Here is a 72089-nt window from a genome sequence, read left to right as displayed (position 1 = left end):
TAACATCACGGGAGATCTGATGCCCACAGTCTGTAAGCTCTAACTTCACAGTTTCTTACAGATGTTCATCCCTGTTGCCAGCCGTGCCACCTGCTGTCCGGGGCCACACTTTCTCTAACATTCTTTGTCACATTTTAACTTTCAATTCTCCATATCACATCCTAAAATCTCCCTCTTCCCTCGCTACTAGCTAGGGGCTGTATTTTCTCCTTATTCATAATACTAGGACTGACCCATTTCAATGGCAGTATTTCAAACTGACACACACACAAAACAGAGGAGTGATCAGCACCTTTAACCCTTTCCTCCGCAGACAAAGGATTCACCCTCCCCACTGGTTTGCTCAAATCTGACTGTCACGTCTGACTAGTCAGCTGGGACTCCCCGCACGTCTTCCCCCTAGAGGGTCAGGCGGGCTCTGCCGCGTCTTCCTGGGGTCAGGTCAGGTAGAGAATATCTCCTCAGTCTTCCCTTAGGTCAAAGGGTCATGAGCCTCTACCGTCTTCCTGGCCAGGTCAGCCGGAGTTTACTTTGTCCCACACCTCGGCGCTACAGCGCCCCCTTCCAAACCAGGAGGTTACTGTCCCCTCACTTTGTCTGTGGTTTTACCGTCTGTGCTCAACTCACTCCTCACATAAATTACAGACACACACAAAACATATACACACCAGAGTGATCTATCAATTCAGAATATGGTTCTATGGACCCCAGGCTTTCAGCATATTAGCCGACTACTATACTTACATGGGTACCACCTAACAGCAGACTAAGCCAACATGAAGTGATGAACTAAATGGCAGAAAGGCAGGTAAGAGTATTCTTACCGTTCTATTAAAGCCGGCCATCTCCTCTCTGCCGTTCGTCAAGTCCTGGGGCCTCTTGTGTGTCGGCTGTTGATGCTCCCTTCGCCTTGGGGTCCCATCTGGGGTGCCATTTGTTAAAGCAGCCCTAAATTAGGGCATTTTAGATACACTCTGGTGCTCCAAATCAATGTACCCCCCCAGGGGTTAATATCCACGCGTGGCTGAGAGACTAGACGCTGACACATAGATGGTCAATGCAATCTCTAACTTTTAATACATGGGGTAAGCGTATATACATCTTCAGAAGAGGGCAGTCCTCACTGAGGCTTAAACATTGTTTCATTGATCAAAAAGGAAGAAGAGATAAGAGAGAGAAGATAATACACCTGCATCTGCGCACTGGGCCCTACTTTGGAATGTGAACTAATGTAAACATCTGGTTACCATCGCCATTTTGTAATGGCTTCTATTCTAACAATAATACTGCATACGTCATATGTGACACTTCAAAGAGGTGCTTCTCTATAGGCAGTGAATAATATATACATATCATCGAGCCATATAATTGACTTATGCACTCCTTCACTCTCTATATAGCTCCCTTGTTGGGACGCCTGTACAAGGATGAGAAATCAGACACTTCTCACAGCACAGCTCTTTGCCCCCCTCTCTTCTACAGTCTTGAAACAAAGAGGGGTGGGTGGGCACTTGGAGAAGAAAAAGTTAACTCATTACAGTCCTAGAGATACAAAATATAGAATAAAATTCACACATCTTTAACACTAGATGCCCCCACTCTAAATGCACCCCTAATATTGCCTCTTCTCCAGTTGCCCCCTTAATACCTCTGCTCCAGGATCACCACTATTACCCTGCGTCAGGCGACCCTAATGCCTCTGCTTTAGGTGCACCCCCAGTAGTGCCCCAGCTCCAGATGCCCCCACTCTAAATGCACCACTAATTTTGCCTCTTCTCCAGTTACCCCTGCTCCAGGATCCACACTACTATCCTGCCTCAGATGACCCTAATGCTTCTGTTTCAGTTATGACCCTTCGTTTGTGCCCTTTGCTCACATTGCTCCTCTAGCACCTTTGCTTGGGCTTTGTTAAAGGTTATGACCTGCAAAGGGGGTTGGACTTATGACTGAAAAATTCTGCACAGTGCGTCACATTCTCCAGTATTGACACGAATGGTTTACATGGTGGTAGTGATGATATTTCGTATTTACAGGCATCACTGCTGTCATGTAAAGAGATACTGGTGGTGGAGGATTTAAAGGGGTTGTCCAGGTTTTCAAGTTATCCTCTCCACACCATAGAGCATAACTATATGATTAGTGGGGTCTGATTCTGCGACCCCCCCACTGATCCCAGGAACGGGTCCTGTTCCCCCTTTTTGATGGTGTGGCAGGCCACACATATACCCTGCTGCTCCATTTATTCTCTTTGGGACCACTGGAAATAGCCAGCACTGTACTCTGCCATCTCCAGCGACCCCATGGAGAATGGATGGAGAGGCAGGGCATATGCTCGACCTGCCACTCAATCACAAAGGGGGATCAGTGGGGGCTCCAGCGTTCAGACCCCCACGGATCACTTAGTTATCCCCGATCCTGTGGATAGAGGATAACTAGAAAAGTGGACCCTATTTCACCTTAAGGACTTGGCCATTTTTTGCAAATCTGACCAGAGTCACTTTAAGTGCTGATAACTTTAACTTTAAAACGCTTTTACTTAGGCTGTTCTGAGATAGTTTTTTCGTCACATATTGTACTTCATGACACTGCTAAAATTGGGTCAAAAAAGTTAATTTTTTTGCATAAAAAAATACAAAATTTACCAAAAATTTGGAAAAATTAGCAAATCTCCAAGTTTCAATTTCTCTACTTCTATAATACATAGTAATACCTCCAAAAATAGTTATTACTTTACATTCCCCATATGTCTACTTCATGTTTGGATCATTTTGGGAATGATATTTTATTTTTTGGGGATGTTACAAGGCTTAGAAGTTTAGAAGCAAATCTTGAAATTTTTCTGAAATTTTCAAAAACCCACTTTTTAGGGACCAGTTCAGGTCTGAAGTCACTTTACGAGGCTTACATAATAGAAACCACCCAAAAATGACCCCATATATAAACTACACCCCTCAAGGTATTCAAAACTGATTTTACAAACCTTGTTAACCCTTTAGGTGTTCCGCAAGAATTAATGGAAAATAGAGATACAATTTCAAAATTTCACTTTTTTGGCAGATTTTCCATTTTAATAATTTTTGTCCAGTTACAAAGCAAGGGTTAACAGCCAAACAGAAGTCAATATTTATGGCCCTGATTCTGTAGTTTACAGAAACACCCCATATGTGGTCGTAAACCGCTGTACGGGCACACGGCAGGGCGCAGAAGTAAAGGAATACCATACGGTTTTTGGAAGGCAGGTTTTGCTGGACTGTTTTTTTTGACACCATGTCCCATTTGAAGCCCCCTAATGCACCCCTAGAGTAGAAACTCCATAAAAGTGACCCCATCTAAGAAACTACACCCCTCAAGGTATTCAAAACTGATTTTACAAACGTCGTTAACCCTTTAGGTGTTCCACAAGAATTAATGGAAAATAGAGATACAATTTCAAAATTTCACTTTTTTGGCAGATTTTCCATTTTAATACTTTTTTTCCAGTTACAAAGCAAGGGTTAACAGCCAAACCAAACTCAATATTTATGGCCCTGATTCTGTAGTTTACAGAAACACCCCATATGTGGTCGTAAACCGCTGTACGGGCACACGGCAGGGCGCAGAAGGAAAGGAATGCCATACGGTTTTTAGAAGGCAGGTTTTGCTAGACTGTTTTTTTTTTTACACCCATGTCCCATTTGAAGCCCCCTGATGCACCCTTAGAGTAGAAACTCCATAAAAGTGACCCCATCTAATAAACTACACCCCTCAAAGTATTCAAAACTGATTTTACAAACGTCATTAACCCTTTAGGTGTTCCACAAGAATTAATGGAAAATAGAGATACAATTTAAAAATTTCACTTTTTTGGCAGATTTTCCATTTTAATAATTTTTTTCCGGTTACAAAGCAAGGGTTAACAGCCAAACCAAACTCAATATTCATGGCCCTGATTCTTTACTTTACAGAAACACCCCATATGTGGTCGTAAACAGCTGTACGGGCACGCAGCAGGGCGCAGAAGGAAAGGAATGCCATACGGTTTTTGAAAGGCAGGTTTTGCTGGACCGTTTTTTTTGACACCATGTCCCATTTGAAGCCCCCCTGATGCACCTCTAGAGTAGAAACTCCAAAAAAGTGGTCCCATTTTAGAAACTACGGGATAGGGTGGCAGTATTGTTGGTACTAGTTTAGGGTACATATGATTTTTGGTGGTTGCTCTATATTACACTTTTTGTGAGGCAAGATAACAAGAAATAGCTGTTTTTACACCGTTTCTATTTTTATTTTTTTACAGTATTCACCTGAGGAATTAGGTCATGTGATATTTTTATATAGCAAGTTATTACGGACGCTGCGATACCTATAATATGTATACTTTTTTTTATTTATGTAAGTTTTACACAATGATTCCATTTTTGAAGCAAAAAAAATCATGTTTTAGTGTTTCCATAGTCTGAGCCATAATTTTTTCAGTTTTTGGGCGATTACCTTGGGTAGGGTATGATTTTTGCGGGATGAGATGACGGTTTTATTGGCACTATTTTGGGGTGCGTGTGACTTTTTGATCGCTTGCTATTACACTTTTTGTGATGTAAGGTGACAAAAAATGGTTTATTTAGCACAGTTTTTATTTAAAACATTTTACCCTGTTCATCTGAGGGGTTAGGTCATGTGATATTTTCATAGAGCCGGCCGATACGGACGCGGCGATACCTAATATGTATACTTTTTTTTTATTTCTGTAAGTTTTACATAATGATTTCATTTATGAAGCAAAAAATATCATGTTTTAGTGTTTCCATAGTCTGAGAGCCATAATTTTTTCAGTTTTTGGGCGATTACCTTGGCTAGGGTATGATTTCTGCGGGATGAGATGACGGTTTGATTGGCACTATTTTGGGGTGCAAATGACTTTTTGATCGCTTGCTATTACACTTTTTGTGATGTAAGGTGACAAAAAAATTGTTTATTTAGGCTACTTTCACACTAGCGTTGTTTGAATCCGGCGTTCAATTGCGACACCGGAACTGCCCGCCGGATCCGGAAAAACGGGTAAAAAAAAATATTACATTTGAATCCTGATCAGGAATTTGATCACAATGAAAAAATGCATTAGAAAAAACGGATCCGCCATTTATGGACTTTAACTTTTTTTTCACATTTTTCGGGTTTAACATGCAAAAGACTGATCCGGTTTGACGGAACACACGGCGCCGGATCCGGCGTTAATGCAAGTCAATGGGAAAAAGGCCGGATCCGGTGTTTAGTCAAAGTGTTCAGGATTTTTGGCCGGAGGTAAGAATACAACATGCTACGGTTTTCTGAAAAGCCTGATCAGTCAAAAAAGACTGAACTGAAGACATCCTGATGCATCCTGAATGGATTACTCTCTATTCAGAATGCATTAGAATAAAACTGATCAGTTCTTTTCCGGATTTGAGCCCCTAGGACGGAACTCAGCGCCGGAAAAGAAAAACACTAGTGTGAAAGTACCCTTAGCATAGTTTTTATTTTTTATTTTTTACGGGGTTCATCTGAGAAAAAAATGATGTTTTAGTGTCTCCATATTCTGAGCCATTGTTTTTTTATTTTTTGGGTGTTTGTCTCAGGTAGGGGCTCATTTTTTGCGGGATGAGGTGACGGTTAGATTGGTTCTATTTTGGTGGGCAAACGCCTTTTTGATCGCTTGCTGTTGTACCTTTTGTGATGTGAGGTGACAAAAAAATGGTTTATTTAGCACAGTTTTTATTTTTTATTTTTTACGGTGTTCCTCTGAGGGGTTAGGTCATGTGATATGTTTATAGAGCCGGTCAATACGGACGCGGCGATACCTAATATGTATACTTTTTTTTCCCCCTATTTGTTACCAATTTTCTTTAACTTTATTTGGGGAAAATGACGTTTTTGTTTATTTTTACTTGAAACTTTAAATTTTTTGGGGGGAAAACTTTATTTTTTCTACTTTTTTTTCACTTTATTTTTGAACTTTGGGGGGTATATTCCTTTACAATGCATTCCAATACTTCTGTATTGGAATGCATTGGCTGTATGAGTAATACTGTGTGTATTACTCATACAGCTTCCGGGGCTGGATCTCACAGGTTCTTCACCGGAAGGCAGCGCGATGCCTTCCTTAGACATCGCGCTGCCTTCCATTCCATCGGATCCCCCCCACAGTCGCATGGGGGCCCGATGGCACTGCCACACGCCACCACCGCAATAGGTAAAAGCCGCAAACCGCAGGTCTGAATTGACCTGCGGTTTGCGGCGATCGCCGATACGGGGCGGTCACATGATGAATGATTTCAGCGGGCATCCTGTTCCGATTAACCCCCGCTGCGAAACCATGACGTACCGGTAGGTCATGGGTCCTTAAGGACTCGGGAACCATGCCGTACCGATACTTCATGGGTCCCTAAGGGGTTAAGAGGCCAGCATTTCTATTTTAGTTTGACACATTTTGGGCCAGATTTTTTATTTTAATTTAATTTTATTTTTTTACACCCAAATCTTTAAAGATAGGGAATGTGAAAAGGTCCAACAGCTATGACACATGATAAGTGTCTGATTGAGGCCTCATGCACACGTGTTTTTTCACTGTCAGTGATTTGGCTTCAGTGGTAAGTGTCCGATTTTGCTTCAGTTGTGTTTCCTTGTGTCTTCCTTTTTTTTTTGGTCTGACAGGGGAAAAAAGGAAGGTTAAATAAAAGTGTAATTTTATTGCACCAATGTCTTGTAGAAAAAAACGGACGCGGACACGCATGACATACCAGTTGTGCATCCTTTTTTTTTTAACGGACCCATTGACTTGAATGGGTCCGTCCTCCGTTTTCCATTGACAAGAATAGGACAGGTTATATTTTTTTGACGGACTGGAATCACGGATCACGGATGTGGAGAAAAAACGGACTATCATTTTTTTTTCACAGCTCCATAGAAATGAATGGGACCTCCGCTAAACTGTGAAAAATGACAGAATGGATGCGGATGAACACAACGATCGTGTGCATGAGGCCTGATGGGGGTCTGACTGCTGGGAACCCCATGATCAAGGGAACGTGGTTTTAAGACCCTTTTGTACAAGATTGGTGGTAATGCAATTGAATGTCTCAGGATCCCTTTTTGCATGATCAGTGGGTGTTCCAGCAGTCCGACCCCAGCAATCTGATATTTATCACCTATCCGGTAGATAGGCGATAGGTAATCATGGTCGGACAACCCTTTTAAATTATAAATATACTGTAGATTATGTACAATATGAGGAGGTTAAGATTTGGTAAATTTCCTGCCAGACATTTATGCTTAAAGGGGTTAAAGGGTTTGTCTCACGTCAGTAAATGGCATTTATCATGCAGTTAATGCAAGGCACTTACTAATGTATTGTGATTGTCCATATTGCCTCCTTTCCATCACATTATACACAGCACGTATCAGAGGTTATTACCACAGTGTAATCCAGCAGTGGTGGCCGTGCTTACACACTATAGGGAAAGGCTGGAAGTGCTCATAGGTAACACCTTTACCTATAGTGTGCAAGCACGGTCACCACTGCTGGATTACACGGTGGTAATAACCTCGGATACGTGCTGTGTATAATGTGATGGAAAAGAGGCAATATGGACAATCACAATCCATTAGTAAGTGCCTTGTATTAACTTTCTCTACATGATAAATGCCAATTGCTAAAGTCAGACAACCCCTTTAATCCCTTTAAGTGTGCTACAATTAATAGGGTTAGGCATAAATGTCTTTGTGTGTGCATTGCGTGTTTCCTGTGTGTGATTGGTGTGTGCTATATATGTTCTATGTATCAGTGGTGTATGTGCAGCATGTGCCATATGCATCAGTGGCATGTGAGCCATGTATAAGTGTCTTGTGTGCCACATGTGTCCAATGAGTGATCGGTGTGCGCTGCATGTGTCTTGTTTCTGACTGACTTAAGTGCAGGGTATCCATATATGTGTAAATTCTGCCATGTGTATGATTGTGCATTTTGCTGTGAATGTCTGCCATCATACTTCATCCTCAATATTTCTGTTATCACGGTATGTGCTCATGTCAGGGACGTGCAGACATAGAGCTCAAAGAGGGCTTGAGCCCCTGCCCCCGCCTGCCCCTTTAATGCCCTTACAGAACACCGGCACTCCAGAGCGATCCTTGAGAGCTGTGGGAGAAAGGACCTTACATGACATCAGCACCATGTGACCAGTAACATAGCAATATTACTGGTCACATGGCTATGAGGTAATCAAAGGTCCTTTCTTCCTTCCAGGACTCCGTGTTGCTGCAGCCTGCAGGAGAAGGGTAGGTCATGTGGGTCGGCAGCGCTCTGCTATCACAGGTACTGGCCGACTGCAGAGTAGGAAGATCAGGGATGGCTGCTCAGCAGCCTCTGTAGAGGGGAGAGAGTCTGTTAGCGCTGGAGAGGTGGATGTAACTACTGGGGAGGGTCTGAGGATTCTATGCTGGGGAGGCTGTGTGGGATTATATTCTGGGGGGCTGCTGTGTGGGATTATATATTGGGGGGGCTGCTGTGTGGGATTATATACTGGGGGGGCTGCTGTATGGGATTGTATACTGGGGGGGCTGCTGTGTGGGATTATATACTTGGGGGGCTGCTGTATGAGATTATATACTTGGGGGGCTGCTGTATGAGATTATATACTGGGGGCTGCTATATGAGATTATATATTGGGGGTGCTGTATGCTGTGTGGTGCTATACTGCTCTACTGTATACTGTGGGGTGCTGTATACTATAGGGTGCTACACTGCATACTGTGGGTTGCTGTATACTATAGGGTGCTATACTGCATACTGTGGGTTGCTGTATACTATAGGGTGCTATACTGCATACTGTGGGGTGCTGTATACTATAGGGTGCTATACTGCATACTGTGGGGTGCTGTATACTGTGTGGTGCTATACTGCTCTACTGTATACTGTGGGGTACTGTATACTATAGCGTGCTATACTGCATACTGTGGGTTGCTGTATACTATAGGGTGCTATACTGCATACTGTGGGGTGCTGGGGTGCAATGTAACATTAGGGTGAGCCGAGCCCAGGTCTCCTTCCTGAACTGCAGAGCGGTGCCCACTTCCAGCCCTGAGCTCAGCTGCCCAGAGCACTGATCCTGAGCCTGCTGGAGTATTCAGAACTGTAAGTATTTACAGTCATTCACTGTAAGCTATATTATATACAGTGGTGGAGGGCATGATTGCCTGCTAGGGTGTGGGAAGGCGGGATCCAGGGGGCCCAAGTAAATTCTCGCCCAGGGTCCAATCAATATTAAAGATGGCCCTGCCCGATTTCATCTAAATTCACATCATATACCCTTCCTAAGACGCCTGCTTTCTTCCTGCTCCATCAGTGCGAGATTCCCCTCTCCACTTATAAAAAATCTGTGGTGAGACATCTGGTGAACGCCGCAAGAGCTTGTATCCCGTGCCTTTGGAGGCAACCGTCTGTTCCCTCTGTAGCCATGTGGATCAACAAAATCTAGGAGACCATGAGAATGGAAGACCTCACCTCGTCAATAAAACATACTGAGAAGATTTTTTCTAAAACCTGGAGTCATTGGTTGGAATTCTATGACTCTGCTGAATGTAGGTCTCTTTTATCCCAGTCATGAGAGCGAGGTTTGTTGTCTATCCTTCCCTCCCCTCTTCCCCTTTTTTCTAAATGTATCCCTGCCCCCTCTTTCTATCCTTTCCTTTATACGTCTGCTGACGCTCCAGTTCCTTTTTTTTTTTTTTTTTCTTCAAACTATTCCACATATGTCTATGTGATATCTCATTGGATATTGTGTTTACTTGACTTAACAAATTGCCACTGCGAGACTATTCGCTTTATTTTGTGTAACCTGTTCGACAACTGATTCATGTCTTGTCTTGAATTGAAAAATTCTAAATAAAGAATTTCTAAAAAAAAAAAAAAGACGGCCCTGCCCAAGCTGACCCACTACAGGCGCGCCACGAGTCTGCACGCGCCCCCCTCCATCCCGCCGGCGGCAGCGCAATTTATTCACCGATACAATTTATTCACCAGTCCGCCTGCTCACCAGTGCAGGGTCCTTTAAGGCTAGCGCAGGGGCTGCCTGGGTAGCGGACATGCGTGACGCGCGTCTGCTACGTCACGTGACCCCCCACCCAGCGGGATTAATGCAGGGGAGCGATCGCCGGCCTGTGTGACTCCATCTGCTGCCTAAGTTCCTTTAGTGCCTGTCTGCCCTGGTAATATATTGTATATAATTTAAAGTCCAGGAACAAAACAAGTATGCAAAGGAACAATAGTTGTAGTGCTTTGTCCCTTTGCCTACTGGGGGTTGTAGTGCTTTGTCTCTTTGCATATTAGAGTCTTGTAATGACATCACTCATTTTACCATAATATGTAGGGTGAAACCAAAAAAGTTATATTTGTGGATTCTGTTGTGTTTACAATTGCAGTTTTAGAAAATTCATGGAGAACAAGGTAGTGTCACGAGGGTATCGAGAACCACGCCTGACTCCGTTATACCCGGGGTCAGGAAGTCGCAGCGGTTGGCTGCACGCTCTATTTAAGATAGGGCTGTTTTCCTTATGGTAGCTTTCTGGGTTTGCTTTGCAAACCCTTTTGGCTCACTGAGGGATCCGTAGCTCTTTCTCCTCAGCTGTTCCTTGTCCAGCACTCCCAATCCTCCTTATATTCCTCTCTCACACTTCTCTGGTTGCCAGATATAATGTAATGACCGGCGTCACGCACAGGGAGGAAAAAAGGGAAAGCCCTGCCCAAGGGAGAGGGAAAGGTGGTGACCCCTAACTCACCTTGCGGCTGGCACCTGACTGCCCTGACGTCCCTAGACGGGTTCCTCACCCGTGCGGCGATCACGTGCCTAAACCCTGGCTTTCCCTAAAATGAGCCCTAGATAGTGAACGGGCCGGTGGGATCGCTAGTCCGCACCACTATCACTAAGAGGGAAACACCAGGGAGAGGACAGACAAAACAGACAAACACATACACCCAGGTGGGCGATCACAATAGACCACAAAGGTCCAACAGGGATCCGGAGGGTAGCGTTCTGGACCAACTACCAGAGAACGCAGCAACACAGCTCCAGAAGGTCAGAATAGATGTCCAGGCAGGAAGTTCTATCTCTGGCAACCAGAGAAGTGTGAGAGAGGAATATAAGGAGGATTGGGAGTGCTGGACAAGGAACAGCTGAGGAGAAAGAGCAACGGATCCCTCAGTGAGCCAAAAGGGTTTGCAAAGCAAACCCAGAAAGCTACCATAAGGAAAACAGCCCTATCTTAAATAGAGCGTGCAGCCAACCGCTGCGACTTCCTGACCCCGGGTATAACGGAGTCAGGCGTGGTTCTCGATACCCTCGTGACAGGTAGGACTTCTAGAAAAGTAAGCTTCGTGGTACAAACATTTTTTGAAATTATGACAAGTGCCCTTTTTTTTTTTTTTTTTTTTTACTTAAAGGGAACCTGTCACCAGTTTTATGGTGTCCTAACTAAGGGCAACATAAATAAGTGACTGATTATCTTAGCACAATGCTGGGTCACTTTCTTTAATTGACCCAGTCAATCTGCCAACATCTTGTATTGAAAATCTCCAGCTGATAATGATGAGTCATGAATATTCATGAGCTCCTGACTCTCCCCGCCCACCTGCTGCTGAATGACAGTTTGTTTCCATAGGAATCAGCAGCAGGTGGGCAGGGGAGTGGCTATAGCTCTGAATTAAATATACGCTGGACTCAATGACATCACGCCGGACTCCAATCAGCTCATTAGCATGCGGCATGTGGCATCTTTGTGTGTATATTATGAGGTAACCATCTGTCACACCAGTAAGTGAATACATCTAAGGTACTTTTTAGTAGTTAATGATTGTATATAATTAGTTAGATTATAATCAAATATCCACATGACAGGTTCCCTGTAAGCCCCTGCCCTTCAAAATGTCTGTGCACATCCCTGGCTCATGTACACGACCATTGGATGTTTAGCAGTCTGCAAATTGCGGATCAGCAAAACATGGATACCGGGTGTGTGCACTCCACATTGTGCGGAACAGAACAGCCGGCCTCTAATAGAACAGTCCTATCCTTGTCTGTAATGTGGACAATAATAGGACATGGTGTATCATTTTGCAGAACGGCCATGCGGACACCGATTTTTTTTCCCCCGGCCCCACTGAAGTGAAGGGAACAAATAAGTCAGTGTGCAGGAGCCCTAAGGTGGGCCCCCAGGATCAGTTACACTGGTGGGCCCTAAGTACCCCAGTCCGACACTGGCTGGATGTATATATAATGTAGGGGTCAGACCCCTCCCTCCACATGCAGATTATTGCTGGATCTATATATAATGTATACAGCCCGCTGTGTTCAGGTGTCAGACCCCTCCCTCCACACGCAGGTTATTGCAGGATGTATATATATATACACTGCTCAAAAAAATAAAGGGAACACAAAAATAACACATCCTAGATCTGAATTAATTAAATATTTTTCTGAAATACTTTGTTCTTTACATAGTTGAATGTGCTGACAACAAAATCACACAAAAATTAAAAAATGGAAATCTAATTTTTTAACCCATGGAGGTCTGGATTTGGAGTCACACTCAAAATTAAAGTGGAAAAACACACTACAGGCTGATCCAACTTTGATGTAATGTCCTTAAAACAAGTCAAAATGAGGCTCAGTAGTGTGTGTGGCCTCCACGTGCCTGTATGACCTCCCTACAATGCCTGTGCATGCTCCTGATGAGGTGGCGGACGGTCTCCTGAGGGATCTCCTCCCAGACCTGGACTAAAGCATCTGCCAACTCCTGGACAGTCTGTGGTGCAACGTGACGTTGGTGGATAGAGCGAGACATGATGTCCCAGATGTGCTCAATTGGATTCAGGTCTGGGGAACGGGCGGGCCAGTCCATAGCATCAATGCCTTCGTCTTGCAGGAACTGCTGACACACTCCAGCCACATGAGGTCTAGCATTGTCTTGCATTAGGAGGAACCCAGGGCCAACCGCACCAGCATATGGTCTCACAAGGGGTCTGAGGATCTCATCTCGGTACCTAATGGCAGTCAGGCTACCTCTGGCGAGCACATGGAGGGCTGTGCGGCCCTCCAAAGAAATGCCACCCCACACCATTACTGACCCAATGCCAAACAGGGCATGCTGGAGGATGTTGCAGGCAGCAGAACGTTCTCCACGGCGTCTCCAGACTCTGTCACGTCTGTCACATGTGCTCAGTGTGAACCTGCTTTCATCTGTGAAGAGCACAGGGCGCCAGTGGCGAATTTGCCAATCTTGGTGTTCTCTGGCAAATGCCAAATGTCCTGCACGGTGTTGGGCTGTAAGCACAACCCCCACCTGTGGACGTCGGGCCCTCATATCACCCTCATGGAGTCTGTTTCTGACCGTTTGAGCAGACACATGCACATTTGTGGCCTGCTGGAGGTCATTTTGCAGGGCTCTGGCAGTGCTCCTCCTGTTCCTTTTTGCACAAAGGCTGAGGTAGTGGTCCTGCTGCCGGGTTGTTGCCCTCCTACGGCCTCCTCCACGTCTCCTGATGTACTGGCCTGTCTCCTGGTAGCGCCTCCATGCTCTGGACACTACGCTGACAGACACAGCAAACCTTCTTGCCACAGCTCGCATTGATGTGCCATCCTGGATAAGCTGCACTACCTGAGCCACTTGTGTGGGTTGTAGACTCCGTCTCATGCTACCACTAGAGTGAAAGCACCGCCAGCTTTCAAAAGTGACCAAAACATCAGCCAGGAAGCATAGGAATTGAGAAGTGGTCTGTGGTTACCACCTGCAGAACCGCTCCTTTATTGGGGGTGTCTTGCTAATTGCCTATAATTTCCACCTGTTGTCTATCCCATTTGCACAACAGCATGTGAAATTGATTGTCACTCAGTGTTGCTTCCTAAGTGGACAGTTTGATTTCACAATTGACTTGTGATTGACTTGGAGTTACATTGTATTGTTTAAGTGTTCCCTTTATTTTTTTGAGCAGTGTATAATGTATATTCCCCGCTGTGTTCAGGTGTCCGACTCAGACCCCTCCCTCCACACGGAGGTTATTGCAGGATGTATATATAATGTATATTCCCCGCTATGTTCAGGTGTCAGACCCCTCCCTCCACACGCAGGTTATTGCAGGATGTATATATAATGTATATTCCCCGCTATGTTCAGGTGTCAGACCCCTCCCTCCACACGCAAGTTATTGCAGGATGTATATATAATGTATATTCCCCGCTATGTTCAGGTGTCCGACTCAGACCCCTCCCTCCACACGCAGGATGTATATATAATGTATATTCCCTGCTATGTTCAGGTGTCAGACCCCTCTCTCCACACGCAGGTTATTGCAGGATCTATATATAATGTATATTCCCCGCTGTGTTCAGGTGTCAGACCCCTCCCTCCACATGTAGGTTATTGCAGGATGTATATATAATGTATATTCCCGGCTGTGTTCAGGTGTCAGACTCAGACCCCTACCTCCACACGCAGGATGTATATATAATGTATATCCCTGCTATGTTCAGGTGTCAGACCCCTCTCTCCACACGCAGGATGTATATATAATGTATATTCCCCGCTATGTTCAGGTGTCCGACTCAGACCCCTCCCTCCACACGCAGGATGTATATATAATGTATATTCCCCGCTATGTTCAGGTGTCAGACCCCTCTCTCCACACGCAGGTTATTGCAGGATCTATATATAATGTATATTCCCGGCTGTGTTCAGGTGTCCGACTCAGACCCCTCCCTCCACACGCAGGATGTATATATAATGTATATTCCCCGCTGTGTTCAGGTGTCAGACCCCTCCCTCCACACGCAGGATGTATATATAATGTATATTCCCCGCTGTGTTCAGGTGTCAGACCCCTCCCTCCACACGCAGGATGTATATATAATGTATATTCCCCGCTGTGTTCAGGTGTCAGACCCCTCCCTCCACACGCAGGATGTATATATAATGTATATTCCCTGCTATGTTCAGTTGTCAGACCCCTCTCTCCACACGCAGGATGTATATATAATGTATATCCCCGCTATGTTCAGGTGTCAGACCCCTCCCTCCACACGCAGGTTATTGCAGGATCTATATATAATGTATATTCCCCGCTATGTTCAGGTGTCCGACTCAGACCCCTCCCTCCACACGCAGGATGTATATATAATGTATATCCCCGCTATGTTCAGGTGTCAGACCCCTCCCTCCACACGCAGGTTATTGCAGGATATATATATAATGTATATTCCCCGCTATGTTCAGGTGTCAGACCCCTCCCTCCACACGCAGGTTATTGCAGGATATATATATAATGTATATTTCCCGCTATGTTCAGGTGTCAGACCCCTCCCTCCACACGCAGGTTATTGTAGGATATATATATAATGTATATTCCCCGCTATGTTCAGGTGTCAGACCCCTCCCTCCACACGCAGGTTATTGCAGGATATATATATAATGTATATTTCCCGCTATGTTCAGGTGTCAGACCCCTCCCTCCACACGCAGGTTATTGTAGGATATATATATAATGTATATTCCCCGCTATGTTCAGGTGTCAGACCCCTCCCTCCACACGCAGGTTATTGCAGGATGTATATATAATGTATATTCCCCGCTATGTTCAGGTGTCAGACCCCTCCCTCCACACGCAGGTTATTGCAGGATATATATATAATGTATATTTCCCGCTATGTTCAGGTGTCAGACCCCTCCCTCCACACGCAGGTTATTGTAGGATATATATATAATGTATATTCCCCGCTATGTTCAGGTGTCAGACCCCTCCCTCCACACGCAGGTTATTGCAGGATGTAAATATAATGTATATTCCCCGCTATGTTCAGGTGTCAGACCCCTCCCTCCACACGCAGGTTATTGCAGGATATATATATAATGTATATCCCCGCTATGTTCAGGTGTCAGACCCCTCCCTCCACACGCAGGTTATTGCAGGATCTATATATAATGTATATTCCCGGCTGTGTTCAGGTGTCCGACTCAGACCCCTCCCTCCACACGCAGGTTATTGCAGGATATATATATAATGTATATCCCCGCTATGTTCAGGTGTCAGACCCCTCCCTCCACATGCAGGTTATTGCAGGATCTATATATAATGTATTTTCCCGGCTGTGTTCAGGTGTCCGACTCAGACCCCTCCCTCCACACGCAGGATGTATATATAATGTATATTCCCCGCTGTGTTCAGGTGTCAGACCCCTCCCTCCACACGCAGGTTATTGTAGGATATATATATAATGTATATTCCCCGCTATGTTCAGGTGTCAGACCCCTCCCTCCACACGCAGGTTATTGCAGGATGTATATATAATGTATATTCCCCGCTATGTTCAGGTGTCAGACCCCTCCCTCCACACGCAGGTTATTGCAGGATGTATATATAATGTATATTCCCCGCTATGATCAGGTGTCAGACCCCTCTCTCCACACGCAGGTTATTGCTGGATGTATATATAATGTATATTCCCCGCTATGTTCAGGTGTCAGACCCCTCTCTCCACACGCAGGTTATTGCTGGATGTATATATAATGTATATTCCCCGCTATGTTCAGGTGTCAGACCCCTCTCTCCACACGCAGGTTATTGCAGGATCTATATATAATGTATATTCCCCGCTATGTTCAGGTGTCCGACTCAGACCCCTCCCTCCACACGCAGGATGTATATATAATGTATATTCCCCGCTGTGTTCAGGTGTCAGACCCCTCCCTCCACACGCAGGATGTATATATGATATATATATAATGTATATTCCCCGCTATGTTCAGTTGTCAGGCCCCTCCCTCCACACGCAGGTTATTGCAGGATGTATATATAATGTATATTCCCCGCTATGTTCAGTTGTCAGGCCCCTCCCTCCGCACGCAGGTTATTGCAGGATGTATATATAATGTATATTCCCCGCTATGTTCAGGTGTCAGACCCCTCTCTCCACACGCAGGTTATTGCAGGATGTATATATAATGTATATTCCCCGCTATGTTCAGTTGTCAGACCCCTCCCTCCACACGGAGGTTATTGCAGGATGTATATATAATGTATATTTCCCGCTATGTTCAGGTGTCAGACCCCTCTCTCCACACGCAGGTTATTGTAGGATATATATATAATGTATATTCCCCGCTATGTTCAGTTGTCAGACCCCTCCCTCCACACGCAGGATGTATATATAATGTATATCCCCGCTATGTTCAGGTGTCAGACCCCTCCCTCCGCACGCAGGTTATTGCAGGATGTATATATAATGTATATTCCCCGCTATGTTCAGGTGTCCGACTCAGACCCCTCCCTCCACACGCAGGATATATATATAATGTATATTCCCCGCTGTGTTCAGGTGTCAGACCCCTCCCTCCACACGCAGGATGTATATATAATGTATATTCCCCGCTGTGTTCAGGTGTCAGGCCCCTCCCTCCGCACGCAGGTCCCCGCCCCCTGCACATGTTGGTTTGTTGCTGGATGGTGCAATCTCATTTAAGCCTTGCATCGCTACAGAGCGATCACGCGCTGAAGTCGTGGACAGTCCGCCAATCAGAAGCTCCGGCTGCAACGTTTGTCCAACCATCATTCAGGAGCAAAAATCACCATGTGAAAGTGGCCAATGAGAGCAGGAGCTCCTGCCTGATATTTACTGAGGCTGAGATGCTGAGCTGTGAAGTCTGCGCCAGTACCGCTCCAGTCCTGCAGCCGCCGGCACCCCGACACTTCCAGGCTACCAGCCCCATTCCACTACAGCCATGGACATCGTCTCACAGGTTCTCAATTTTGGTGCAGGACCAGCCAAGCTGCCGCCACCTGTAAGTACCCCTCTAGTCTTTATGGCACTCTTTGGGGGTGTCAGAATGGCGCCTAGAAGAAGGGGTGCACCGTACTCTGCTGCAGAGCATCTCCTGGTAAACCCCTGCAGACTCCATCACCATAGATTCTCATGTACCCTGTGCCCGTCCATGGCATCTGCAGGGAGGTGAGTGCAGCGCAGAGAATGGACATAGGAATGGGGTTATGTCAGAATGTAATGGGATTGTCAGGGGAAATCTTAGCACCCAGGAGTCATCACAGGCTGCATTACCATGAGTATTAATCCTATAGGGCTGCATCACCATGAGTATTAATCCTATAGGGCTGCATCACCCTGAGTATTAATCCTATAGGGCTGCATCACCCTGAGTATTAATCCTATAGGGCTGCATCACCCTGAGTATTAATCCTATAGGGCTGCATCACCCTGAGTATTAATCCTATAGGGCTGCATCACCCTGAGTATTAATCCTATAGGGCTGCATCACCCTGAGTATTAATCCTATAGGGCTGCATCACCCTGAGTATTAATCCTATAGGGCTGCATCACCCTGAGTATTAGGGCTCGTTCACACGACCGTTGCCCCTCCGTGCCCGTGCTGTGGACTGATAACTGCGGTCCACAATGCACGGGCACCGACTTTGGGCCAGCCGCATGCTGATCGCTGACCCATTCACTTGAATGGGTCCGCGATCCGTCCGTTCCACAATAAGATAGGGCAAGTTCTATCTTTTTGCGGTGCGGAGGGATGGAACCCGAGGAAGCACTCCATAGTGCTTCCATGGGGTTCCGTTCCGCACCCCATCTCCGGATTTGCGGACCCATTCAAGTGAATGGGTCCGCATCCCTGATGCAGAATGTACACGGCCAGTGCCCCGTGTATTGCGGACCTGCCGTATGTGGGCCGCGATACGGCAACGGAGGGGCAAGGGTCATGTGAACGAGAATCCGATAGGGCCGCCTCACCAAGAGTATTAATCCGATAGGGCTGCACTACCTTGAGCATTACTCCTGTTGGGCTGCAATAACATGAGTATTAATCCTGCATTATGGGTGACCGTGCACCAGCAATGCCATTTCATTAGGAAGAGAAGGATATTGCAGAAAAGGAGTTACTTCTCACCGTGATCATATTGAGTACATGGCATGAGTGCAGCGCAGTGACTTGTCAGGACTAGGTGGCACTGATAATCCAGGAAAGCCTGTTCTAATGTTGGCGGTGCCAGGCTTGACAATGGTGGCTTCTTCCACTGGCACAGATGAGTGCAGGGAGATATTGCATCAGCTGTCACCTTCTGACCAATCAGAGGAGGAGCACGGCGGGGGCGGGGCTTTCTCCACCATATATCTCCCGGGCTCCCAATGCTTGTGCTCAGTCAGCGTTCAGTCCCCGGATACATGGAGGCCCCTTCATGTGAGAACATGTTCCTTTTGTGTGTGGTGCTTGTGCTGAGGTGATGTCCCTGTGCAAAAAGCAATGCTCATGGCTGCCACAGTGCTTTCTGCTCCATTTACAGTGAGTAGTCTGCGCCCAGCATGGCTTGGTGTGTATTCTAGCCTGCACGTTTACATACTCGCTGAACATCACAGTTTAAGGGATTTTATTTATTTTTTCTCTTACTGCAGGTTTTGCTTGAAGCTCAGAAAGAACTGGTTGACTATAAAGGACTTGGCATAAGTGTCCTTGGTAAGTACTCGGAGAAGTAAATAGAGTAAGGACTCTTTTACACGTCTCTGACCTTTGTGACAAGATGGTCAGTAGTTCATCCATGAAGAGTCTGTTTGAGCCGCGTGTCCGTTTTTTACCCTCTGTGTCAAATTAATTTCCAGAGCATCTCCTAGCGATGGCATTCATGTTGTGTCTGTGGTTTTCATGGACCCATAGACTATAATGTGCGTGAGGGATCCATAATCACAGACAAATTAGAGCATGGTGTCGTGGCAAACCACTGACATCAATGGGGACGTGTTCTGTCCGTGATTGACAAGTTCGTAAGAGGCCTTACTTAGGAAAATCTTTACTTTACTATATTTTTATGATATGTTTTTGTTTTTTACATGGATTTACTACTGGTTGTCCTTGGAAACAGGCATCGGTTTAGCTTCTATCCACCGGCGGACAGTGTGGCTGCAAGTGTCTCTTAGCTCCCATTATGGACTGCTTTATAGTAAAGGGAAACCAGGAGAGTTCTGAATTTGGATATTCAGCCAAGGCATTTTATACATAGCTGTAAATATGGGCAGCATGATGGCTCAGTGCTTAGAACTGGTGCCTTACAGCTGGGTCCTGAGTTTGAATCCGACCAAGGATAACATCTGCACGGAGTTTGTATGGAAAAAAAAATCTAAATCAGCGTAATATGGAAGACTCATTTTCTATTTATTTTTTTGTTGCGGCATTCACCATACAGGATAAATAGGCAAATGATTTACTATAAATTATTATTTTTTTTTTTCTACACATATCTACTTATGTGGCTTTAACAAGCTATTTTTGCATGCCCCATAAACTGCCATGAATTACCATTGCAGCCTATAGGAGTTGTGCCGTGTTCCTACGGAGTCCTGCCCTCTTCAGACCTCCTTAGGAACTACTGCTGTAGTAGGCTCGGATTGCTCAGAGTCCGAGGCTACGACAAGGAACAAACCGCTGCCCTGATTGACGTGTGGGGAAAAGCTGCCTCAGAAGCAGTGGTCATAAATGACCATGGCCTCTGAGGGGTTGAAGGTCTGCAATTGCCTTTACTGCCAATTGAAGTTATTAGGCTTGAAACAGCTAAAACCTGTCAGCTATAGTGCTCCGCTCTGCATCTTTAAGATCCAACATCCACTGTACAGATACGGCAGATGTTGGGGATGGGTTAAACGGGATGTCCAGGATTTTACAAGTGATGGCCTGTCCTTAGGAACCACACGTGGACCAAACTCCAATAGAGATGCCTGTAAATGCCAGAATTATAGCATATATGGAGCTTGCTGCCTTTTGTAAAGAAACAAACAAACAAAAGTTAAGCACAAAAAAGGCCTGAAAAAAAGCTTTGTCTGTAGTGCCTTTAATACACTAAACTTGTAGCTGCATAAACCATCCTTTAATAAACAGCTACAATTTGCACAACTGCTCCACATAAAAAAAAAAAAAAAAAAATCGGTGCAAACAATGAAAGGGATAGGACAGTGATGGCGAACCTTTTAGAGACCGAGTGCCCAAACTGCAACCCAAAACCGAATTATTTATCACAAAGTGCCGACACAGCAATTTACCCTGAATATTACAGTCCAGTATAGTAGATCTTGCATGTACTTTATTATTTAGCTATAATAGCCTGCCCACATTCAGTGAACTGCCTGTGCTGTTCATAGTGCGTCCTGCGCTGAATGAATTGCAGGAAAAGTCTAAGGCATATTGGTACACCAAAGACTTTATCCAGGGTGCGGGTGCCCACAGAGAGGGCTCTGAGTGCCGCCTCTGGCACCCGTGCCATAGGTTCGCCATCACTGGGATAGGACATGCTGCAGACAGATTTGCAACAAATCCTATACCTGGTGTAACCTTAGACCGGCTGTCTAGACCTGCACCAGACTTCTCACCGGGGCTCGGGCTGGATGATAAATCGGTGCAGGGGTAGACGTTTCTCTCTGACTCTATACCAGCTATTGGCTGGTTTAGGCTACTTTCACACGAGCGTTCGGGTGTCCGCTCGTGAGCTCCGTTTGAAGGGGCTCACGAGCGGCCCCGAACGCATCCGTCTGGCCCTAATGCATTCTCAGTGGAGGCGGATCCACTGAGAATGCATCCGCCTGCCAGCGTTCAGCCTCCGCTCCGCTCAGTGAGCGGACACCTGAACGCTGCTTGCAGCGTTCGGGTGTCCGCCTGGCCGTGCGGAGGCGAGCGGATCCGTCCAGACTTATAATGGAAGTCAATGGGGACGGATCCGCTTGAAGATGACACTATATGGCTCAATCTTCAAGCGGATCCGTTCCCCATTGACTTTCAATGTAAAGTCTGAACGGATCCGCTCAGGCTACTTTCTGACTTAGAAAATTTTCTAAGTAATAATGCAGATGGATCCGTTCTGAACGGATGCAAACGTCTGCATTATCGGAGCGGATCCGTCTGATGAAACATCAGACGGATCCGCTCCGAACGCTAGTGTGAAAGTAGCCTTAGTTTGCAACAGATTTGTACACCAGAATTGTGGCACAACTTTGTCTCAAAATGTTGCATTGTAGGTCATGGAGCTTTCCCACTAAGGCTACTTTCACACTAGCGTCGGGGCTCCGCTTGTGAGCTCCGTTTGAAGGCTCTCACAAGCGGCCCCGAACGCATCCGTCCAGCTACCAATGCATTCTGAGTGGATGCGGATCCGCTCAGAATGCCTCAGTCTGGCTCCGTTTGGCCTCCGCTCCGCTCAGCCGGCGGTCACCCGTACGCAGCTTGCAGCGTTTGGGTGTCCGCCTGGCCGTGCGGAGCCAAACGGATCCGTCCAGACTTACAATGTAAGTCAATGGGGACGGATCCGTTTGAAGTTGACACAATATGGTGCAATTTCAAACTGATCCGTCCCCCATTGACTTTCAATGTAAAGTCTGGACGGATCCGTGTGCATAATATAATGCAGACGGATCCGTTCTGAACTGATACCATCGTTTGCATTATAGGAGCGGATCCATCTGTGCAGACACCAGACGGATCCGCTCCGAACGCAAGTGTGAAAGTAGCCTAATTCAGGCCTCCTTGGTGACCTAGGCACAGAGGATTTCTCAAAAACTAGATGTTCCAAAATGTGCCATCACTTGAGTTAAAGGGTTTCTATCACTTCGTTTCACCTATTTAGCTTTCAGACACTAGCGATCCGCTAGTGTCTGCTTTATCTAACCATCCTAATATAAGAGCTTATTGTCCTGCCGTTTAGCTAAAAAAAAACTTATATAGATATGCAAATGAGCCTCTAGGTGCTATGGGGGCGTGATTAGCACCTAGATGCTCCGTCTACCTTCACAAACTGCCGCCGCCCAGCGCGTCCCTCCAGCCCGCCCATCTCCTCCGGAATGCGATGCTCCTCGTATTCGGCGCATGCGCAGTGAATGTCTGATCGCTTCCCTGCTCAGACATCTCCACTGCGCCTGCGCCGATGACGTCATAGTGCTCCGAGGAACAGGCGCAGTGGAGATGTCTGAGCAGGGAAGCGATCAGACATTCACTGCGCATGCGCAGAACAGAGACGCGCACGGAGAGGATCGCTTCAGCTGGAGATGGGCGGGCTGGAGGGACGCGCTGGGCGGCGGCAGTTTGTTAAGGTAGACGGAGCCTCTAGGTGCTAATCACGCCCCCATAGCACCTAGAGGCTCATTTGCATATCTATATAAGTTATTTTTTTAGCTAAACGGCAGGACAATAAGCTCTTATATTAGGATGGTTAGATAAAGCAGACACTAGCGGATCGCTAGTGTCTGAAAGCTAAATAGGTGAAACAAAGTGATAGAAACCCTTTAATGTGGACAACCCTGTCCTAATAAATACATGATTTGTAACATGAATTGTTTTCAAAATAACTTGCTTCCTTGTATTTCTTTTCTACAGAAATGAGCCACAGATCATCCGATTTTACAAAGATTTTAAATGGTACAGAAATTACCATGAGAGAATTACTGTAAGTCCTTGGAACCTTTCTGATTAATCTGTACCAAGTAATGTTTACCTGCCCATTAGCATTTAGAGGAGCAGTTAAATGGGGTTATCACATAATTAAAAATGGAAATCAGACAGCCTATAATACATGACATAAAGCTAGAACCAGCCCACGTGAAACCAGATGTCTGCCCATTCATTGCACCAATTGCTCTGCTAGGTTTATTTCAGACTGACAGCTTGGGGGGCATGTCCTTTCCCTCGGGGGTCACCAGAGAGACCGGCGCTTTTTGCTATAGTGTGCAAGCACGTCCACCACTGATGGATTGCAGGGGGGTCGTAACCAGTGTTTAAAGGGGTTGTCCGAGTTGTGAAAAAAAAAATATATAGCACAGAAAATCGGATGGGCAGCAATATATAACTAAGCTAAGCAAGTTTTATGCAAAAAAAAAAAAATATATATATATATATATATATTTCCTAATTTCCCTGGTTCTTTTCTGGCCCTTTATTTACTTGCAATAAAAACAACCTCTGCCCCTCCCCCTGCTCTGCTAAGGGAGTGGATACAAGTACTGCCCTGAGTGACATGCCTGCCTGCTGGGAGACTCTGCAGCATGTTGTATGTGTAGGACTACAAGTCCCAGCTGTATAATGACACTGCTAATACACACAGGATCTTCCCCCTACCTTCTTGTGCAATGCTCTCTCTAGTATGTCAACTCCAGTGCCTAGCATTGTCTCCTCACTGCCTGCAGAGCTGTGCAGCTGAAGGGGTTAAGAATCCTAGCAGAGAGCAGACGGCAGTGAAGGGGAGCGTGGCCAGCACAGTGACGGAACGACCTTTATCAGAGCAGGGAGAGAAGCTGACATCACAGGTCATGTGACCCTCAGTGAAATCTGAGAAACCAGCCACTGGGGATAAAGTGAGTTAATTGGAAAGCTTTTATATTTGCCCAGTTAGGAACATAGAAAGAACAAAAAAATAACTCGGATAACCCCTTTAATGTGATGGCAAAATGAATCCAGCCAGCAAAGGAAGCAATATGGATACTAACAATACATTAGTAAGTGCCTTGTATTATCTTCCTCTACCCAGCTGAAGTGAGACAACCCTTCTAAGCCAGGAGCAGGACTCCTGGGGAGAGATGCTCCAACAATCCTGACTTCTTACCGCTGTCTGAATGTATCGGCCAAAGTTATTTTTCTTCATTATGCAGAATAAGCTAAAAGATAAAAGGTCATGAATCTTGATAAGTGGTTCCCATTAATTGCAAATAGTGTGGGGAAAAGCTGTCAACTAGGGTGCATTCACACAACCGTAAGTGTCTTGTGGTCCGCAAAATGCAGATCCGCAAAACACTGATAGCGGCTGTGTGCGTTCCGCATTTTGCGGACCCACACATGACCAGCGCTATATAAAGAATGCCTATTCTTGGTTGCGGGCAAGAAAGCATGTGCTCTATTTTTTGCAGGGCCGTGGAACAGAACAACAGATGCGAACAGCACAAGGTGTGCTGTCTGCATCTTCGACCCCATTGAAATTAATGGGTCCGCACCTGTTCCGCAAAATTGTGGAATGGATACGGATCCATTTATACGGTCGTGTGAATGCGCCCTTATTTGATTAAGATCCAAACTCTCTACTAGGTGGTAGTGAGTCCTGTGGGTGTTTCCCCCCCCCACTGTGATTGGTTGCTTAAAGGGAACGTGTCGCCTTGAGAATGCGGTGTATACTGAAGGCAGAAGGTTATAGAGCAGGAGACGCTGAGCAGATTGATATATAGTTCTACGGGAAAAGATGCAGTATAACTAGTAAAGCGCAGATGTGAAAGCAGCCTTACATTTTTCATTCTTCTGCTCCGTTATAGGAGCACGAAAATAACGTAAGTGCCGGATTCCACACTTCTGCCTTTGCTTCAAAAACCTTCTCCTTAGGCCCCACGCACACGGCCGTTGTTTTGGTCCGCATCCGAGCCGCAGTTTTTGCGGCTTGGATGCGGACCCATTCACTGCAATGGGGCCGTAAAAATGCGGACAGCACTCCATGTGCTGTCCGCATCCATTGCTCCGTTCTGTGGCCCCGCCCAAAAAATTATAACCTGTCCTATTCTTGTCTGTTTTGCAGACAAGAACAGGCAGTTATATTAAAGGGGTTATCCCATCATAATGATCACTGTTAAATCAGTTAATGATTTGACTGATCATTTTTGTAAATATACTTGATTAACAAATTCCCACCGTTTAGGAGAAAATTCATCCCCACTTACCTTATTGTTGTGACTCGGTCTCCCCTGGTTACGGCCACCGCTCTTCTCCAGAATCCCGATGGTCGCGCTTGCTCAGAAGACTTCTTCTTTTCTCCCGGCCGGGCCGCTCGCTGTCCTGAACGCGCATGCGCGACGGTGATATCTTCCCGGCCAGAATAGTACAGAGCTGCAAACGCGCACGCCGGCTCTGTACTATACTGGTCGCATGCGCGGCAGCGTGCGCGTTCAGTCCAGCGCGCGGCCCGGCCAGGAGAAGACTTCAATCAAGATGAAGCCCGCCCCCAGCCAGAATCCAGGAAGTGAACGGCGCGGTGGCAGCAGGTAAGTATAAAAAGGGGAAGTGGGATAACCCCTTTAATGGCTGTCCGTGCCGTTCTGCAAATTGTGGAACGCACAATGACGCTATCCGTGTTTTGCGGATCCGCAATTTGCGGACCTCAAAACACACAACGGTCGTGTGCATGAGGCCTTAATGGAAACCTAACGAATCCCATTATAGTCAGTCGGGTCCGTAGTCTCTGTTTGCTTCAGTTAAGTGCTTAATCCGGAACTCCCATTATTTTCGTTCTTCTGCTCATATAACAGAATTTATAATTTAAATTTCTGATCATTCTGGTCTTTGAAGTCAAGGAGGCGGTCCTATCAGTGATTGTGCACAGATAGCTGTCAATCATAGAGAGAAGGCTGTCAGTCACTTATAGGACCTCCTCCATGACATCAAAGCCCAGAATGAGATTTAAATGAATAAAAATACATGTTTTACTGAATCTTTTCTCATAAACTTGCATATCAGTCTGCTCAGCTCCTGCCTGCAGCTCATACACCATGTTCAATGTGACAGGTTCCCTTTAAGGGCTCGTTCACACGAACATTTCTGCGTTCCGTATATGGGACGTTTTCTGCGTTCCGTATACGGAACCATTCATTTCAATGGTTCCGCAAAAAAAAGGATTTTTTTTTTTTTTTTTTCGTTCCGTTGAAAGATGGAACATGTCCTATTATTGCCTGCAAATCACGTTCTGTTGCTCCATTCAAGTCAATGGGTCTGCAAAAAAAAAAAAAATGTTCGGATACGGAATGTACTCCGTATGTCTTCCGTATCCGTTCCGTTTTTGCGGAACCATCTATTGAAAATTTTATGCCCAGCCCAATTTTTTTTATATGTAATTACTGTATATGCCATACGGAAAAACGGAACCGGAAACACTACTGAAAAAAAAAAAATGAAAAAACAGATCCGGGAAAAACTGCCCGAAAAACACTGAAAAAGACATAGGGTCGTGTGAACGAGCCCTAACTTGTATACACCCTCTAACCAGCTTACAATTACTGTGCTGCTGAAGGAAATAAGTTAATTAAAAGTTTAAGCTTTTTTTTTTTTTTTTTTTTTTTTTTAACAGAAATATTCCAGACAATTATAAGGTGCTTTTCCTTCAAGGAGGTGGAAGTGGACAGTTTAGTGGCGTGGCTCTTAATCTTATTGGTCTGAAAGAAGCCAGGTGTGCAGACTACATAGTTACAGGTGCCTGGTCAGCAAAAGCTGCTAAGGAAGCCGAGAAATATGGAAAAGTCAACGTTGTCCACCCAAAGCTTGCAAGTTACACAGGTACAACCTCAGCTCCCAATGCTATCCTTCTGTTCTGTTTTTCAGTGACTTAAAAGGGAACATCATTTTTTTTTTTAATTTTATTTTGCCTTCGGCTTGCATTGATCACATATTAAACTTCTTCTTTGTGTACGTCCGTTAGACAAAAGCCTCTACTGGTTGTTAGGAATACACTGCCTAACAGCACACAGGGGCACATTTGTCAGAACTGGTCTTGGTGCCCATAGCAACCAATGAGAGCTCAGCATTCATATCTTGAATGAAATGAAGGCTCCACAATGATTGGTTGCTGTGGACAACAAAGCCAGTATTAGACAGTTTTGATAAATGAGTGCCAGTCTCTTCAATCGGGTGGTCGAAGGTCACATGTTAAGCAGTCATCCTTCTGACAATTAGGTCATGACCGTAATAACCTGAAGAACTCATTTAACTCGTTATTCAGTGAGAAACCTTATTGGTATAAAAAGCAATGCCGAAAAATAATTTGTATGTACCTCCAAACAGTGCTGAATGCCATTTCTTCTGTATGAAACAATTGGGGAGGGTTATGTAATTGTCTAAAACAAAAATGGCCTCTGTTGCCCATAGCAGCCAGTCACAGCACGGCTTTCATTTCTTATTCTGCTGTTCATAATGAAAGCTGTGCTGTGATTGGTTGCTGTGGGCAATACATTTTATTTTTTTATACATTTTCATAAATCTGCCGTGTCATTGACAAAAGTTGTGACTGCTTAAATTCAGAGATGCAGAAACGAAAAACATTAAGCCAGTTGTTAAAAAGGTTTTCAGAGACTTGAATACTGATTATCTATCCTCCTATTTAGATCATCAGTATCTGATGGGTGGGGGTCCGACACCCGGAACCCCCACTGATCAGTTGTTTGGCACCGACGTTGCTGTGAGCGCTGCGGCCTTCTCATTGCTCGCCAAGGACAGCGCCATACTTTATATAGTGGCTATACTTGGTATCGCAGCTCAGTCCCTATTCACTTCTGTGGGGCTGAGCTACGCCTCGGCCACATGACCGATTTAATGTGTTGTCACTTGGCCTAGGGAAATCAGCGAGAAGGCCACGGGGCTACTGCGAGTACCACTGCCTTCTCGAACAGCTGATCCGCAGGGGTCCTGGTTGTCAGACCCCCACCGAGATGCTTATTACCTATCCAGTATATAAGTCTCGGAAAACCTCTTTTAGGCTCAAACAGGCCTGGGGTTACAGGGGTTTTTCAATTTGAGACAAATGGGGGCATATCACTTAGATATGCCTCCATTGTCTGATAGGTGCGGGTGCCAGTGTATCTCGTAAACCCAGTGAAGGAGGCAGGGCTCCAGACTAAAAAAAATATCAAGTAGCCATTGGCTCCTAACCTGAAAAATTTAGGAGCCAAATTTAAAATGCATATAATTCCGGTATAATAAAAAAAAACATGCCTTACCTAGAGTTGTCACGATACCAAAATTTTTACTCCATTTCGATACCATAAAGTATTGCGATACTCTATACCACGAGAAAAAATAAAACCCCCAAAAAAAGCTGCGTGCATTCCACATTTTATGGAACGTCTGGACCATAATAGAACAGTCCGATCCTAATTTTTGTCGGGACAAGGTAACTAAAAAATGGCAAATTGCAAGTTTTAAAAAAAAATTTAAATTCTGTTTCGGCGTTCACCACATAGGAGATATTTTTGAATATTTTAATGGTTTGCACTTTTTGGGTGTGTCGATATGTAATATTTTTTTATTTATATATTTTATATGTAAAATTGGGAAAGGGGGTGATTTAAACTTAATATTTTGGGTTGTGTGTTTATTTATTTTTTTACTTAATAACTATTTCCCTTAGGGGCTAGAACCTGGGGTCTTTTCATCCCTTGTCCTATTCACCCTAATAGAGCTCTCAGGGTGAATAGGACTTTACACTCTCCCTGCTGCTCTGTGCACACAGCAGAAGGAAGCCGACTATGGCAGCCAGGGCTTCAGTAGCGTCCTGGCTGCCATGGTAACCGATCGGAGCCCCTGGATTACACTGCTGGGGCTCTGATCAGAAGCTGCCACTGCACCACCAATGAGGGGGGGACCCTGTGGCCACTGCCACCAATGATTATAATAGTTATACTACTAGGGGAGGGGGGGGTTTGGGGCGCACTGCACCACCAATGATTATACGGTACTTTATAATACTGGGGTTTATAAACAATAAATATAGTTTATGCTTAAATACAACGCAGGCTGCGGGTGCAGGCCATATACCATACCCGACACCCAGCCTCTATGACTGCGCGCTGCGATTCGCCTCTATTAACCTGTAAGGTGCCGCGTGCTATGTCAGTTTAATGTGAAAGCGGCAGAGGAGGTCTTGGCGCAAATGGCGATAAGACTACAAAGTCTTGTTGCCACTTTGCAATTCTAAGTCACATTGGCGACCATTGCGTGGCTGCCCTCCATTCATTTATATGGGGTCACTGAAAATAGACTAGCACTGGCTCGGCTATTTCCACCAGCCCTATAGAAGTGAATGGAAGCGGTGGCCACACAAGCGCGGTGCACAACAAGACTCATTCATTTCAATGGGGGTTGTGTACATGTGCAACGCTGGCCCCATAGAAGTGAATGGAGCTGCGTGAAAATAGTGTCGTATCCGCACTTGCTTGCGGATGCGATTTTTCACGCAGCTCCATTCACTTCTACATGTTTTTCACGGATGGTTGCTAGGAGATGTTGTTTGTAAACATTCAGTTTTTTTTATCACGTGCGTGCAAAACGCATTAAATCACATTGCACTTGCGCGATAAAAACTGAACGCGATCGTAAATAAAATTGATTGAACTTGCTTGCGAAATCGTGCAGTTTTCACTGAACGCATCCGGATCTAATCCGGATACTCGCCTGCAAGGGGCCTTACTGTCAGACGTAGGACTGAGGAGAAAGAGGATGAGGACATATCTCATGAGGCACAGAGGAGATTTCTTTTGTCTTTCTTAGTTTTAATTGTAATATGAACAAGGGAAAGGAGCAGAATAATGGAGGAATTACTACATGTTTGCTGTTCATTTTATGAGGTAGGAGTTTTCATTTAAAAAAAAATATATATAATTTTTTGTTTCCAAATACCTTATGAACTGCACATCCAAATCACACAGTTTAAAAAAAATTCCCATGTTTTTATGTAAATGGCAGTAGAAATCATTATTACCGGTAAAAATCGAGAGATATTTTCATTTTTTCTTTTTTTTTTTTCTTTTCAGGAATCCCAGATTCAAGCAGCTGGAATCTTAACCCAGAAGCGTCCTATGTTTACTACTGTGCCAATGAAACCGTACACGGTGTGGAGTTTCAGGAAATTCCTGATGTGAAGGGAGCACTACTAGTTTGTGATATGTCTTCAAACTTCCTGTCCAGACCAATTGATATTTCCAAGGTACGGTATCTGTTTTGCAACCACAGGTGCATCTCAATATATTAGAATATTGTCAAAGTTTGTTTATTTCAGTAACTCAATTCAAAAAGTGAAACTCATATTCTATAGATTCATTACAAACAGGGTGCTCTATTTCAAGTGGTTATTTCATTTAATGTTGATTAATGGTTTACAACTAATGATTCTGATTAGACTTTTTGGAATAAAACTCCTAAGATTGACGCACCGGTAGTCTGAATATCAAAGAAAACCTCCCTTCTGTTTGAGGATATAGGCTACGTGACCCCATGGACAAAAAATGCGAAAGTTTGCTTAAAAAACCATGGGAGACCAATACTGCAATGTTTAGACCCAATATTTCTTCCACCTGCACCACTAGGTCCTTATTGTTATGGCTAAGTCAATTAGAACAGTGTTTCCCAACCAGTGTGCCTCCAGCTGTTGGCTAACCTGGCAGCTGGAACTCCTAGAGAGGAGATCTTGGCATCTCTACCGACGTTGAAACAAGCAACAAACTTTTTAGCCGATGCTTCAGCTGATTAGGTGAGATTGTCAGCCAGATTAGCCGCCATCTCCAATGCAACAAGATATGGCATCTAAAAATCGCCTATGTGCTATCTATCCTCTGTGAAGGAGACATCCTCTTTGGGTCAGTCCTTGATAATATCCTAGTGAAGGCCTCTGATAGGAAGAAAGGATTCCCTACAGAGAGTAGATTTTTTTTTTTTTTTTTTTTTTTTTTTCCATCAGTGGCGGTTCTTTCGGAACCAGAGAAACAGACAGAAGACGGACCAGAAGAAAAATAATTACTCCGGGAAATGGAAGCACTCAAGAGGGAGAGGAAAAAGGATTCCGCTTTAATCCGGCAAAATCCACTCAATGACGCCAGATGCCCGGTTGGAGCAAGATTTACAAAAAAAATTTCCCACAGTGGGAGAAAATAACCTCCCCTTGGACTCTAAATTCCATCCAAAGAGGGTTCAGCCTAGAGTTCGATAGCTACGTAATCAACAAACCACTGCCTCAGAAGGAGAAACAACTATGCCTAGAGTCAGAAATATCCATTCTTCTCCAGAAGCAAGTATTGATTCCAGATCACCCAACAAAAAACGAGGATTCTATTCTCCATTATTTCTGATCAAGAAACCAGAGGGTTCATTCAGACTCTAATCTAAGGAAATTGAACAAATATTTAACTTAAAAAAATTTCAAAATGGAGGCCATCAAGTCGACCATGAACCTCCTTCCCCAGAGTTGCTATTTGGTAACTCTGGGTTTACAAGATGCCTATTCACTGCTCACATGTCAATCCTCAGAAAACACCAGAAATACCAGAGAATTGCTGTTTACATAGGAACCCACCTTTGTCATTTTCAGTTCCAGGCCCTTCCCTTTGGGCTATCCTCTGCTCTGAGAATCTTCTCAAAGGTAATATCCGAGGTGACAAGTTACCTCCATCTACAGGGGATTCTCATAATACCCTATCTAGACGACTTCCTAATTGCAGCCAAAACAGAAGACGATCTGCTATTTCATCTAGACCAAGTAAAGGAAATGTTTCTTTCTTTAGGATGGATTATAAATCGCAAAAAAAATCAGCTTTCATCCCAAGTCAACAAAAAGTCTTCTTAGTTGTTCTCCAGGATCCATGCTTTCTGATGTCCTCCCTCCCAGAAGAAAAACAGTTGACCATATATCAAAAGATCTTTCAATTTTGCAAATTAAAAACTTCCACTATCAGAAGCATCATGACTGTTTTAGGTCACCTAACATCCTCTATACACGCAGTCAGATGGGCTTAGAGCCATAAAAGGGTTCTACAGTCCTTCTAGATTCCTGGAACGGTACTTGAGCCTCCTTAGAAAAAAGGGTAGGCCTTCCATCAAGTGTATTAAAGTCTCTAGCCTGGTGGAAAATAAGAAATTTGCAGACAGAAGTTTACTGGCGTCGGGAAGATATGCTAGTAGTCACTACAGACGCCAGCAACAGAGGCTGGGGTGGTCATGCGGCAGACCTGATGGTTCAAGGAGTTTGGACCTCCATGGCAATTGCCTCGTCAAACCAAAAGGAACTTACGGCAGTTTTCAAGGTTCTTCTGGCACTACATTCAAAGATACCTCTACGCCAGGTAAAAATCCTATCCGACAACACAACCACAGTTGCATACATAAACAGACATGCGGGCACTCTGCACAGAGTTCTGGCCACAATCACAAAGAGGATTTTTCTATTGGCAGAAAAACATCTGACTTCCTTATCAGCGGTCCATTTAAAAGGAAACAAAAATCTTGTGGCCGATTTCTTTAGCAGGCAGACAATAAAGGAAGGAGATTGGGCCTTGAGTCTCGATGTATTCCAACAGATCACAGCAAAATGGGACGTTCCAATGCTGGACTCGTTTGCAAACCGGGGCAACAGGAAGGTACAGAAATGTTGTTCTGTCCCCACAGGACCAGCCAGAGATTCTAGATGCCCTATCTCTCCCATGGCCAAAGGGGCTGCTATATGCGTCGTAGTCGTCCCCTCCCCTTTCAGCTTAATTCCAAGAACCCTAATGAAAGTGGTGGAACAACCCCTTTTTAAAATTATTATTATTATTATTATTATTTTCCCACGCACATGAGAAACACATGAATACTGATGACAGAAAAAAAACACAAGAACTGAACACATTCACATATAACTGTAAAACAAACAGGGATAATCATCAGTTTTTCCACTATCTGGGCTTGGACGAGTTCCATATCGCTCTTCGGAAAGAGGCCTTACTGGTACCAAATGAATTGCTAAGTAAGGCTACTTTCACACTCTCGTTTGTTGCGGATCTGTCATGGATCTTTAACATGGACAAAACGTATCCGTCTTGAACACCTTTGAAAGCCAATGAAGGACGGATCCGTTTTCTATTGTGTCAGTGAAAATGGATCCGTCCCCATTGACTTACATTATCTGTCAGGACGGATCCGTTTCCTATATCGAAAAACAAACTTATTAGTATAGTTCTGTTTGTTTGAAACTGAATCTCTTGCCACTCTGGTATTTGCATTGAAGGGAAACAATTATTATTATTATTTTTTCTTTTTTGCTTTCTAGTTTGGACTTATTTTTGCCGGAGCTCAAAAGAATGTTGGCTGTGCCGGGGTGACAGTGGTAATAGTGAGAGAAGATTTATTGGGTTTTTCATTGAAAGAATGCCCTACCATCCTAGATTACAAAATCCAGGCAGGAAATGCTTCTCTGTATAACACCCCTCCATGTTTCAGGTATGTAAATTCTAATTGACTGATACTTAGGCGCGAGCTGCACGGTGACAGTGGTTACATACTAATTCCAGTAGAGAATCTACACTACTTTTTGTGCTATACAAAAAAGAAAAACGCAACATACCAGTCTTGTTACATGTGGCCTCGTGGCTGCATTTCTATTTTTTGTTAGGCCCTGGCCACTTATGCATTCTATTCCTTTTGGGCTATTCCTTGTTGTGTAGAAAAACAAAATCAACTGACTCTCATTGTGCCTACATTTGAATGTAGGCACATTTGAAAATAGAGAGGATTTCCTAATTTCCTCTGAGTTTTAGGACATATTTCGAAGGGTGGCTCCATGCCAGGCAGACTCAGACGTTTACATGATGTACCCCTATTAATATCTGGCCATCCATTGCTAGACACAATTATACACTGACCGTTCCAAACAGAGATATATAATAGGTCTGTTTGAAAGCACCTGTTGATGGTTTCCCGGTGGCAACACAACATGCTTTTCTACACGTCAGTCAATAGAACACTAAGGGAGGACAGCCCTAATAGTCACATTAACTATCAGCTATATTTCAACCAGTTGGAAATTTTTATAGCTTTAACTACTATCAAAATGTGTGCAAAAAAACCCAACATGAGTAACGTATTAACCATTTTATAGCCATAATACAGTTCATTTGGGTTACTAAAATGTAGTTGACAAGCTTGCAGGTCCTGCAGTTTATGCTAAAAGTGCTCTAACTGACAAAATGGTTGTGGGATTCCTGAGGTCAAGTCTAGTTTTGAGGTTTAGACTAGTTTCACTATTTTGTGTAAAATTTCTGCTGTTCCCTGCTCCTTTTGTATCCTTTCATTTATGCATCTTATTGCAGTTTTAACATGAGGTGGTCTTCTGTTTCAGCATCTACATAATGGGATTGGTGCTGGAATGGATTAAGAATAACGGAGGCGCAGCGTGTATGGAGAAGCTGAGCATCATCAAATCCGAAATGATTTACAATGTTATAGATCAATCCAATGGATTGTTTGTGTAAGTTGTAAGTCTTGTTTTTCGAAGGATGTTTTATAGAATACATGCTGGTGAAACTTCATTCTACAGAACCTAAAATGTTTCTCCTCTTCATTTATTGTGCCGTCAAAAGGGTTGTCCAGCCAATGACTTTTTAAAAAAAAAAATGCTCAGAACAGTGTAAAATAATAAGTAACTACCAATCCTCCACTTCTCCAGTTTTGATGCTGCCTAGTCTTTTGACACAGGAAATGACCTCTCAGCTCATCATTGGCCACAGACACGACTTGACTCGGTGATTATCTGAGTGGTTGTTTCTTATGTGTCAAGAGGGAACAGGAAGTAGAGACTCGTCAAGTTGCCGAGGTATTGCTTGCTTTATTATTTACTGCTTTACACCTTTCTCAGCTTTTTTTTTTTTTTTTTTTTTTTTTTTTTTACATTTTAAAAAAAAGTAATTTCCTTGGTGTGTGGGGGGGAATAAAAATAAACTAACTGTAATAGGGTCACTGACGAGAAGTCCAAAGAAGTATCTGCTTTCATGCTCACTACGTTATTTTACTTAATTTATCTGTTCTAAAAACAACTGGAAATAACCTAAGAATCATATTTACCATAGTCTACAAGTAAAATTAAAATGACATAGCATGTATCGCTTCAATTTATAATTTGGCACTTCTCCAAAAAATGATATCTTGTGGATTCCACACAGTGCCTGTATGAACCATTCTGTGCATTGCTAAATACATGTAGTTGAAATTTTATAAAGTACAAAATGCAGTCTAAAATGAGATCTGGCAAAACCCACCTGCCAAACAGAGTTCCTATAAGGAAATCTGTCGGCTCCAAATCCCCCAAACTAAAGTAAGCAGTGTATAGCGTAAGTGGTGCACAGTCCGATTATGTCATTTTTATCTTCATACTCACTTGCATTTCGACACTGAGCTCCCACAAAAACAGCAGTAAAATGCATTGGGAGAACTCCTCCTTGAATCCCCTCCACAGGAGTCTTCTCAGTGCATTTTGCTGCTGGTTTGGGGGAGCACAGTGTTGGGGTCCATTCACACGTCTGCAAGATAGGTGCGGACCCATTTATTTTCAATGGGGCAGGAATGTGCTGTCTGCATTCGCGGATCCGCAAAAAATAGAACATGTCCTATTCTTGTCCGCAATTGCGGACAAGAAAAGGCATTTTATACAGTCCTGATCAAAAGTTTGACCACTTGAAAAATGGCAAAAAAACATATTTAGCATGGCTGGATCTTAACAAGGTTCCAAGTAGAGCTTCAACATGCAACAAGAAGAAATGGGAGTGAGACAAAACATTTTTTGAGCATTCAATTTAATGAAAACTGATCAGTTTTGGACCGCTTGTGAGGGTCCTGAATGGATCACACAAATGGAAAGCCAAAACGTGAGTGTAAAAGTAGCCTTGGCTAACAAATGAAACCCATTTTCTTACAGGTGTCCTGTAGAGAAAGAAGGCAGGAGCAGAATGAATATCCCTTTCCGTATCGGAAGTATTAAGGGTGACAGTGCCTTAGAGAGAGAATTTCTTGACAAAGCTGCAGCACTTGGAATGATGTCTCTGAAAGGACACAGGTAAACGTTACGACTGACAGTGTCTGTCTAATGGAAGATTATTTTGTCACTTCTTATTAATATCTGCTGGGATATCTTCAGCGGACAGCAGTACCATATGATTTGGTGGTTTACAGATCTGTGAATGGAGGTATATACATTAGATCATTTAGAGCAGGGCTGGTGCTTTAACCATTTCTCTATGTTCTCAGTGGTCTGTATATAGGAACAACAGGGAAAATCGTGTGCTTCTGCTAACCCGAGCTCCAGTAGTATAAAATGAATACATGTCTCCCGGTGGCTGGGGGCAGCCACCGGGAGACATATTTTCTACTCTTCTCCAGCATTAAAGGGGTTATCTCAACTCATCAAGTTATATTTATGTGCATGACATTGATATAATTAACTTACTAATGTAGATGAATTAGCAGAAATGGCTAGAAAAAGAGCCGGCCTTTCTGGTGGCCGGGAATTGATGGAGTGAGCGCGCACAGGGCCGCGCACATGCGCAGCAGCTCCTGTTCCCGTCCACCTCACTGTCATTCTCCTGTAAGATCCAAATCGCGCCAACCACTTACCATAGGTTGTCACTATTTTTACAGGGTCTGCTCCACTGAGACTGCTAGTGTTTCAGATAGTCTAGCAGCCTCACGAGTGTGCACGTGTAGTCAAGAGGCGGGATTATATTATCTCAGCGCCTCATGCCTGCTCCATCAGTCACAGCAGAGGTACCGCCCCCCCCCCCCCCCCCACTACAGCTCAGGTAGTGCCCCAGGAGCCGTGCACGGAGGACTGAAATAAGGAGGGGAGACTAGGGTTGGGCGATATCAAAAATATTCACCGGGAGATGTTCTACTGTATGGGGGCAGACACCGGGAGACCTTCTACTGTATGGGGGCAGACACCGGGAGACCTTCTACTGTATGGGGGCAGACACCGGGAGACCTTCTACTGTATGGGGGCAGACACCGGGAGACCTTCTACTGTATGGGGGCAGACACCGGGAGACCTTCTACTGTATGGGGGCAGACACCGGGAGACCTTCTACTGTATGGGGGCAGACACCGGGAGACCACCTACTGTATGGGGGCAGACACCGGGAGACCACCTACTGTATGGGGGCAGACACCGGGAGACCACCTACTGTATGGGGGCAGACACCGGGAGACCACCTACTGTATGGGGGCAGACACCGGGAGACCACCTACTGTATGGGGGCAGACACCGGGAGACCACCTACTGTATGGGGCAGACACCGGGAGACCACCTACTGTATGGGGGCAGACACCGGGAGACCTTCTACTGTATGGGGGCAGACACCGGGAGACCTTCTACTGTATGGGGGCAGACACCGGGAGACCACCTACTGTATGGGGGCAGACACCGGGAGACCACCTACTGTATGGGGGCAGACACCGGGAGACCACCTACTGTATGGGGGCAGACACCGGGAGACCTTCTACTGTATGGGGGCAGACACCGGGAGACCTTCTACTGTATGGGGGCAGACACCGGGAGACCTTCTACTGTATGGGGGCAGACACCGGGAGACATTAATTGTCACACTGTATGGCAGTGTTCGCCGGGGCAGCAGCCACAAGGTGTCTTATGGCCACCTGTGTGACCTGCCTGCCACCACCATACAGTAATTCCTTCTTGTTGGTCATTTTATTTTATACCACTGGGGCTCATTCCCTGCCTGCCAATGTGCAGTGCGGAGAATGCAGCTAGTTGCATTGCTGGCAGGCATGAAGGACTGACAACTGAGTAGGCCAAGGTCGGACAGAAGACCTATAATTGGGGCGGAGACATTACACCTTTAATAGCTGCCCTTCCTACGGCAGCTGTGATAAAGTTCAACTTCTGACTGACTTTCCTGCCACTTGCTTGCTGCTACTGCGCTGCTCAGCCTGGGCGGAGACTGCACCATGGGAGCAAGCGAGGAGGAGCCTAGTCGGCCGCTGCGGGATGCAATTGGTGTGTAATGGTGCAGGGGCGGGCGGCCGAGGATGCAGATTTTGAAGCGGTCAGCGCACATGACCGCTTCGTGTGACATCACAAAATACTGCAGTAATTAGGAAACAGCGATATCGCTATATCGCAGTTTTTTTAATACCGCCGTATATCGTGAACACCGGTATATCGCCCAACCCTAGGTGAGACAACCCTTTTAAAGGGAGTCTTCAGAAGACAGGTAAACGCAACTCACCTCGTACAGATAATAGAGGATATAGATGTGTTATGTCGAGTGCACTGACTAGGCTTCAAGTACCCAAGGGGCCAAATATCTCAGCCAGTATGTAGAAATAGTCCGCTCTCAATACATAAACCAACACTTAGGGAATTGTGTATAAAAGAATGAACTAATTTCCCCACACAATTAAAATTTCCTAAGACCCCATTTCAACTGGTGTTTTAAGTAATTTTGTTTGTGGAGATTTAATAAATTCTCTATACTCTTCCCTAAGTGTCATTTAAGAGTCTGTAGATGACGTAAGCCTCCACCCTGTTCTCTGATACCTCTTCTGGCTGGAGGCTTTTGTCATATGTGCATGTGCAGCATACTTTTTTTGGCCCTGTCGAGAATCAGGGCTATACTGTGCACGTGCCTATTGTGCAGGAACACAAGGCCAGACCACAAAAAGTACTTTAACCCTTTCAAGGCCGGTTTTTGTTTTTGCGTTTTTCGTTTTTGTGCTCCCTGCCTTTCCAGAGCCATAACTTTTTTTATTTATCTGTTCATATAGCCATATGAGGGCTTGTTTTTTTGCGGGACAAGTTGTACTTTCCAACGCCACCATTTAATATTGCATATGATGTAGTGGGAAGTGGGGGAAAAAAAATCCAAATTGGGTGAAATTGCAAAAAAAATTAAATTCCACCTAGGGTTGTTGCGGGTATCTAAATATCGATACCCAATTGATATATTTTGTCCCGGTATCAGTTTGCTTTTGATATATATAAGGTTTATAAAATAGTATTATCCTAAATAGGAGCTGCCATCTAATTATCTCTAGATGAAGAGGTTTTTTTTCTAACCTTTAGAATGTAGCATTCCAAAAAGTGCAACCCTGCACTGGGCTCAAGGCCCAAGACACAGCAAGTGCAACTATTTGTTAGGTTCTTGCTAGAAAAAATGCTGCCTGGCACTACTGCAAACTTTCCCCTACACCCAGTATCAAATATGAAGCATATGGTTTTGGTGTATGCATAGTCTGAAATAATGATGATAAAAATGTAAAACTATAAAAATAATTGGGGTCATTTATCAAACTGGTGTAAAGTAGAACTGGCTTAGTTGCCCATGGCAACCAATCGGATTCAACCTTTCATTTTGGACCGCTCCTTCGGAAAATGAAAGGAGGAATCTGGTTCTTATGGGCAACTAAGCCAGTTCTACTTTACACCAGTTTGATAAATGACCCCAAAATTTCTTTATTAAAGAGGACCTTTCACCGATTCTTACCCTATGAACTAAGTATACATACATGTGGAGCTGCGCCCGGGGATCTCTCTGCACTTACTATTATCCCCGGGCGCCGCTCCGTTCTCCTGCTATGTCCCCCGGTATCTCCGTTCCCTAAGTTATGGTAGGCGGAGTCTGCCCTAGCGCTGGCCAATCGCATTGCAGAGCTCACAGCCTGGGAGAAAATAACCTCCCAGGCTGTGAGCTCTGCGCTGCGATTGGCCAGCGCTAGGGCAGACTCCGCCTACCATAACTTAGGGACTGGTATCTCCGCCTACTATAACTTAGTGAGCGGAGATACCGGAGGGCATAGCAGGAGAACGGAGCGGCGCCCGGGGATAATAGTAAGTGCAGTGAGATCCCCGGGCGCCGCTCTACATGTCTGTATAGTTAGTTCATAGGGTAAGAATTGGTGAAAGGTCCTCTTTAAAACACAGAAAACGGGTAATGCTAAAAACACTTAAAAGCTTAAATTACAGAATATCAGCTACATTATGAATAAATGCAAATAGGCTCCGTAGATGCAGTATCTGACAAGAATATCACATCAGGAAGCCCGTGTACAAATAATGATTGAATATACCACTGTGCATCTTGCCACCCAGTGTAGAATCCCCCTCCTTTCCCAGACAATCCCTTTAACAGAATTTTCACATTGGAGATCTTCTCTAGATCTACTCATAGAAACTATATTTGTTTTTTTCCAGACCATTTGCATTTCTATTTTATTTTGGGCCCTTTTTTTTTTTTTTTTTTTTTTTTTTTTTTAAAGTGAACCACATTAGAGAAGGGGATGTCAAAACGCCACAAAAAAACACCCAAGGTTTCAACATGCTGCGTAAAAAGAATAAAAATGCCTGAGACACAACACCGCCAAATTAACAAAATGCCAGTAACAAGTAAACACTTGTTTGGCCTGTGTTTTCATATTTTTCATAGACTTTCAGCTAACCTCCTGGAGCTGGCATGTTTACTGGAAACAATGCACTAAAAACTGCAGATGCGAAAAAAAAAAAAAAAATCCGCAAAAGTATGGAAAAATCCCATCCGTTTCTGGTGCAGATCTTTTGACCTGAAGCCAGCAGTAAGGACAGTTATAAGTCCTTTCTTTATATTCTTTATATATTTCATTCCCCAGCAACCCACTTGCTGGCTTTGGCTTAAAAAATTGCATCAAAACTGCCACCAAAAAGCCATGTGCTGTATAACTACATATGCAGAGCTCCTTCTCACAGGTTTGGTTTTGTGTTTTTTTTTTTTTTGCTCCCCCCCACAATGTCACCATCTCTGTAAGGGCCCTTGCACACGACCGTATGCCCTCTGAGACATACGATCCGTGAGCAGCATTGATCGAGCACACCGCATCCTAGATTACAATGATGGTGTGCACGTCAGGCTGCCTGTGGGTCTATTGTCCTGCACTCGTATGATCTTATGAGTGTGGGACAATAGTCCCGCGGGCGGGCCGACGTGCACAGCATCATTGTAATCTATGATGCTGTGTGCTCCCGTGCGCATGATCAATGCTTCTTCGGGACATATGGCCCGCTCACGGACTGTATGTCTCAGAGGGCATACGGTCGTGTGCAAAGGCCTCAAAACTGTATGGGGAGGAAAAGTCTTGATTTAAAAAAAGTCATGCAAAAACACCAGTAAAAAAAACAAAACAAAAAACATTGCACATGCATTTTTATTTTTTATTTTTTTTTAAGCTGAAAAAGCAAACAAGAGGTCTGTGGGAGAAAAACCCTAGGCAATGAGGGGAAAAAGACCCAGAACCTACTACAATTTAGAAAAACACCTCCTGTTTGTCCTGCTTTTTAGATTTCACATAGGCTTCCATGTAACACCAGAAAACTTTATATGTGAACTCTCGCTCGCTCATATTATACAGAAATTGTGACTTACATATTCTAAGCTTCTGTGTTGTTCTGTTCAGATCTGTAGGAGGAATCCGAGCTTCTCTCTACAATGCCGTCACTGTGGATGATGTTGAAAAACTAGCAGATTTCATGAGACACTTCAAGGAGACTCACCAGTGAGGAACAGAGCAGCAAAACGTCTTTACATCCTCATTACGTCTGTATAAAATATGGCACCCAACAAATAAGCTATTTTCATAGTGTATAGATGATTTGTAAACTACGGTAGTCACTTTCTTTTGTACGAAGAGGACAACCCAATAGTATCTGCCCTCTCTCCCTTCATTGCTCTCAGTGGTGATGAGGTTGTCACAGAATTCCACAACACTTTCTTCCGTTATTTGGGTCTCGTTGCTCTTACTTTATTTGATCTTGCCTGTAAAAAGAGGTCAGTGTATTGTCCTGAGACAATTTATGTGCCTGCATATTTTTATGCAAAGAGAATAAAATGTTTTGTGGTATGTACAGTTCTCTTTTTGGCCTACTGTGGACACAAACTCATCATGTAAAAAGCAAACATCATTATGAAAAATAAATCTGTCATACAGTGCAACATTACAGAGCACTAAGAGGTTGGTTCATGGATAAGTGGGGTAGTGGAGTGGTAGTGTGCATACATGACCACCACTCCATTCTTTCACGGTCTGACTCTGTACAGTACTCAGCCATTTCAAGCAGTCCCGTAGAAGTGAATTGAGTGGTGGTCACCATGTGCGCTACCGTATCAGTCACATGGGGGACTCTGAGACCCCCTCCTCTTGACATCTGTGGGGGTTTCAGCGATCAAGCATTTATCACATATTTTGTGAATAGTTGATGAATCTTCTTTGTGGACCCACCCCATAAAGTACCTATAGGCGGGAGAACTGTATTCTTGTATCCATCTGCTCTGGTTTATTCTCTGCCTAGAGGTGGCCACCTATTATTGTGTTCTCCTCTCTCTGGTATTGTAATGCATGTCAGCTAGGCCAGACCCATACATTATTGTGAGATAATTAGCACGTGCCATTATGGGAGTGGCTCCACAATCCCCAAACATAACCATTACCCATCTCTACCCTCAGCACTTCTTCTGATCACATATCATTATGGTCACTACCCAGCATGTCTTCTGCCCAGTGTGAGCTCAATGGATGCCAGCACTGGTCTTGGCATCTAGCCTTGTTCCAGTATCTGCTTATATCATCTGCCAAGTTCTGCTTTAGAAGAGATATGAGTGGAAAACAATCCATTAAAGAAATTGTCTTTTTACAAATGTAACAAAAAAAAACAAACTCTTTAATAAAAAGAAAAAAAGCTCCAGTTGCTAAATAAAAAAAAAAGGAAAAATGACTCCTGGGAGCTGCCATATGTAAAAAGCATTTGTGTAATGTGTTACAGCATGACACACACACAGATGCCATACGGTGCAGACCGTCTATAGAGCTCAATGGACGGCTGCTGACCCAATAGGTTTAGATTATAAAACTTTTCATGTGAGCTGCACATGCTCTTGGGCATGCACAGTTTACAGCATATTGAAGTCCTGGAAGCTGAGGGGACTTCATTTTCCTGTAGCATGGCGTCCTTCCTCTTGCCCTAAGCTACTTATACAGCTCCCATCTCCTACACATCCACTAAGCTATTCCCGGCACTCCGCTATCCAGCAGTGAGCAGAAGACGAGTGTGGGCGATGCTTGTACATTCTAGTCACAACTCGGGATGAACATCAAGCAGAAGTGGCAGGACCTTCCATGATCATTTCTCCAGCTAAGCAGAGCACAGGTAGAGTACTAAACCTTTATGAATAGGGTGTCATCTAAGTGGTGTATGTGTATCTATGTGGGGTGTGTGTCAGGGGCGGACACAGCCAGCAGAGGGCCCCTGTGCAAAGAATATGCCTGGGCCCTCCCACCCCATGCAAAATTCTCAACCTAACCTATTTCATCCTAACATTTCATACAGCAATACAAAGCATACAGGGTAAGGCTACTTTCACACCTGTGGCAGTACGATCCGGCCACCTAATCCGGCTGAAAATGCAAGGAATCGGCTAGGACAGAAACCACATCATGCAGCGGTTTGTGTCCCTCTGATGTGCATTTTTGCCAGATTGTGGCCAGATCTCTGCCATACCCCATTTTAGTTAATGAGGCTGGCGGGCATTCTGTTCTGTCTGCATCCAGCAATGCCGGATCCAGTGAATTCTGGCAAGCTGTTCTCTGCTGGAACAGCCTGTCAGAATCAATAACGCAGATGTGAAGGTAGCCTAATACAGCGCCACATACCGTGCTGTGCTAATCTGATACTGTGCCAAGGTGTCCCCACAGTAATGGTGCTCCCCAAAATCCTAACTATAGTAATAATTCTGTGCCAGAGTGCACTTAGTAATAGTGCCCCCAACAGTAATTGTGTACCAGACGTAATAATGCTTCCATAGTCCCCCTGTTGTAATAAAGCCTACCATAATGCCCCTGGTAGTAATACTTTTCTTTTATAATGTGTACATTTAGAAAAACTCCCCCTTATAATGTGCACCAGTACAAAAAAAATACCCCATTGTGTGCCCCCAGTAGAGCCAATGTACCCAGAGTGCCCTCATGTGGTCCAAAGACCCGTACTGTGTGCCACTACAAAAAACACATTTTAGTGCCCCAGTTCAGCTTAGGTGCCCATAGTGCCCCTATAATTTGTGCCCCCCCCCATAATGCGTGCCAGTATATAGGGCCCCGAGTAGATGCCCTCCATAGTGTCCCCCCACTTCTCCATAGTGCCCCCCCATAATGGGTGCCAGTATATAGGATCCCCAGTAGATGCCCCCATAGTGCACCTTTCCCTCCATTTCTCCATAGTATCCTCCATAATGTGTGCCAGTATTTAGGGCCCCCAGTAGATGCCCCATACTACAGTCGTGAGGAGGGCTCTGGCGGCCCCCTGGGCATTAGCCCACCAGGAAATTTCCCTGTAAGGTCTAGTCATTCTGCTCCTGTTGATATACTCATGAGGCTATCTATATGGGATTTCTAAGGTTAAATTCGGTATGCTTTTCACTTCTCCCCTTGTTCCTTTATGAAGTAACTAAAATCTAATCTGGTTTATCCCTGTTCAAACATTGCGCGTGCTGTGGATGCCATGGCTGTTGGGTCTCTGCCGTTTAAAACAGTAGAGGCCTGCGGCTAATGACCGTGACCAGCAATAATGCTGATTGCGGGCATTACAGCCTTTAGATGTCGTGATCATGGCATCTAAAGGCCCCTTTCACACGGGCGTTGCGGGAAAATGTGCGGGTGCGTTGCGGGAACACCCGCGATTTTTCCGCGCGAGTGCAAAACATTGTAATGCGTTTTGCACTCGCGTGAGAAAAATCGCGCATGTTTGGTACCCAAACCCAAACTTCTTCACAGAAGTTCGGGCTTGGGATCAATGTTCTGTAGATTGTATTATTTTCCCTTATAACATGGTTATAAGGGAAAATAATAGCATTCTGAATACAGAATGCAAAGTAAAACAGCGCTGGAGGGGTTAAAAAAAATAAAAAAATAATTAAACTCCCCTTAGTCCACTTGATCGCGTGACGTCATCAAAGGTCCTGTAACTGTATTTAATGCTCACCACAGGTCCTATTCAACAAAGGAGACAGAAGAAGGAGATGTCGGCATCGCGATCAAGTGGACTAAGGTGAGTTAAATTATTTTATTTTTTTTAACCCCTTCTGTATTCAGAATGCTATTATTTTCCCTTATAACCATGTTATAAGGGAAAATAATAATGATCGGGTCTCCATCCCGATCGTCTCCTAGCAACCGTGAGTGAAAATCGCACCGCATCCGCACTTGCTTGCGATTTTCACGCAACCCCATTCACTTCTATGGGGCCTGCGTTGCGTGAAAAACGCCGAATATAGAGCATGCTGCGATTTTCATGCAACGCATAAGTGATGCGTGAAAATCACCGCTCTTCTGAACAGCCCCATAGAAATTAATGGGTCGGTATTCAGTGCGGGTGCAATGCGTTCAACTCGCGCATCGCATCCGCGCGGAATACTCGCCCGTGTGAAAGGGGCCAAAGAGTGAAAAACCCTGGAGAGCGTGCTTCTGGGTTAATACCGGCATCCCTGTGCAGTGATGCTTGTAATTCATTCTAATAGCAGGGTCTCTCTGAAGAGACTCAGCGTATTAGAGCTGCAATTCACATATTACTATACTGCTATTTGCAGTATGATACGGTAATATTCAATTAAAAAAGTAGTGAACATGGTAGCCTCCTAAAGAGGCTACAAAAAAAAATTAAAAATTTAAATTGCCCCCCTTTTCTTAGACTAAAAAAAAAAATTACAGATCGTCCTGCAAAAAATGAGCCCCCACATAGCTCAGTAGACATGACTAGAAAAAAGTTATGGGGGTCATAGTTTTAATTTATTTTTACAGTATTTAGATATATAAAATGTATACATATGTGGTATCATTGCAATCATTCTGAGCCAGGGAACGAAGGGCACAGGTCAGTTTTGCCACAAAGGGAACGCTGTAGGGACAAAACCCGTGGAGAAATTGCATATTTTTTATTTTTTCGAATTTCGCCCCATTTGATTTTTTTTTTTTCTCCCCTTCTTCCCACTACGTTGTATGACATATTGAATGGTGGCATTAGAAAGTACAACTTGTCCCGCAAAAAACAAGCCCTGATATGGATATGTGAACGGAAAAAAAAAAGTTATGGCTCCATGAAGAAAAATGAAAAAAATGAAAAAAAAAAAAACTCTGGTATTCTAAGGGTTAATGGAGAGAATTGTTCAGCAATTATATAGGAAATCTTAAGTGGAATAAATCTACAGTAGTTAAAGGGAGTATCCCATGAAAAGACTTGCTATGCAAGGAATAGGGCTTTTCTAATGAAGTATTATTGCTACATACAATAAAAATATTCTTTTTTTATGTACATTTATGTTTTCCTCTTTGGTAGCTGCTGTTTATCCTTCTGGTCCACCTTCTCTGGCATTCAGTGGTGGACTAACATTGCCACTATCTTCTCTGCACCCTTCCCCTCCTCTCATTGCTGGCATAGTCATAACATAGTGATGTCACCCAGGCAACACTCATTCATTCATCCCTACTGCTAAATTTATAGATGTGGATATTGAAGCTACATATCTCTCCAGACAGAGAAGGAAATCATGGGAGCATTACATTCTATACAAGGGGTGTTCAGTAAGTTATCTACTTGAATAGAATAACAAAACTTTCACACTAGCGGTTTTCTTTTCCGGCACGGAGTTCTGTCATAGGGGCTCAATAACGGAAAAGAACTGATCAGTTTTATCCCCATGCATTCTGAAAAGAGAGAAATCTATTCAGGATGTCATCAGTTCAGTCACTGAACAGCGTTTTGGACGGAGGAAATAGCGCAGTATTATCTCCGTCCAAAATTCTGAGTCGGATGCCGGATCCGGCATTAATTTGCATTGAAATGTATTAGTGCCGGATCCGGCATTAAAAATACCGCAACGCCGGATCCATAAAAATGTGAAAAAAATGATATAACTGATTTGTTTCTCCGAATCTGTTCTTGCAACGCATTTGTAAGACGGCTCCGTCTACAAATGCTGTCCGTTTGCATGCAGATTGCCGGATCCGACAGGCAGTCCGGCGACGGAACTGCTTGCCGGATCGCTCTGCCGCAAGTGTGAAAGTAGCCTAACCCCCATTGACTTCAACCCTTATTCTACTTCGCCTCCAGTGATCGGATGCCCTCAGAATACAAGGAGACTTCTTGCTGCTGCAGGAACCCTGTTACCACTTCTTTGACGGCATTATCATCGGGAAATCGTTGCCCACGCAGAAATTTCTTCAGGTTCCGAAAGAGAAAATAATCACTGGGAGCCAGGTTTAGACTGTAGGGTGGATGGTTTAAGCTCTATGAAGCCACATTCCCTGATAGAAGCTTGTGATTTGCGAGACTTGTAAGCTGGTACATTGTTGTAAAGTAGCAACGCCCCTGCTGACAATTTGATTTCACTGTTGAAGCATAGGTGTTGACTTATGTGACCTGAATTCTAGTAATAAAACATCTTCTGTATCCCCTTGCCGCATACAATATTTTTGGTGTTGGTGACCCTTTGTGCTTTCCATTTCATGGACTCTTGTTTGGTCTCAGGATCATGGTGGTGGACCCATGTTTTATCACACATAATATTTAGAGAATAGAAGTCTCCTGGATTTTCTTTAAGCATGTCTAAGTTCACTGGCAACAAGTTTTTTGCTCAGGTGTCAACATACGTGGCACCCACTGGGAACTGACCTCTGACATCATCAAAACATTATGAATGATACTGAAATCTGTGCCAACTGAAATGCCTAATTCATGAGCTAGAACACTGACTTTGACCCAACGATCTTCCAAAATCATGACCTCCACTTTACGGCACATTTCCTCTGAAGATGCTTCGACAGGTCGCCCTGAATGTGGGTCATCTTCAATTGATTCCCTACCCCATTTAAATTGCTTGGCCCAAAACTTTACTTTGTTGTATATGGTGACGGTGCACCATCTTACTACAATCATCCTTTCATGGATTTCTTTAGGCTTCTTTTCTTCCTTTGTAAGCAATTTAATCACTTCTGTCTTCTTCTGAATACAGAATGCATAGTACAATAGGGCTGGAGGGGTTAAAAAAAAAAAAAGAAATAATTTAACTCCCCTTAATCCACTTGTTCGCGCAGCCGGCATCTCTTCTGTCTTGTTGTGTGAGGAATAGGACCTTTGATGGCGTCACTACGCTCATCACATGGTCCGTCACATGATCCATCACCATGGATTTAACCCCTCCAGCCCTATTGTACTATGCATTCTGTATTCAGAATGCTATTAATTTCCCTTATAACCATGGTTGTTTTTTATATGTGAATTTAGGAAAGTGGGATGATTTTAATTTAGTTGTTTTTTTTCCACCCTTTTTTTTTTACTGTAATTTATAGTCCCCTTAGGGGCTTGTACATACGATATTCTCATCACTTATGTCGTAGACTGCAGTGGAATGCTATTGCACTCTACGGGGTTCTGACAGGCTTCCCATCAGGCACGCCTTAGGCTACTTTCACACTTGCGGCAGGACGGATCCGACAGGCTGTTCACCATGTCGGATCCGTCCTTCCGCTATTTCGCTGTGCCGCCGGACCGCCGCTCCGTCCCCATTGACTATAATGGGGACAGGGGCGGAGCTCTGGCGCAGCACGGCGGTGCACGGCGAAAGCCACCGGACTAAAAAGTCGGACATGCAGGACTTTTTAGTCCGGCGGCTTTCGCCGTGCTGCGCCGGAGCTCCGCCCTCGTCCCCATTATAGTCAATGGGGACGGAGCGACGGTCCGGTGGCACGGCGAAATAGCAGAAGGACGGATCCGACATGGTTAACAGCCTGTCGGATCCGTCCTGCCGCAAGTGTGAAAGTACCCTTAGACAAGGCTTTTCAAACCGATTGCTATGACAGCGCTATTACTAGGCCCCAGGCTGTCATAGCAACTGATTGGAGCCTGTAATTTCGGGCGCGTATGCTACGATTGAAGGACAGAGACAAACCCACCCCCCTTTGTCTAACCCCTCAGATGCTATGGCCACTATTCACTGTAGCATCTGAGGAATTGACTGGAGTGGGCTGAGTGCTTAACCTCTTGGGGACACAGGGCGTACAGGTACGCCCTGATGTCCCGGTACTTAAGTAAACAGGGCGTACAGGTACGCCCTGTGTATTTCCGATCACCGCTGCGCAGCGGGCGGTGATCGGAACAGAGTGCCTGCTGAAATCATTCAGCAGGCACTCTGTGACCCCCCTGTATCGGCGATCACAGCAAACCGCAGGTCAATTCAGACCTGCGGACTGCTGCGTTTCTGGGTTATTCGGGTCTGTATTGACCCGATAACCCGGAATAGGATGGTGATCGGTGGTGTGATAATACACCACCAATCACCATCCTTAGATCCTGGTGACATCACCTCTCAGGATCGCCTCCTATTGGCTGCACGGGTGGGCGGGGGGGTTGACTTCCACCAGCTCTGCTCTCCTCCTCCATTCTGCGTTCTGGAGCCGTGGAGAGAGGAGCCTCGTCGATCTCTGTGCCCAGCCCCCCTTATCTGTGCTCAGCACCCCCCATCTGAGCCACCACAGGTACCTAGGGACAGGTTTAGGGACAGCTTAGATTAGGCAGGGAGATTAGGGAGAGTTTAGGAAAAAAATAAAAAAGTATTTTTTTTCAGCATCACCCTGATCGGGTGTCTGGGGTCCACAGCACACTCAGCTGTGTGACCCTAGACCCCCCAGGGGTACTTCAGCTTGACCCCCCCTGCCCTCCCACACATTTTTTTGGGCGCAAGCGTTTTTTTTGTGTGCGGACGCTGACTGTGGCCGGCACTCTTAGCGTCCGGCCACTGTTAGCCGATGCGCCCACCCCACCGCTGATCAGCTTCAGACCGCTGATCAGCGAGTTTGAATCTTTTTTTTATTTATTTTTTGGGGCTTTCATTTTTTTTTGTTATTATTTTTTCTGTTAGGTTCAGGGATAAGTGTACGCAAACACCTGTCGTCCCCCCCACGCACACTAAATAAAGTTTTCCACACGTACAAACACACGCAAACACACACTCCCCTATGGCCCGCCAGACGTTCTCGGCTGAGGAGGCATACGCCCTGCTTGCCTCCGACTCCGAGAGCCCCAGTGAGGACGAGGGTGACCCCATTTTCCTCTAGTCATCCGCGTCCTCATCATCTAGTGATGATGATGAGCCCCCAAGGCGGCGGAGATGCTGCCAGGCAGAGCAAAGGTACCCCCATGCCAGGGACCCTGTGGCCCACACTAGTATCAGCCGCCCTGGGGTTCGTACTAGTTTCACGGCCCACCAGATAAGTCCACCTGAGCCCCCTACTGGTGAACTTGCATGGTGTACCCCAGAGGATTTTGAGCCCGTGATTCTTGACTTTGTTGGCCAACCAGGAATCCAGATTCCCACAGTGGGCTTCACTGAATATGACTATTTTAGTTTTTTTTTCAGTGACCACTTTGTGAACCTGATGGTGGAGCAAACGAACTTGTACGCCCAACAATTCATCGCTCAACACCCGGGCTCCTTTTTGGCTAGGTCCGGTGGCTGGACTCCGGTCAGTGCAGCCGAGATGAGGACCTTTTGGGGCCTAGTGCTGCATATGGGCCTAGTCAAAAAAAAAACAGTGTCAGGCAGTACTGGAGTTGGGACGTCCTCTACCAGACCTCACTCTACTGTATTGCCATGACACGTTCCTGTTTTGAGGCCATTCGGAATTTTTGGAGGCCTATGTACCTGGAAGGGAGGTTGCTGTTGATGAGTCTCTCATTGCTTTCAAGGGGAGACTCATTTTCCGCCAGTATGTTCCCTCTAAGCGGGAAGTTTTGTGTGTACGAGGGGCGAGATTCCCGTATTGAACCCCCAGAATGTCCCCCCACTCTGGGTGTTAGCGGGAAACTTGTGTGGGACCTTATGCACCCACTGCTAGATAAGGGTTATCACCTGTACGTGGATAACTTTTATACTAGTATCCCCTTGTTCCAGTCCCTCGCCGCCAGATCCATGTCCGCTTGTGGGACCTTGTGGAAAAATCAACGCGGCCTCCCTACCTACTCCCTCCAGGTACCTATCCCCAGGGGTGAGACCTGTGCCCTTACCAGTTGAAACCTGTTGCTGGTCAGATATAAGGACAAGAGAGATGTCCTTGTACTGTCCACAATTCACGGTAACGGCATCACCCCTGTCCCTGTGCGAGGTACCGCGGTAACGGTCCTCAAGCCCGATTGTATCGTCGACTACAATCGGTATATGGGAGGAGTTGATCTCTCTGATCAAGTCCTCAAGCCATATAACGTCATGCGCAAAACCCGGGCATGGTACAAAAAAAAGTTGTGGTCTACTTGGTACAGGTTGCCTTGTAGAACTCTTTTGTGCTGTCCCAGAGCGCTGGCAACACAGGGAGATTCCTGCAGTTCTATGAGGCAGTCCTCAAGGCCCTGATCTTTTTTGACCAGGAAGGAGCAGGCCGGAGTACCTCGGGAACTGGAGGTGCCCTGGATCATCCCTGGCCAACACTTTCCAGGTGTGGTTCCCCCATACTGGAAAGAAGTAACGGTCCTCAAAAAAGTGCAGTGTGTGTCACAGGAGGGGGATACGGAAGGACACCACCACTCAGTGTGACACGTGCCCCGATCATCCGGGACTCTGCATTGACGGTTGTTTCAGGGAGTACCACACTTCCGTGGAGAACTAAATTTATAATCCCCTTCCCCAATTTTAATTCTATTTAGCCACAGACAATCGCCCAGAAAAAAAGAAAAGAAAAACGATAGCTCTCCGACTTTGGAGACACTAAAAATAAAAAAATTTTTTGAAAAAATGATATTTTGTAAAACCAAAATAAATAAAAAAAGTAGACATATTAGGTATCATCGCGTCCGTAAGAACCTGAACTATAAAAATACCCCATGACCTAACCCCTCAGATGAACACAGTCAAAAAAATAAAGTAAAACAAAGTTGAAAAATTAAAGTTTCTCCCCAAAAAATTAAGTTTCAAGTAAAAAATAAACAAAAACGTCATTTCCCCCAAATAAAGTTAAAAAAAAAATTGGAAAAACAATAAATGAAATAAAAACGGTGTAAAAAAAAAAAAAAGCCTAAAAATAATAATAAAACTGACTCTCAGACTATGGAGATACTAAAAAGTTTTTTTTTTGTTTAAAAAAAGGATATTATAGTGTAAAACCTAAATAAATTTAAAAAAGTAGACATATTCGGTATTGCCGTGTCCGTAAGAATCTGCTCTATAAAAATACCCTATGACCTAACCCCTCAGATGACCCCATCTAAGAAACTACACCCCTCAAGGTATTCAAAACTGATTTTACAAACTTTGTTAACCCTTTAGGTGTTTCACAAGAGTTATTGGCAAATGGAGATGAAATTTCAGAATTTCTATTTTTTGTAACCTTGCCTCACAAAAATGTAACATAGAGCAACCAAAAATTTATATGTACCCTAAAAATAGTCCCAACAAAACTGCCACCTTATCCCGTAGTCACTTTTATGGAATTTCTACTCTAGGGGTGCATCAGGGGAGCTTCAAATGGGACATGGTGTAAATAAACCAGTCGAGCAAAATCTGCCTTCCAAAAACCACATGGCGCTCCTTTCCTTCTACGCCCTGCCGTGTGCCCGTGCAGTAGTTTACGACCACATATGGGGTGTTTCTATAAACTACAAAATGGAACATTTGCCAAAAAATTTTAATGCTGACATTTCATCTCCATTTGCCAATAACTCTTGTGGAACACCTAAAGGGTTAACAAAGTTTGTAAAATCAGTTTTGAATACCTTAAGGGTGTAGTTTCTTAGATAGGGTCACTTTTATGGGGTTTATATTCTAGGGGTGCATCAGATGGGCTTCAAATGGGACATGGTGTAAATAAACCAGTCTAGCAAAATCTGCCTTGCAAAAACCACACGGCGCACCTTTCCCTCTACGCCCTACAGTGTGCCCCTACAGTAGTTTACAGCCACATATGGGGTGTTTCTGCAAACTACAGAATCGGGGCAATAAATATAGCATTTTGTTTGGCTGTTAACCCTTGCTTTGTTACTTGAAAAAATTGATTAACCTCTTAAGGACACAGGGCATACAGGTACACCCTGATGTCCTGGTACTGCCGCTCGGCGGGCGGTGATCGGAACCCGGTGCCTGCTCAAATCATTGAGCAGGCACCTTGGCTAAATGCGAGGAGGGGGGGGGGGGGTCAATTCAGACCTACGGTTTGCGGTTTTACCTTATGCGGCAGGCGGCGGTGCTATCGGGTCACCATGTGGCTGTAGGGGGGACCCGATGGCATGGAAGGCAGCCTTCCTTAGGCATCAGCGCTGCCTTCCGGTGACAAGCCTGTGAGATCCAGCCCCCTGGATCTCACAAGCCGGAAGCTGCATGAGTAATACCCATAGTATTACTCATACAGCCAATGCATTCCAATACAGAAGTATTGGAATGCATTGTAAAAAGGATCAGACCCCCAAAAGTTGAAGTCCCAAAGTGGGACAAAAAAAAAGAAAGTAAAAAAAAAAGTTGAAAAAATAAAGTCCCCCCCCCCCCCAAAATTAAAAGTTTCAAGTAAAAATAAACAAAAACGTCATTTTGGTTGAAATTGATAGGAATAGTTCACTCCTATGTGATCAGGGGATAGGTGCTCTAGTCCCGTACACTGTTACACCCTTACAGGAAAAAGGTTTTGTAAAAAATGTTTGGAATATGGACTGGCAAAAAACCATGTGTAGAGTAGTGGTAGTTAGATAGGGGCGCTCCCACTGGCAGTTTGAAAAACAATCATGGATATGAGGGAGCTTAAAATATAACTTTTACTAGTATACTTTTTAAGAGAAAAAGCGTCACGTACAGATAATGAGGATATGGCTTAAGAAGTATGGAACAGTCTTACCATTCCGACGAAACCCTGATAGGGATCAACTGAGCGTGGTGGAAGGAATACACCTGTGTCGGTTGCTGGATGTGGTCGTTGGTGATTTGGAGCTGTAGACAGTGCAGGGAACCAATATCCCTAGTAATCCCTGATTGGGAATGGGGCCATTGCTACTGTGCACCTGCCTGTCTACACAGAGTTCCTACCCCGCAAGGGGCGGCCCTGTCCGGATACCTTACCCTAAAATGGGGAGGTATCCCTAATATGCCCTATAGGATAGTTCCCGACGTGTCACGTTTCAAGCGGTCTATCATCAGGGGAAAAGTGTGCAAAAGGCAATCCTGCAGGAAGAATATAATCAACATGAGGATCTAGACAACATAAAAAGAGGTTCACATGAGCTGAGAACTATGAAGAGACAAAACAGGGACATACCTGAGATCAGTGGATCTTAAGGGTACAAAGGAGCAGGACAACAATGGTCCTATTAGATGGAAGGCCCCAAGAGTTGTTGGGGGGCACCTCTGGGGCAGCCGAACTGATATCTTTAGCTGCACGCCAAATGATCGTATGGACGCTGTATTTAACAGCAAAAAGCGCGCCCTGTATCTCCCGACCGCCTCCCGAAGTCAGATGATCCGGTCACGTGACCAAGACGCCACGCCCCACCAGGCGGCGCGGCTAACGCGTGGAACGCAGCGCACCAGTCAGTGGAGCGCAGCATCCGGTCACGTGGGGTGGCCGAGAGGTAGGGAAGAGTAATGCGCTCGTTGTTAAGCACTTGGGTGTCGCCGGTGAGTGCTCTGACGTCAGTTGCCTGCTGCAACAGAGCGGGCATAATAGCCAACGCTCGTATAAACATTTAGGAAGCATTTTATGCAAGCGGTCAGGGTGAGAGGCATAAATGCTCATACCAAACAGCAAAGAGCAAATGTATTTATGGACTTGAACAAAAGAGTGGCAGACATTAATGAATAATGGGGGGGTGGGGATAGGAGGAGGAGGGGCTATAGGCAAGATTCCCTCAAAGGGTACTTAAGCTGTTTAGTGTTGAAAAAATGTGTGTGCCCTATTGTTCCCCCTGGTAAATCGGGGTGTCTAGTGTGATTGAGACTACAGGGGTCAAATCGGAGGGTTGCTTATTATAAAAAACAGCCAAAATTTAACTGCTCATTAAGACCTGAGGGGGCCATGGTTTTGAGATCATATATCCATCTGGCCTCCCTTTGTAATATAATTTTATCCCAATCACCAGCCCTTGTAATTGTATTTACTTTGTCAATGGCCATGAAAGAAAGACGTCCACAGCCATTGTGAGAGCTGTGGACGTGTTTTGCCACAGGAGTGTCTTTTAATTTGGCCACATCATTGAGGTGTTCGCCTACTCTCCTAAGGAATTCCCAGATGGTCTTGCCTATGTATTCTTTTCCGCACTGGCAGACAATCCGGTAGATGACCCCGCGGGTCTTACAGTTGATGTAGTCACGAATGGCAAACTCCCTACCAGTAACATTACTCACAAATGATTTGCCAGTCTTAATGTATGGGCAGGCAATGCAACCGCTGCAACGATAGCAGCCCCGGTTCGGGTTCTGAAGCCAGGCACAGCTCGACGATGGTTGTGGGGTCTATTGGCTTTAGACCAATCGATCCCGTAGGCTCCAGCATCGTCTGTAGGATATGCTTGGAGAATCTCCCAGCACCTCCCTCAGATCCGGATCCATCAAAAGGATGTGCCAATGTTGGTTGATTATGCCTTTAATGGACATGGCTTCGCCTTCATACGAGGTTATCAGGCAAATCAGTTTGTTAGATGGTACTGGTTTCTGTTTGGGGGTGAGGAGAGTAGAATGTTCTTCCAATAGGGCTGATCTAAATGCTGATGTAAGCATGCGATCAGGGTAGCCTCTTGCCAAAAATCTTTGGCGAAGATCAGGCGCTTGGTGTAAGAATTCTGTCTTAGAACAATTCCGTCTTAAGCGTAGATACTGTCCCTTAGGGATCCCGCATTTGAGAGGGAGCGGGTGTTCGCTTTCCCATCGAAGGAGTGAGTTGGTCGAGTTAGGTTTTCTATATACAGATGTATTCAACTCACCCATCTGGTTCTTAGTAATCAGGACATCCAGAAAGGGGAGGGCCCGTTCAACTGATTCGTGTGTGAAACGGAGCCCTACCTCATTCTTGTTGTGGTCCTTCACGAAGGACTCAAAGGACCGCTTACTGCCATGCCATATGACAAAATGTCATCAATATACCGTGCCCACAGTCCTATGGGCTCGGTATGGAGGATACTATCATCTGTGAAGACAGAGTTGTTTCCCACCAGCCCAGGAACAGATTTGCGTACGATGGGGCGCAAGGGCTCCCCATCGCAGTGCCCCTGAGCTTGTGGTATATCCGCCCATTAAATGAAAATACATTTCGGGTTAAAGTAAATTCAAGCAGCTGAAGAATTAGGTGACTGTGGGCACGGTACTGACAACCTCGAGTTTGGAGGAAAAATTGTACGGCTTTTAGACCCAAATCGTGAGGGATGTTAGAATAGAGCACTTCCACGTCGATGCTGGCAATTAGGTCATTAGCGTCGACCCCTTCCAGATGTTTTAATAGGTCCGTGGTATCGCGTGTGTAGGATGGTAGAGCTACAACGAAAGGGGCCAAGATCTGATCTATGTATAGGCCCACATTCTGACACAAATTGCCTACCCCTGATACAATGGGGCGCCCTTTAACCTCTTCAGGACACATGACGTACCGGTACGGCATGTTGTCCTGGTACTTAAGGACACATGACGTACCGGTACGTCATGTGTATTTCCGATCTCCCCCAGGCACCTTGGCTAAATGCGCGGGGGGGTCCCAAACTGCAGATCAATTCAGACCTACGGTTTGCGGCTTTTACTTGCGGTTGCGACGGGCGGTGCCATCGAGTCCCCATGCGGCTGTAGGGAAGACCCGATGGCATGGAAGGCAGCGAGATGACTAAGGAAGGCATCGCGCTGCCTACCGGTGACGAGCCTGTGAGATCCAGCCCCCTGGATCTCACAGGCCGGAAGCTGTATGAGTAATACACACAGTATTACTCATACAGCCAATGCATTCCAATACAGAAGTATTGGAATGCATTGTAAAGGGATTAGACCCCCAAAAGTTCAAGTCCCAAAGTGGGACAAAAAATAAAGTAAAAAAAAGTTGAAAAAATAAAGTTTCCCCCCCAAAAATTAAAAGTTTCAAGTAAAAATAAAAACGTAATTTTCCCCAAATAAAGTTTAAAAAAATTGGTAAAAAATAGGGGGGGGGAAAAAGTATACATATTAGATATCGCCGCGTCCGTATCGACCGGCTCTATAAACATATCACATGATCTAACCCCTCAGATGAACACCGTAAAAAATAAAAAATAAAAACTGTGCTAAATAAACCATTTTTTTTGTCACCTTACATCACAAAAAGTACAACAGCAAGCGATCAAAAAGGCGTTTACCCACCAAAATAGTACCAATCTAACCATCACCTCATCCCGCAAAAAATGAGCCCCTACCTGAGACAATCGCCCAAAAAATAAAAAACTATGGCTCAGAATATGGAGACACTAAAACATCATTTTTTTTGTTTTAAAAAAGCTGTTATTGTATAAAACTTACATAAATAAATAAAAAAGTATACATATTTGGTATCGCCACGTCCGTATTGACCGGCTCTATAAAAGTATCACATGACCTAACCCCTCAGATGAACACCGTAAAAAAATAAAAAATAAAAACTGTGCTAAATTAACCATTTTTTGTCACCTTACATCACAAAAAGTGTAATAGCAAGTGATCAAAAAGTCATATGCACCCCAAAATAGTGCCAATCAAATCGCCATTTCATCCCGCAAAAAATGAGATCCTACCCAAGATAATCGCCCAAAAACTGAAAAAACTATGGCTCTCAGAATATGGAGACACTAAAACATGATATTTTTTTTCAAAAATGATATTATTGTGTAAAACTTACATAAATAAAAAAAAGTATACATATTAGGTATCGCAGCGTCCGTAATAACTTGCTCTATAAAAATATCACATGACCTAACCCCTCAGGTGAATACCGTAAAAAAATAAAAACGGTGTAAAAAAAGCCATTTTTTGTCCCTTTACATCACAAAAAGTGTAATAGCAAGTGATCAAAAAGTCACACGCACCCCAAAATAGTGCCAATAAAACCGTCATCTCATCCCGCAAATATCATACCCTACCCAAGGCAATCGCCCAAAAAACTGAAAAAATTATGGCTCTCAGACTATGGAAACACTAAAACATGATTTTTTTTTGCTTCAAAAATGAATTCATTGTGTAAAACTTACATAAATAAAAAAAGTATACATATTAGGTATCGCAGCGTCCGTGACAACCTGGTCTATAAAAATATCACATGATCTAACCTGTCAGATGAATGTTGTAAATAACAAAAAATAAAAACTGTGCCAAAACAGCTATTTCTTGTTACCTTGCCTCACAAAAAGTGTAATATAGAGCAACCAAAAATCATATGTACCCTAAACTAGTACCAACAGTACTGCCACCCTATCCCGTAGTTTCTAAAATGGGGTCACTTTTATGGAGTTTCTACTCTAGGGTTGCATCAGGGGAGCTTCAAATGGGACATGGTGTCAAAAAAACCAGTCCAGCAAAATCTGCCTTCTAAAAACCGTATATGACATTCCTTTCCTTCTGCGCCTTGCCGTGTGCCCGTACAGTAGTTTATGACCACATATGGGGTGTTTGTGTAAACTACAGAATCAGGGCCATAAATATTGAGTTTTGTTTGGCTGTTAACCCTTGCTTTGTAAAAGTAAAAAAAATATTAAAATGGAAAATCTGCCAAAAAAGTGAAATTTTGAAATTGTATCTCTATTTTCCATTAAATTCTTGTGGAACACCTAAAGGGTTAACGACGTTTGTAAAATCTGTTTTGAATACCTTGAGGGGTGTAGTTTCTTATATGGGGTCACTTTTATGGAGTTTCTACTCTAGGGGTGCATCAGGGGGGCTTCAAATGGGACATGGTGTAAAAACAAACTGTCCAGCAAAACCTGCCTTCCAAAAACCGTATGGCATTCCTTTCCTTCTGCGCCCTGTCGTGTGCCCGTACAACGGTTTACGACCACATATGGGGTGTTTCTGTAAACTACAGAATCAGGGCCATAAATATTGAGTTTTGTTTGGCTGTTAACCCTTGCTTTGTAACTGGAAAAAAAATATTAAAATGGAAAATCTGCCAAAAAAGGGAAATTTTTAAATTGTATCTCTATTTTCCATTAATTCTTGTGGAACACCTAAAGGGTTAACGACGTTTGTAAAATTAGTTTTGAATACCCTGAGGGGTGTAGTTTCTAGAATGGGGTCATTTTTGGGGTGGTTTCTATTATGTAAGCCTCGCAAAGTGACTTCAGATCTGAACTGGTCCTTAAAAATTGGGTTTTTGAAAATTTCTGAAAAATTTCAAGATTTGCTTCTAAACTTCTAAACCTTGTAACAACCCCAAAAAATAACAAAAAGGGGGGGGGGGGTCAGCTCATCCCAATACGCAGGTGCACGTTGCTTGTGGCTGCAAATATACATCTGACAAACACAAAGTGCAACAGCACACTACAAACCAAAAGTAGAGTACAAAAGTATATTACATTGCAAATACTATGCTAATAACTTAGAGATGCTTAGCAAATACATTTTGTACAAAATCATTTGAGCCCGTCTGCCGAACGCCAAGGCGACCTCTATAAGACGGGTCCTAACACTAAAACTCACCTGTTGGGTGCCCTAACTGCGACCATGGATCCAGAGAGTGCAGGTACTCTATAAGACGGGTCCTAACACTAAGGGCATCATCCAAGATGTCCCTAAGCTCATGTTTATATTCCTCAATGGGATCTCGAGATAAAATCTCATAGGTGTTAGGGTCCCTCAGTATTGATTCACACATCTGTCGGTATTGTTCGTTATCCATGACCACCACATTGCCCCCCTTGTCAGATGGTTTGATTACCACTGACAGGTCATGTTCCAGGTTGGACAATGCAATAGCCATGGCACGATCACAATTGGATCTATGTTTGGAAGAGGTCAATTTCCCAATCTGAGTAGTTACCAAATCCAAAAATACGTCTATACAGGAGACCTCACTGGTGGGAGGAGGCATTTTGTTGCTTTTGAGTTTAAGGTTAGAGAAGGGACCAGTGCCTTCGCTTAGTGGAACCTCTGTATCTACTGCAGGTATTATAATCACTTTCTTTGTCTGAATCGGAAAGATCAGTATCAGTAGATGACGGGTCAGTGAGGCCACCAGTGATATTCTTTTGGGTTATTGAAGTGTAGATTCTATTCTCTTTAAAGTCCGCTAGGTCCCTAACAAACTGACGGTGCATCCTTTCTTTTAAGTGATATTGAAACTTTTCAAGGGTATTTTGCAATTGTTTTTCTTTATTCACAAATTCTGGTTCCTGAGAGAAGGTCTGAACTATTTCTATGTTCTCGTTCAACTTTTTATTATGTTGTACTAGACTGTTTTTCTCCTCTATAAGTAGTAATTGCATTAAACGTAGGGAACTATCGGTAGCCTCCTTTTCCAACTTGGTCAGGAATCCCGGATTCCTGAAACGTGGCGCTGGTAGTATTGGGATGCGGAGACCCTGAGGCACTATTTTGTGTTTCAGGTAATTCTCTAAACCTTGTACCTCCCACCAAGAGGTGATTTGGTCTTTATATGTTGTGGTGAGGTCTTCAAAAGCTGCCTAAAAAGAAGGAGTATATTTCTTTTGTTCAAATAGTTTTTCTGAAAACATGTCTTTTGCCTCCACCAACCAATTGTTGGCGTCGAAACCTGTCGATAGAAAGCCTGCCATGCTATTCAAAAATTAGCGCCACATACAGATAATGAGGATATGGCTTAAGAAGTATGGAACAGTCTTACCATTCCGACGCAACCCTGATAGGGATCAACCGAGCGTGGTGGAAGGAATACACCTGTGCCGGTTGCTGGATGTGGTAGTTGGTGATTTGGAGCTGTAGACAGTGCAGGGAACCAATATCCCTAGTATTCCCTGATTGGGCATTGGGGCATTGCTACTGTGCACCTGCCTGTCTACACAGAGTTCCTACCCTGCAAGGGGTGGCCCAGGCCGGATACCTTACCCTAAAATGGGGAGGTATCCCTAATATGCCCTATAGGATAGTTCCCAACGTGTCACGTTTCAATCAGAGCCATAAATATTGAGTTTTGTTTGGCTGTTAACCCTTGCTTTGTAACTGGAAAAAAAATATTAAAATGGAAAATCTGCCAAAAAAGTGAAATTTTGAAATTGTATCTCTATTTTCCATTAATTCTTGTGGAACACCTAAAGGGTTAAATTTGTAAAATCAGTTTTGAATACCTTGAGGGGTGTAGTTTCTAGAATGGGGTCATTTTTGGGTCGTTTCTATTATGTAAGCCTCACAAAGTGACTTCAGACCTGAACTGGTCCTTAAAAAGTTGGTTTTCAGAGAAATTTCAACATTTACTTCTAAACTTCTAAGCCTTGTAATGTCCCCCAAAAGTAAAATGTCATTCCCAAAATGATCCTAACATGGAGTAGACATATAGGAAATGTCAAGTAATAACTATTTTTGTAGGTATTAATATGTATTATAGAAGTAAAGAAATAGAAACTTGGAAATTTGCTAATTTTTCAAAATTTTGGGCAAATTTGGTATTTTTTTTTATAAATAAAAATGATTTTTTTTACTCCATTTTACCAGTGTCATGAAATACAATATGTGAAGAAAAAAGAATGGCCTGTATAAGTCAAAGCGTTTTAAAGTTATCACCACTTGGTCCTTAAGGTGAAATTAGGCTGTGTCCTTAAGGAGTTAAAATGGAAAGTTTGCCAAGAAATTGAAAATCTGAAATTTCATCTCCATTTGCCAATATCTCTAATGGAACACCTAACGGTGTAAAAAAAGCCCCAAAAAAAAATAATTATGACTCTCAGACTATGGAGATACAAAAATGTTTTTTTTTTTTGTTTAAAAAGGCTTTTATAGTGTAAAACCTAAATAAATTTAAAAAAGTAGACATATTAGGTATTGCCGCGTCTGTAAGAATCTGCTGTTTAAAAATCCCTCAAATGAACACAATCAAAAACATAAAATAAAAACAATGCCAAAAGAGCTATTTTTTTTTACAAATTTTCCAATTTAATCAATTTTTTTCCAGTAACAAAGCAAGGGTTAGCAGCCAAACAAAACTTAATATTTATTGCCCTGATTCTGCAGTTTACAGAAACACCCCATATGTGGTCGTAAACTGCTGTATGACCAAACGGCAAGGCACACAAGGAAAGGAGCGACATATGGTTTTTGGTAGGCAGATTTTGCTGGACTGGTTTATTTGCACCATGTCCCATTTGAAGGCCCCCTGATACACCCCTAGAGTATAAACTCCATAAAAGTGACCCCATCTAAGAAGCTACACCCCTCAAGGTATTCAAAACTGATTTTACAAACTTTGTTAACCCTTTAGGTGTTCCACAAGAGTTATTGGCAAATGTAGATGAAATTTCAGAATATTAATTTTTTGTAATCTTGCCTCCCAAAAATGTAACATAGAGCAACTAAAATTCATATGTACCCTAAAATAGTCCTAACAAAACTGCCACCTTATCCTGTAGTCACTTTTATGGAATTTCTACTCTAGGGGTGCATCAGGGGAGCTTCAAATGGGACATGGTGTAAATCAGGGGTGTCAAACTCAAATTCATCGGGGGCCGCAGCAGCAGTTTGGTCACCCTCAAAGGGCCGGAAAACTTACAGTTACTTGGCTTGGCCCTTGGGGATCTCGGACGCCACTTCCACACTTTGGCCGGGGGCTCGGTGGAGCTGATGAGGTGTTTTATCCTAATGAGAAAGATTTCATAATAAGTATTTGGAGATAATAGCAGCCCCCAGTAATAACAGCCCCCAGTAATAACAGCCCCTCTGTGCCAGTAATAACAGCCCCCGCCAGGAATAACAGCCCCCTTTGCCAGTAATAACAGCCCCCCCTTTGCCAGTAATAGCAGCCCCCAGTAATAACAGCCCCCAGTAATAACAGCCCCTCTGTGCCAGTAATAACAGCCCCTCTGTGTCAGTAATAACAGCCCCCAGTAATAACAGCCCCTCTGTGTCAGTAATAACAGCCCCTCTGTGTCAGTAATAACAGCCCCCAGTAATAACAGCCCCTCTGTGCCAGTAATAACAGCCCCCAGTAATAACAGCCCCTCTGTGCCAGTAATAACAGCCCCCAGTAATAAGAGCCCCTCTGTGTCAGTAATAACAGCCCCTCTGTGCCAGTAATAACAGCCCCCTTTGCCAGTAATAACAAACAGCCCCCCCTTTGCCAGTAATAACAGCCCCCGCCAGTAATAACAGCCCCCCCCTTTGCCAGTAATAACAGCCCCCAGTAATAACAGCCCCCGCCAGTAATAACAGCCCCCTTTGCCAGTAATAACAGCCCCCTTTGCCAGTAATAACAGCCCCCCTTTGCCAGTAATAACAGGCCCCCCTTTGCCAGTAATAACAGCCCCCCCTTTGCCAGTAATAACAGCCCCCTTTGCCAGTAATAACAGCCCCCTTTGCCAGTAATAACAGCCCCCGCCTGTAATAACACCCCCCGCCAGTAATAACAGCCCCCCCTTTGCCAGTAATAACAGCCCCCGCCAGTAATAACAGCCCCCCCTTTGCCAGTAATAACAGCCCCCGCCAGTAATAACAGCCCCCCCTTTGCCAGTAATAACAAACAGCCCCCCCTTTGCCAGTAATAACAGCCCCCACCAGTAAAAGTATTGTACATAATAAAAATAATAAAAAAAACCACATACTTACCTCCATGTCAGTGATGCGATGCAGGCCTCTTCTGGCCTGTGTCCCACGCTGTATGGCTCAGGCAGCGCGATGACGTCATCGCACCGCCTGCGCCGGCCTCTGATAGGCTGCAGGCACTAGGCCGGCAGCCTATCAGAGGAAGGGAAAGGGACACACCTCTCCCTCCCCTACCGCAGCACAGGCAGGCATCTGTATCGCTGTCCTGAGGACGGCGATACAGATGACTGGAGATGAGCGCTTCCACAATGGAAGCGCTCATCTCCCTGTGCCCATCCGCCGCCGCCAGCTCGCTCGCCTGCTGCATATCGGCGGCGGCTGCGCGGGCCACATGACGAGGTCTGGCGGGCCGGATTCGGCCCGCGGGCCTTGTGTTTGACACCCGTGGTGTAAATAAACCAGTCCAGCAAAATCTGCCTTCCAAAACCACATGGCGCTCCTTTTCTTCTACGCCCTGCTGTGTGCAGTAGTTTAGGACCACATATGGGGTGTTTCTATAAACTACAGAATACTTGAAAAAATGGATTAAAATGGAAAATTTGCCAAAAAATTTTAATTCTGAAATTTCATCTCCATTTGCCAATAACTCTTTTGAAACACCTAAAGGGTTAACAAAGTTTGTAAAATCAGTTTTGAATACCTTGAGGGGTGTAGTTTCTTAGATGGGGTCACTTTTATGGAGTTTCTACTCTAGGGGTGCATCAGGGGGGCTTCAAATGGGACATGGTGTAAATAAACCAGTCCAGCAAAATCTGCCTTCCAAAAACCACACGGCGCACCTTTCCCGCTACGCCCTACTGTGTGCCCGTACAGTAGTTTACGGCTACATATGACGTGTTTCTGCAAACTACAGAATCGGGGCAATAAATATAGCATTTTGTTTGGCTGTTAACCCTTGCTTTGTTACTGGAAAAAATGGATTAAAATTGAAAATTTGCCAAGGAATGGAAATTCTGAAATTTCATCTCCATTTGCCAATATCTCTTATGGAACACCTAAAGGGTTAACAAAGTTTGAAAAATCAGTTTTGAATACCTTGAGAGGTGTAGTTTCTAGAATGGGTACATTTTTGGGTGAGCCTCACAAAGTGAACTGGACCTGAACTGGTCCTTAAAAAGTGGGTTTTGGAAAATGTCTGAAAAATTTCAAGATTTGCTTCCAAACTTCTAAGCCTTGTAATGTCCCTAAAAACAAAATATCATTCCCAAAATGATCCAAACATGAAGAAGACATATGGAGAATGTAAATTAATAACTATTTTTGAAGGTATTACTATGTATTATACAAGTAGAGAAATTGAAACTTGGAAATGTGAAATGTTTTCCAAAGTTTTTTATAGATAAAAATAAAAAAAAATTTACTCCATTTTACCACTGTAATGAAGTACAATATGTGACGAAAAAACAGTCTTAGAATGGCCTGGATAAGTAAAAGCCTTTTAAAGTTATTCACACATAAAGTGACACTGGTCAGATTTGCAAAAAATGGCCTGATCCTTAAGGTGAAAATGAGCCCTTGTCCTCAAGGGTTTAAGCCCACTGCATACACTTACACTGCACCAAAGAGGTACAGTTATACTGTATTTTCACTGTAGTGGAGCTGCAGGGAAATGGAACACTTACACCTAGTAGCTTCCCTGCCTGTAACATAATTTTCTTTGGGTGACCTGAAAAAGGTAGCGTCAAAATGGAACAACTCTTTACATTGATATCATTGTTTTTTTCAGCTACTTTGGTATGGAACTGGTATCTTACCATCCTATTTATTACATACTTATTGGTGCCGTTGGCCCCAGGGTGCTTTCTGTATAGGGTTTTGCTCCCCCCCCCCCCTTTTTCAGAAGTATATATGTTGTTTTGTTCTATTTTATAACTTTTTATAAATTTTATAATATCCAATAAATGTAATATTTTTAATAAATGATGCTAGAACTTTCATTCTTTTTGTTGGTCAACAAAATCTACCAGAAACTTTAGAGACCCATTATTATCCATCTTGTATTCTGTAAAAACTGTAGTACTGATGCCATGTGAACAGAGCCTAATTGAAATACCAGATACATTTTTATTCATTGCAATATTTAATGATTTGTGCTATTCTTACTTGAACATAAACTTGTGAAGGTTAAAGCAGAAAATGTTTCCTTGTGTACAGTAGATTTGTTCTACAGTACAAAATTCCCTTTGCAGATAAGGCTACTTTCACACTAGCGTTCAGAGCGGGTCCGTCTGATGTCTGCTCAGACGGATCCGCTCCTATAATGCAGATGTTTGTATCCGTTCAGAACGGATCCGTCTGCATTATAGTTTGAAAAAAATTCTAAGTCTGAAAGTAGCCTGAACGGATCCGTCCAGACTTTACATTGAAAGTCAATGGGGGACGGATCCGTTTGAAGATTGAGCCATATTGTGTCATCTTCAAACGGATCCGTCCCCATTGACTTACATTGTAAGTCTGGACGGATCCGCTTGCCTCCGCACGGCCAGGCGGACACCCGAACGCTGCAAGCAGCGTTCAGGTGTCCGCCTGCTGAGCAAAGCGGAGGCTGAACGCTGCCAGACTGATGCATTCTGAGCGGATCTGCGTCCACTCAGAATGCATTAGGGCTGGACGGATGCGTTCGGGGCCGCTTGTGAGCCCCTTCAAACGGAGCTCACAAGCGGACAACCGAACGCAGGTGTGAAAGTAGCCTAAGCTGTCAGGATTGTCCACCATAAATATAAATGGCCTTATCTGCTGTTTGTACAGATAACATGATCCAGCTCATCTCTGACAAAGCTATTAACTTTTTCCACTTGCAACATGTATCTGATCATCTGAGAAAAAGGTGACAAGAAACATTGTGTTGCTTATACAGTCAGGTCCATAAATATTGGGACATCGACCCAATTCGAACATTTTTGGCTCTATACAAGAACAAGATGTCTTTTAACTGCAGACTTTCAGCTTTCATTTCAGGATATTTACATCCCAATCAGGTGAACGGTGTAGGAATTACGACAGTTTGCATATGTGCCTCCCACTTGTTAAGGAACCAAAAGTAATGGGACAATTGGCTTCTCAGCTGTTCCATGGCCAAGTGTGTGTTATTCCCTCATTATCCCAATTACAATGAGCAGATAAAAGGTCCAGAGTTAATTTTAAGTGTGCTATTTGCATTTGGAATCTGTTGCTGTCAACTCTCAAGATGAGATCCAAAGAGCTGTCACTATCAGTGAAGCAAGCCATCATTAGGCTGAAAAAACAGCAGGATGAATTCTGAAGTGTTTCGGGCAATATTATCTGCTCATATTCAGCCAAATGCTTCAGAACTCATTGGACGGCGCTTCACAGTGGAGACGGACAATGACCCAAAGCATACTGCAAAAGCAACCAAAGAGTTTTTTAAGGGAAAGAAGTGGAAAGTTATGCAATGGCCAAGTCAATCACCTGACCTGAATCTGATTGAGCATGCATTTCACTTACTGAAGACAAAACTGAAGGGAAAATGCCCCAAGAACAAGCAGGAACTAAAGACAGTTGCACTAAAGGCCTGGCAGAGAATCACCAGGGTTGAAACCCAACGTCTGGTGATGTCTATGTGTTCCAGACTTCAGGCTGCAATTGACTGCAAAGGATTTGCAACCAAGTATTAAAAAGTGAAAGTTTGATTTATGATTATTATTCTGTCCCATTACTTTTGGTTCCTTAACAAGTGGGAGGCACATATGCAAACTGTTGAAACTCCTACACCGTTCACCTGAGTTGGATGTAAATACCCTCAAATTAAAGCTGACAGTCTGCAGTTAAAGCACATCTCGTTCGTTATTTGTGCTATTTGCATTTGGAATCTGTTGCTGTCAACTCTCAAGATGAGATCCAAAGAGCTGTCACTATCAGTGAAGCAAGCCATCATTAGGCTGAAAAAACAAAACAACCCTATCAGAGAGATAGCAAAAACATTAGGAGTGGCCAAAACAACTGTTTGGAACATTCTTAAAAAGAAGAACGCACCGGTGAGCTCAGCAACACCAAAAGACCCGGAAGACCATGGAAAACAACTGTAGTGGATGACTGAAGAATTCTTTCCCTGGTGAAGAAAACACCCTTCACAACAGTTGGCCAGATCAAGAACACTCTCCTGGAGGTAGGTGTATGTGTGTCAAAGTCAACAATCAAGAGAAGACTTCACCAGAATCAATACAGAGGGTTCACCACAAGATGTAAACCATTGGTGAGCCTCAAAAACAGAAAGGCCAGATTATAGTTTGCTAAACGACATCTAAAAAAGTCTTCACAGTTCTGGAACAACATCCTATGGACAGATGAGACCAAGATCAACTTGTACCATAGTGATGGGAAGAGAAGAGTATAAAGAAGGAAAGGAACTGCTCATGATCCTAAGCATACCACCTCATCAGTGAAGCATGGTGGTGGTAGTGTCATGGCGTGGGCATGTATGGCTGCCAATGGAACTGGTTCTCTTGTATTTATTGATGATGTGACTGCTGACAAAAGCAGCAGGATGAATTCTGAAGTGTTTCGGGCAATATTATCTGCTCATATTCAGCCAAATGCTTCAGAACTCATTGGACGGCGCTTCACAGTGGAGACGGACAATGACCCAAAGCATACTGCAAAAGCAACCAAAGAGTTTTTTAAGGGAAAGAAGTGGAAAGTTATGCAATGGCCAAGTCAATCACCTGACCTGAATCTGATTGAGCATGCATTTCACTTACTGAAGACAAAACTGAAGGGAAAATGCCCCAAGAACAAGCAGGAACTGAAGACAGTTGCACTAAAGGCCTGGCAGAGAATCACCAGGGTTGAAACCCAACGTCTGGTGATGTCTATGTGTTCCAGACTTCAGGCTGCAATTGACTGCAAAGGATTTGCAACCAAGTATTAAAAAGTGAAAGTTTGATTTATGATTATTATTCTGTCCCATTACTTTTGGTTCCTTAACAAGTGGGAGGCACATATGCAAACTGTTGAAACTCCTACACCGTTCACCTGAGTTGGATGTAAATACCCTCAAATTAAAGCTGACAGTCTGCAGTTAAAGCACATCTCGTTCGTTTCATTTCAAATACATTGTGGTGGTGTATTGAGACAAAAATTTTAGATTTGTGTCAATGTCCCAATATTTATGGACCATGTCATGTATGTCATTGTAACTTGATGTAGGATGTGCATTATCCCACCATCAACATGCCAGACTAAATTGGTCAACCAGGGAGTCAGTTTTTCAGTTGATCATGCTATTGAGATGCAGTTTTGGCTAACTGGGCAAAAATTTCCAACATGGTCGAAGAAAGTGCTGTCAACTATTGTAAACCATCTTTCATGCTTGTTTTAAAATGATGGTCGGCCATTGAGTCCTACATTAGTACTTTAGGCCTCATTCACATGTCTGTCATAACGTCTGTGACGTCCGTTTATTCAGTGTTGAGCGAACTTGTGGTTTCAAGTTCGGCATACAAGGTTCGGATTCAGGTTATCTAAGAATTCCGTTATGGATTCCGTGACCAGGAACCATAACTTATGGTCTGTGGTAACAGAATCCTCAACGGAATTCTTGGATAACCCTAACCCTAACCTTGTATGCCAAATTTGAAACCACAAGTTCGCACAATACTATCCTTTTTTTTGCCGCCGGTTGCAGCCGAAATGTACACGCACTGCTAGGCTGAAAAGGGATTTCCATTTTTCTATAACATGGACTTCAATGGGTGTGTTTGGTCCATACCACTGACCAAAGTAGTGTATGTGTCTATTGTTTTTAAAAAGAAGGATGTATGAATAAGCACATTAATATCAATGGATACGTTTGCGGCACATGCAGAACATAGGCCTTTGTCTCATATGACCACCTCTAGACTGACTGGAACCAGTTGCTGCTAATGGTGGGTTCTATACCCCTTTTCAACTGAGTAACAGTAATTAAACCACTTGCATTATATTAATAATATATGACAGCAAGCAATAAAGCATCGATGAAGAACACAGTTTTCTGTTGTGACATATGTGCCTCATCTAGAAGTTGCATTTTACAGTAGAAGAAGATTAAATCAATATAAATGAGAGCACCCTGAATCATTTACAGCCAATTTACCGAGACAAAAGCAATTGCTAATTGAATCATTTAAACAACAAAATGCTGTTTTGATCTTAATAAGGTCAGAAAAACACTGAACGAGCATCCTGGAGAAGCGGTTGGGAAAGTCATTTAGTTCACAGGCTGTAAAGTTTATTTATGAGAGTGTATGAGTCATTAGCCAGCGCTGGCAAAACCGACAATCATTGAAAACACTGTCTACTTTACAAATAAATAAAGCTGATTTAATGAGTGTGCTCAGATTATTGGTGTGCTTGACTGGATGGAATAGGATCATTATCAATGACATACACCATATCATTTCATCTATATCCAACACAGCCTATAACCACTTTCTGCTGGTGGCCTATGATGATTGACAGTATTTTTTTTTCTATAGCCCCGTGAATTATCTGAGAAAAATAGATGTCTTTATTACATGATCGGTTTTATCACAAAATTGATACTGCAGATACACAAACCCATCAGAATGAATGATTCCTTTCATACAGTATAGTGATGGCCAGGCCTAATTGTAGATTTGGTACGATGTGATGTAAATGTTGAGCCTACATAAAGTCAAGACGACAAAATGTTATCTTGTATGTTTACAACTACAAGCAAGCACTCATCAGCAGTGTATACAATATAATGTATAGAGAATGGACAGACACAGCATATTTTCAGGGTTAAGCATATTTTTTTCTTCATTATGTGAATAGGGCCTTGTTATAGAATCTGCACTTTTTCTGTATTAGAACAAACCCATACTTACCAACATTGTAGCTGGTAAATTTGGGACATGTAAGCCCCACCCTGAGTAATGCCCACATAGGGCTGCCCACTTACGGGTGGGGTTTTGTAAAGAAGGAATATTAATTACCAATAATTAATATTCATAAATAGGAGGAGCCGTCTACCGATGACCCTGCCTATTTATACCTTTAATAATGAATAATACTCAACTTTCCCCTTGCCTTACGCTAATCACTAAGCTAGCTGCAAGCGCCTAACTGAGCTAGCTACCGCTAATAACAACACGTCACACAGTAGGTACAAATAACACACGGTATTTATTAACCTACAGTACACAACGTACGCAAAGCACTAACAATACAGTACTAACAATACAGCACTAAATATACAGTACTAAACTACACTACACAATCCCAAGTTCCACCCACAAACTAACTATACAATACACTTACACACACACACATTAGCAGCCCACCCAACCTGGACTAAAAACTATCCCTAAGAACGAAGGGTTTACAGTGGCGCTGCAAGGGTAAATGCAGGCCACAGACACAGGGTTGCAGGGAATAACCCAGAATAGGGAGCGGAGATGCTCCTATAGGGTTAGGGTGGGGGATTGGTGGTCCAGGGGTTAAGGGTAGGGGTGCAGGTGACAGGGATAAGGGTATAACAGGGGTAATAGGGGTAGGTAGGGGCCACAGGTATAGGGTAGGTATTTGTTGGTGTGATAGGGTAGTTAGGGGTTAATGATACTTATGCTCATTTTCCAGGGGGGGTTGCTCGTCTCTAGGGGGGTCCTTCTGGTCCGGGCTGCCGGCTCCTTCTCCAGGGGCACGTCATGGAGCTGCTCTCTCCCATGTGTCTCTCCTTGTAGTCCAGTTCCAAGACCCCCTCCCCTTTGTCTTGGACTGATATATAAGCCACTCTCA

The 72089-nt window shown here is 44.1% G+C and overlaps 1 protein-coding gene across 1 annotated transcript; it reads left to right on the top strand.

Moving 5' to 3' along the window:
* The first annotated feature begins 17650 nt into the window (after nt 1-17650).
* PSAT1 (phosphoserine aminotransferase 1) lies at nt 17651-42456 on the top strand. The gene is made up of 9 exons (XM_040417050.1): nt 17651-17829; nt 19458-19518; nt 23413-23482; nt 27131-27336; nt 30585-30757; nt 33851-34020; nt 34919-35047; nt 36491-36628; nt 42013-42456. The coding sequence occupies exons 1-9, from the start codon at nt 17770-17772 to the stop codon at nt 42113-42115; spliced, it is 1110 nt and encodes a 369-aa protein (XP_040272984.1). The 5' UTR covers nt 17651-17769; the 3' UTR covers nt 42116-42456.
* The last annotated feature ends 29633 nt before the right edge of the window (nt 42457-72089 follow it).

This window comes from Bufo bufo, chromosome 2, assembly GCF_905171765.1.
Source record: "Bufo bufo chromosome 2, aBufBuf1.1, whole genome shotgun sequence".
Taxonomy (NCBI): Eukaryota; Metazoa; Chordata; class Amphibia; order Anura; family Bufonidae; genus Bufo; species Bufo bufo.
Note: the sequence above shows the minus strand (reverse complement) of the source record. Positions and strands in the feature narration are given on the sequence as shown.

Coding starts and splice junctions, on each gene's coding strand:
- PSAT1 (XM_040417050.1), top strand. CDS start 17,770: ATGGACATCGTCTCACAGGTTCTCAATTTTGGTGCAGGACCAGCCAAG. Junction 17,830..19,457: donor CAGCCAAGCTGCCGCCACCT/GTAAGTACCCCT, acceptor CTCTTACTGCAG/GTTTTGCTTGAAGCTCAGAA. Junction 36,629..42,012: donor ATGTCTCTGAAAGGACACAG/GTAAACGTTACG, acceptor TGTTCTGTTCAG/ATCTGTAGGAGGAATCCGAG.